Source organism: Meriones unguiculatus, assembly GCF_030254825.1.
Source record: "Meriones unguiculatus strain TT.TT164.6M chromosome 13 unlocalized genomic scaffold, Bangor_MerUng_6.1 Chr13_unordered_Scaffold_37, whole genome shotgun sequence".
Lineage (NCBI taxonomy): Eukaryota > Metazoa > Chordata > Mammalia > Rodentia > Muridae > Meriones > Meriones unguiculatus.
In genome coordinates this window covers 6,123,607-6,195,695 of record NW_026843647.1, presented here as the reverse complement: position 1 = coordinate 6,195,695, position 72,089 = coordinate 6,123,607, and the positions used below count along the sequence as shown (strand labels likewise).

Here is a 72,089-nt window from a genome sequence, read left to right as displayed (position 1 = left end):
TCTACCTCACAGCTGAGAATTCCTGCAGGACCCCTCAATCCAATACAAACAGTAACAACAACTGAAGCCTAAAGGACCTATGAATTTGAAAGAAAGGAGTGGTATATGGAAGGTGAATAAAAAATAAGAATTAAGTGACATGACTTTTTCTAGGTATGGTGGGGGAAAAGTTTATTATAGAGAGAAAGGCACCTGTGAGCCATGTGAGGAGAGGGAGGAGAGGAAAGGGGTACGCCAAAAATGAGATTATGACAGTAAATAATAGATGAAATAGAGCAGGTAACCAAATCGGGTAGATAACAGAAAGAAGGGCAGCTGGGTTAAGGGCCCGAGCCCTGGGCTAGAGGGCAGTGTATGCCAGCCATAGCCTGTAACCAGGTCGGGACTCAGCGATGCTGGGCAAACCTGGTAGCTAATTCTGCTTTGAACTGTTAAATAGGCCCCTCAGCCATTTGTTCCAGGATTTCATTCTTAACAGTGCCCAGGTCCCCACATGCAGTCTGCTCACAGTCCATCCCACTTCCAACACGTGGGACTCAGCATTCCTAAGGCCAGGACAAAGGACCTCACAAGCAGAGGATGGCTGCCCGTTTCCATCCAGCGCAGGAAGGACCAACCACACCAGCTCCTGCTGATCAGCCTCCTACTCCACCACCACGATGGCGGCGGCGGCCACACACTCACCATGTCGCCACTTTGAAGTCGCCTGAAACCCCTCACAGGACCCAGCAGCTGAGCTCAGACCACTGGATGCCAAAAACTCCGCAGAGCTCAGCTTCCAAAGCGAACCTGCCACAAACCACCAGGAAAACCCTCCCCTTCCTCTGATTACAGGCCTCGCCTGGAAGTCCTGATTGGTCAGAGAGACTTGAGCGACATGAGCACCTCCCCTAGGGTCACAGAGTACTGAAGAGACAAAGCATAGTGCTTCCTGGCCCAGGAGGAATGAATGCATGTTCGCTAATTACAAAAGCAATGAGGACCTGGCTTAGGGAAGAAGATGACTCGGGAGAAGCCTATGCTCCGCGCAGACACCTTGGATCCATGACTTGAACTTTGCGTCTATATGGGGAGAATCAGGGTCACACCTTTTCCAGATCTGCAGAGATTTCTTTGTCAGTAGATTTGTGCCTGATGTCTAATAGCCTACTCTTCTGTCTTCCAGCACTCAGGAATCACTTCCCCTCCTCCTCCTCCTGAAATCACGGTGGATAGCTTGAACAACCCATTACTCATCTTTCAGTGGAGTGAGCCATCTGTCCACAGGAGGAAGGCTGCCAAAAATGCTGACAATTAAAGAGAGATTTTAGGAAAGCAAATGACATTGTTATCGTGTGCCTTTACAGTGGGGTCAGTGAAACTGCAGCTACTTTTCACCTGGTAGGTATCAGACAACACTGGGAAAAAAGCAAAAACAAACAAACAAACAAAAAAACAAAACGACAACAACAACAAATCCCCATGTGATATACAATTTAGAGCAGGCATGTCTTCCTCTTGAGAAGGTTAGTTCTTTATTCTGATTCTTGAATGCCTGTGCTCTAGAACACATAAATGTCCAATCAGGACATTTATTGATCATCTATAATTGACTACCTCACTTCATATTGTTAATGTCAACTACTGTCAAAGCATGAAAGCTTCCTCCCTCTTCTTGCCCATCCTTTTCAGTGCTGTGACTACAAAAGCTCCAATACTGGTCAGTTATCTCACTTCTTACACGGTTCCTTCTTCATTTGTAATGCTCCAATAAAGGCCAGAATGTTTGGAAGACTCATTCACTGGCTTAATATATCTTCTCATTGACCAGTAAGGCCCAGCCTGGAAGGAGTTTCAGGACTGTCTTCTCAGCACTACGAAGCAGACACAGGTTTCGGTACTCAAGGCAATTTGCAATTACATAGCATGAGACAAGCCTGGGCTACAGGAGACAATGTTCTATATGGAAGCAAATAATACAGAGCACATGAAAAAATAAAAAAAAATAACATTGTAATTACTAAGAAACACTAGGGACTAAATAATAATAAGAGATTAGAGCTATGATGCCTTTAAAGAAAATGCAATTTAAAGAGAGAAACCAAGAGTTTCCCTTTTGAAAAGATGAATAATGCTGAAAAATGCATAGCTATAGTCACCTTGAGAAAGTTCAGGCCATTCCCTGGTAGAAAGAATGTTGTTAATAAGACATTTCTAAGATATGTTTATGTGTCTATATAAACATACATACATTTTGTAAAAAGTTATGACACATGGGCCGCCAATGCTCCCCACAGAGGACATACACTACTATGTAATAAAAGCACCAGTGCCATGCATGGAAAACATTCTCTTTCACATGAACAGTGTCCAACGCACATGAAAAACCCTTAGGTTGCTGCTGTGACCTTTGGTTCTATCCCAGAATTTGAAGGCAAGCCCCCATTTCTTGAAGCCAACATGGACTTCAGAAACAGGCCTCAGAGAATTCAAGTTGGGTTTGACCTGAAAGCCTCCTGAATGAAGACTAGATTTCATAGCACTGGATGGTTTTATTTAGCTTGATAGTGTAGGCACGAAACCAACAGTGTTACGCAGCTGTAACTATAAACTACAGCAGTGATTACCATGGCAAGATATCCCTATGGTTGCCATAGCAGCACTCATATCTTGATGGTAACTAACATCTGTTCAGTTGAAGTGAAGGCCCAACCAAGAAAATGGAAAAAAAAATGTCTGGTATTAGAAACCAAGCCAAGTACTCCAGAAGAGTGAAGTCATGGATGTTAGAAAAAGAACCTACAGCATTCAACTTAATAAACCACAACTATTGACCTAATTCTAATTTATACACTTCTATCTACTTCTCTATATCCACTGCCTTCCTCATAGAAAATCATTGAAACATGAAAATTAGTTGAAATGCCATAACAACATATTGCACAATAACCAGGCTCTCTCTCTCTCTCTCTCTCTCTCTCTATATATATATATATATATATATATACATATATAGATGAGCATAAATATAGCATTATTTATAAATATGTCATATGTAACTATAAAACGTAAAATTCTATACCACGGAAGACATAAAAATCAACTCTAATGTTAGGATCAAGAACCATGAATAATATGACTATGTTTTAAAGAGATTGTCATTAAAGTAGAATTCAATGCAATATAATTGGGATAATGGTGAATATTAAGTGTATGTGTAAAAAGCAATCTGTAATACTAGGCAAAACTATTTAAAAAGTATTCAACACTTGGTGAACAAACTAGCTGTTTAAGAATGTATGAACTGAGTAAAATGATAATTATTATCTCCAGTATATATGAAAATATAAAAAAAAATGTTATGGGAAGCTCACAGGTTTCTTATCTATGATTTTGGTAGGCATAAGTTTATTGTGTAATTCAAGTGCTGATTTCTATATTCCCCATATGTGGTTGCAAACCTTGTTCTGAGAATCTCTCTGAATTTTGTATAATCTAAATTTTTAGATCCAGGATACAGAGGTCTCGCAGAATAAAAATCTGTGCTAAGGCTAGGTGAACCACACTATAATCATAGGTTTACAATAAACAGAAAGTTCTCAGATTAAAGGTGTGTATTAGGGCTCAACCAATAGTATATAGGGTTTTACAATTCTCAGTTTTGGGATTCTCAAGGGGATTAAATACCCTGTCAAAAAAAAAAAAGAAAAAAAAAACAGACTCATAGACTTTGGTGAAATAGAATCAATAAAAGATCTCCTGGAGCTATCTCCATCCCTGTTTTGTACTATAGAGCAACAGCAATAAAAAAAAGGCTTGGTACTGGCATAGAAACACACTGCTGGAACTGTGGAATCCAGTAGAAGACCCAGAAATAAACCAACATGGCTACAGATTCTTTACTTTTGACAAAGAAAACAACACCATACAATGGAAAAAAGATAGCATCTTCAAGAATTGGTGCTGGTCTAGCTGGATGTCTACATGTAGAAGAATGCAAATACATCTGTACTTTTCACCCTACACAAAACTATAGTCCACCTGGATGAAAGTCCTCAACATAAAACTAGACACACTAAATCTCTTAAAAGGAAAGTTAGAGAAGAGCCTTGAACTCATTGGCAAAGGAGAAAACTCCCTGAACTGAACACCATCAGCACAGACTCTTAGAGCAACAGTCAATAAATGGGACATCACGGAACTGAAAATCTCATGTAAAGCAAAGAATACTGTCATCAGAACAAAACAACAAGCTAAAGACAAGGAAAGGATATTCACCAACCTATATTTGATAGAGGGCTAATATCCAGAATATATAAAGAACTCAATAAGTTAAACAACAGCAAAGCAGTTTTTAAAATGGGGTACAGAGCTACTCAGAGAATTCCAACAGAGGACTATCAAATGGCAGGGAAGCACTTAAAGAAATGCTCAACATTCTTAGTCATCAAGGAAATGCAAATCAAAACAATCCTGAGATTCCACCTTACATGCATCAGAATGACTAAGTTTAAAAACTCAAGTGAGAACATATGCTAAAGAGGTTGTGGAGAAAGGAGAACTCTCTTACAAAGCTGGTAGGAATGTAAACATGTACAACCTCTTTAGACATCATTCTGGCATTTTCCCAGAAAATTAGCAATAGTGCTACCTCAAGATCCATCTAGAGCATGCCTGGGTACATATTTGAAAGATGCTCAACCATACAACAAGGACATTTTGTTCAACTATATTCATTGCAGCTTTATTCATAATAGCAAGTTTCTTGAAATACCCTGGTTGTCCATCAATAGAGGAATGGAAGAAGAAATTGTGGTACATTTCCACAGTGGAATATTAATCAGCCATTAAAAATGAGAAAATCATGAAATTTTCAGGCAAATGGAGAGCACAAAAAAAAAGGTGATCCTAAATCAGGTAACCCAGAAGCAGAAAGACACCATGGTATATACTTACTTATAAGTGGATATTAGACATATGATATAGGATAAACTTACTAAAACACAGATTCCTAAAGAAGGTAAACAACAACAAGGACCCTAAGGAAGGGGCTTGATCCTCATTCAAAAGAGCAAACAGGATAGACATAGGAAATAGGAGAATACAGGGAACAGAACAGGAGCCCTCCATAGGGTCCTCTGAAAGACTCTAATCAGCAAGGTATCAAAGCAGATGCTGAGACTAATTGCCAAATTTTGGGCAGAGTGCAGGGAATCTTATGAAAGAAGGCAGAGAGAGAAAGACCTGGAGGTGTCAGGAGATCCACAAGGAGATCAACAGAGCCAAAAAATCATGGGCTGGGGGCCTGCAGAGACTGATGAATCAACCAAGGACTCTACATGGAGAGGACGTAGGCCCCAGTTATTTTTTTGTGGGTATTTAGTATTGCCTTTTCTTTTTCTGTGAGGAAACACAGTGGCTAAGGCAACTTTTTAACTTGGTTCCAGAGGGATATGGGATCACTATGAAAGTGATGTGACAGCAATTTTCAGATCTGGCAGCTGAAGAACTCACATCATCATCTTGAGGCATGAAGCAGAGAAGGAAACTGGAAATGCTGTGGGGATGTAAACTCTCAAAGCCCACCTCATATTACTTCAGCAGGACAGCATTTCTGAATTCTTCCCAAATGGCACCACCAACTGAGAAGGATTACTCTCTCTGACATCAAGCCTACATGCCTGCTTCCTGTTACACGAGCCAATTCATGATGAAGAAAAAGTCTTTAAGTCAACCTTTAGAGGCATCAGAATCTGGGTTAGAGAAAGGAATGCATAGGCAGTTTCCTAGCAACGGAATCTCTAGTGGGCAGGAAAAAAATGTAGTGAAGCTCGTTCCTTTTCTCAGGTGGCCGGACTTGTCTGCACCTGGCTGGCTTTCCTTCAGGCTTGTGCTTTAACTTTAAACCAATGCCCAAAATTCTTTGGTGTCTCAAGGTCACATGTTTAGTAAAAATCAGGTGATACCCAGAGAGTTCAGTGACAGCAGGAAGTTTATGGATGCCTCCATTTTCTTCTATGCAACAATAACCAAGAAGTCACATGGCATTTACCTTTTTATAAAATCGTTAGTAAAGAACATGGCAAATTCATGGTTGCCTCCATGGTCGTAAGGTTACTAGCCAAAAGAAGATCAAACCACATGATTCCATTGTGCTCAAGGTCAATGGGGTGGTTTGAAAAAGAATGGCCCAGACATGTTCATGTATTTGAATGTTTGACAAATTGACAGTGCCAAGGTTGATTAGTGGGGCCTTGTTGGAGGGGGTATGGCCTTGTTGGAGGAATTGTGTCACTGGGAAAGTGGGATTTGACTTCTCATATGCTCACGCATGCCTAGGGTGACTCTGCAAGATTCAAGATTTAGAACTGTCAGCTCCTTCCCCAGCCACATGTCTGCCTGCTCGCTGCCATGTTTCCCTCCATGGTAATCATGGACTAAACCTTTGCAAATGCAGCTAGCTCCTACTCAATCTTTTTCCTTTCTATATGCTTACAAGGTCGTTGCATGTTTTCATAGCAACAAAACCATAAGAAGAGTTAGCTCACCTTCAATGGATGGTGAGCTCAACACTCAGTAGGCACAAGGCACTGTGGGATACATGGTTTAGATGAGTCCAGTCAGACTCCCCTTTCTTTATAAAACCATGTGAGTTTGTCCTGGATACAGGAGGAGAAGATTTCTATGGCTGGGGTAATTAGGCAACGAACAAAGGAAAGAATTCTGTTGTCTCAATCAGAAACTGTGGAGTCCACACATTTTAGCACAGGAACTGCAACTGTGGAAGCAAAGCCTTGTCATTCAGGGGTTTTACCTCCTCAGTCCCCAGGTACAAGAGGTTTCTAGACCCCACTGTATTGTGGTTGACTGTGACAGGGCTGAGCTCAGATAAATCTGGGACCTTTTATATGATCTGGAATATAATACTTTGGGAAACACGCTTTCTGAAATAGTTTATCATAAGTAAAATATTGGCAGTTTGTGTGTGTGTGTGTGTGTGTGTGTGTGTCACTTTTGCTCAGAAAAGCATTGCCTTATGGCATTGAAGACAGTCAAAATTAACCACCCCAAGAGACTGCCATTGACTGCAGAGCTGACCTAAATGTTGCCATCTTTTTCTGTGAGGACTGGTAGGGAGGGAAATTACAGATAATGACACACACACAGAGGATAGAGACTTGAACTAAAGTATGAAGCCTGGATAAAAACCTATGTTGGAACACTTGCAGTGTTCAATCTCTCCCTAGTCAGGGTAGGGCAGGGGAGATGAAGGAAGCCTGTCACAGAGCAGGAGGAGTTGGCTCCCCTGTGCTAACAGGAAATGATTTCTCTCTTCAGTTTGTTTCTACTTTCTTTTTCTCTAGAGCTATCTCTACCTTGGTGGCTCACCCATGTTGGTTTACATTTTGCTCAATATCCTTTTATGAGATTTCTTGCACCCAAATATCATATCAAACACATGTCTCAACCCTGAGATGACCCAATTACCAAAGCAGTACTTTTTGGTTCTCCACAGCATTTCTTAATTTTGGTGTATGCACAGATGGTTCTTCTAGCCCTGCTAATTTCCTTGGACCACAGTCACTGTAATGTCTCAAGACCTGCACCCCAGGGGTTCTTTTACTCAGCTGGAGAATTCTCAAGGTACAAGGCCATTACAGAAGCTGGTGGGAGGCATTTATCTTCAGAGGATGATTCAGGTGGTTCCTTAATGGACTTACCTTCTGAGACTAAAATATGAATTGCTACAAATAATTTCCCAGACAAGATTGCCTTTTCTGTTCATCAGGAGGTAGTGCTTGTTAAAAGGGAACTTACCTAGTTGGGAGAAGAACAGTTCCTCAATAGCAACCACACTTGGTTTTATCCAAAGGAATGTGGTGGTGACTGCGTTTTTTTCTCCAAAATTTGTGGTCAGAGCTCATAATCTCCTTCACAATGTGAGTATGAAAGGAACTGGTGCATATGGAAAGAAGGAGGAAGGGGAAGGAAGACACTGCTCCAGGGAAAGAAAGGTCACTGATCCTGGTCATCAAACAGCTATAATTTAGACATGTTCCTGGGAAGAAAATATATTATGCTGAATGGAGGACATGTTGAGATTTGAATTCCATGTGTTAAATACAAGTTTTACACTCTTTGAGAGAAAAGACTTATGGTTGATATTTTTTTATATTTAATTTTAATTTTTATATTCATTTTACATCCCAAACACAGTCCTCTCCCTCTTCGCCTTCCTGTGGCTCCTTCTCACCCTATTTGTCCTTCTTCTTGTCCTCAAAAAAGGGAGCCTCTTTCCAGCACTGACACATCAATTCATATCAAGACTGAACTCCTCCTCATCCTCAGGCCAGGCAAAGCAGCCTGGTAAAGATGAAGCAGTGAAAATCAGGCTACACAGTCTATGTCATAGACAGCCCTTATTTCTTACAAGCATCTGTGTGGCTGCATCTGTAGAAGCCAGAGATTAACTGGAGAAGCATAGCAGGCTATTCTGATCTGTCCCGTGTCTGGAGAAAACTCTAGAGAGGCATGCCTCTCTAGCTGGACAAGAAATCTCAGTTCCTGGAAAGTCAGTAACCCATTTCTTTGCATATCTGTATTTTTCAATTGTTGTTGTGTTAGCTTTTGGTTTTCTTACTAATGATTGAGATCTCTAATACATTGGTTTTAAATTGTTAAAAATTCTTATACTTTGTCTGTGTGTGCTCATTGGCTTTAGCTGTCAATGTTACATAGCTTAGCATGATCTGTTGGAGTACCAACTGGGGGTTCCCCAGATGAGAATCACTTTTGGCTATGTTTGTGGGTGACTACAGTGGTTGTGAATTCAGTGGTAAACCCCAGGCACTGATGGTGGAAATTTATCTCAACATGTGGCCTGGACTGGTTAAGAAAATTTACAGAGAAGTATACAGTGACCTTGTAAAAGAACATAGCAACATACAGTGTTCTACCATAATCCATGTCTTCATTTGACAGCCTGAGTTTCTTTTTTGAGCTCCCTCAATGTTTGGGGCCTACCAGAATTAGCCAAAGAAGCTGACTTATCACCTGAGTCATTTTTTGTTATTGTCATTAATGACAGCAACAGAGAAGAAAGGAAGAACAAAACTTATACCCTCAAAATATGCTTGTCATTGTCAGAAAATCCGAATATTGTTGTTTGGACCAATACACAATATATAAGAAATCTAGATATCAAAAGCCACTTTATGCTTAACATGGGGCTTAATGTTGCATTCCAGGAAGTACTGAAAGAAGAGAGTGGCGAGAGAAATACAGGTCATGGAGTTCAAGGTAAAGAGGATTCAGTAGAAAATATACTCTGTGAAAAACTTGGCTAGGGGTTACATGATGATATGAATGATGATGGCCCAATATGCTTATGTAATTGAAAGCTTGCTGCTCAGCTAAAGGAACTGACTGAGGAAAAATAAGAGATAATGGCATCATTGGATGGGGTTTGTCACCCTCTGAGTTCTAAGTGTGGCTCTATCTATCTATCTATCTATCTATCTATCTATCTATCTATTAATTTATTTATTTATACATACATAAAGTGTTCTGTGTGCATGTTTGCCAGCACACCAGAAGAAGGTACCACATCTCCTTACAGATGGTTATGATCTACTATGTCGTTGCTGGAAATTGAACTCAAGACCTTGTGAAGGGCAGACAGTGCTCATAAGCACTGAGACATCTCTCCAGCCCCCATCTTACCACTTCAAAAAATATGGTGAGAGGGACAACCTGGTGAAAGAGCTGTCACCACACAATCTGCTATTTTCTGAGTTACAGAGCCAGTTGAGGGTACTGGTACTGTGTTGGCCCAAAATGAATGACTCTGAAGTGCCTTGAGCTGTCCTGGACAGGAAACATTAGCAAGCAAGGGGTGGCAAAGTCCTTAGGTAACACATGGTGCTGGCATAGCCTTGAAGTTCCAGAGCTGTAGGGAGGACTATGCACATTGATCTTAGCCAATCAGTCTCCCTTTGTTCTGTGGACCACCCATTATATCATTGACCTAGGATGTTTCCTTGCATGATATGTTACTGGCATGGCCTGGGTGTTCTCGAGCTGTAGGGAGAACTATGGACATTGATCTTTGCCAATCATTCTCCCTTTCTTTTGTGGACCATTGACCTAGGATGTTTCCTTGGATGATATGTTACTGGCATGGCCTGGGTGTTCTGGAGCTGTAGGGAGGACTATGGACATTGATCTTAGCCAATCAGTCTCCCTTTCTTTTGTGGACCTTTGATCTAGGATATTTCCTTGGATTACTTTGACATCTTGAAGTTCCTGTCTCCTCTTTCTGAACACCCTGACTACAGGCCTGTGTTACCATGCCTGGCTTAGGTGGTTTTAACCTCAGTCATTTAATAGAATGTTGGGATGAGTCTAACACATAGTTACACTTAACTATATTGAAAACATACTTATGTCTGTGAGGATGGTTTTCACTATCTGTTGCATAACGATAGAACTCCAATCTACTATGATGAGGATTAAAAACTCAATGATAAAGAAAAGCAATAATTTCTTTAAAATTAAAGGAGAGGATTTCAAGACAATCAACTGCAATTGAACAACACTTTCTTTCTATTACTTTAGTTAGGACCAGAGCCTGTTCCCTACCTACCATGACTATTTGGACTCAGTAATTCATTCTTAATAATGCCATTTAAAGAACTATGTTATCGAGGTAGACAATGCCCAAATATCCTGTAGACACTAGGGAGGCTAGGTAAGCAGATCTAGTATGTACACTAAGTTCCAGGTCAGCCTGAGAATCATACTGAGACTATTCGTTCAACTAAAAAAAAAAAAAAAAGAGAGAGAACAAAGGTTAAAATCAATTTTTTAAAAATTATTTATTTATCACAATTTATTCATTTCATATCCTGGCTGTATCCCTTTCCATATTCACACATTCCCACCCACCCTCCCCATTTCCCCCTGTGCACATTCCATAGTGCTCTGATTGGTGACTAAGGAATATTTTTCCTTCGAACATAATGGTTAAAACACAAATTATTAATGAAAACTGGAAACGTATTAACATATTTATTCAGTGTGACTAATTTCAACCATTGATAAATATATAAGGTTGTACTTTATTTTTCTTTCCACAGGTGAAATTTGCTAATTGAAGACATGAAAAAAAAATTGAATGCAGACTTCTTTAAAACAGTTCACAGACGGTTCTCAGTTCCTAAGGAACAGAGCCATGGAAGCTCCCATGTAGGAGACATAAGTGTGGGCAAAGAGAAGTGTATGTAGAGAGAGGGAGAGAGAACAAAGAGAAAAAAGACAGGAAAAGAAGAAACATAGAAAGAAAGAGGGAGAGAAGAAAAGCACATAGAAGAAAACAAAAAAAAAATCTGGCTCTACAGGAAAGAGCCTCTGGGAGAGGGCAAGACCATTCTACTGGACTGGAAAGTTAAGGGTAGAGGTGGGATATGACAATCAGGCCCTTTAGAAGGTAGGGACTGAGGGATGCTTTCAAAGAGGAAACTCAGCAGCTTGTCATGGGTGTGAAGCACAACATATGATAAGTAAATCATTCTTTAGGTTTAATAGGTTTACATAGAAGGCCAGAGATGCACAAAACTAAGTAATCTCACCAGGCCATATATTAAAAACTTCCCATCTGTAAATTCCTCCCCGATTCTCGGCTTATTTCTTTTCTGCAAGGTACTCCCATGATATAATGTTATTGAGCAGAAAATATCTCATGTAGGGGAATAGGTATATTCAACAGTGACATTCCAGAGTAGAATAGAATTACATGGAGTCCATTGATTTATTAGACCTAAGGGAGATATAAGAATGTTTATTCAGAATATTGTTATTCCTGCCAGGTAGAGATGTTACACAGATGACAGAGTTGGGACTAAGGAAATTTGAAGTGCAATTCTAGACGACTAAGTGGCAGCATGCATGGTATTCTGACTGACACATAAACCTATCTGAGAAGAAAAGGAAAGAGTGGAAGAACTGGAGAATTGACCCAACACAGCTGAGTAGATACAGAGAATACAATAGAAGGCTGCTTGTCCTCAGGTACAACCTAAGAATTAATTGCTTTAATTAATTGCTGGGACTTTAATCCTTTCTTTAACATCCAAATCTTCTTCCCTTCCAGTTCCTCCAGGCTCCACAGGTCTCTGTAAATGCCTGATTTCTCCAGCCTTCTATTGACATCTGTTTGAATCTCAGGATCCCCTGACAACAATCTCTACAACATCTGGAGTCTTCACCACTCAGGGCTCCTAAATGAATGTGTACCTGCATCATGGAAGCAGATTATAATTCACTTCAGAACAGTTGGTCTTCATGCCTTCAAGTTCTTTTTCTCTCTTTACATTAGGCAAAATTTCAAGAAGGGGTACACCTGACATGTGTCCTTGTGGGCTCCCATTGCTGCCTATGTGAGATTAACTCAGTTTGTGTCTTTGGAAACATGGTCAAGCACTTTTTAAACACGTGTACTGTCAGTTTCTGTCCTGTTCATTTTTGGATAGTTCCATATTTTTGTGAAGATATTGTATTAGAAACTTCTTTCAGAACCAAGCCTAAGTTACTTTTTATGCTCTCAATCTTCTATTTCTTCTGGGTCACCAGGGATGAGTTAAAGATGAATTTAGGATTAACCTTTCACACCAAAACATGCTACTCTTGACACGTTTATGGGGCTAAATATATGTCTCAGCACCTAGGAGAACTGGCTGCACACTCTCATTTTCAAACAAATTTTATCGTTTAAATTGCCCTGAATCCCTCAATTATTATATGACAGAATGTTTACAATGTAAAAAGAAGACAATATTTTATTGATGTAATATCTCAACTAATCTAATTTGAGCATCAGGGACACAGAGCTGTAGAAAAGGTTTTTGGTATCCAAAGCTGGCAATCAGTCCTCAGTCATCATATTAAGATGGTCAAAGGAGATCCAACAAACTTGTCTCCCACTTTGTATATATCAGTCTTGGCCTAAAAGCCCATAATCACCTTACACACACACCAGAAATGTTTCTTTTTAAGTAAATATCCTTGCTGTTACTTCATCTATAACCTATATATTACATACTTCCTATAGAATGCAGAACTTTAAGATGAAATGACATATGGATAATTCAGAGGAACATATGGATTCACAGAATCCAATCTTATGTATATATTCATATCACATCAAGCTATGTAGTGAGATGCAGTTGATGGATGATTAGACCACTTCATTACATCTCCAGGATACTTGAAATCACAAAGCTTTGAGTTAACAAAATGAACACATTCTTACAGTTTCTCTTCAGTATGTTTCATTCATGAAAGTGAAGCCTATTGAAATTTACAAAGGCTTCATCACGGTGAATATATTCATAAGGTTTTCTCTTGAGTATGATTTCTTTTATGTCTTTGGAAAAATGTGACATGCAAAGGCTTTAGTAGTTATATTCATAGGGTTTTGCTTCAGTATGGAATCTTTCATGCCTTCAGAGGCTTTACCACACTGATTACATTCTTAGGGGTTCTCTCCAGTATGTGTTCTTTTATGTATTTGAAGACTACTGAATTGTGAAAAGGCTTTACCACCTTGATTGCATTCATAATTTTTCTCTCCAGAATGAATCCTTTCATGCCTCTGGAGGTAGCAGAAAAATGCAAAGCCTTTATTTACCTCATTGATTATATTCATAAGGTTTCTCCCCAGTATGTATTCTTTTATGCTTCTTGAGATTTCAGTGTTGTGAAAAGGCTTTCTCACACTGATTACATTCGTAGGATTGGGCTCCAGTATGAATCCTTTCATGTCTCTAGAGGTTTCACCAACGTGCAAAGGCTTTACCACATAGATTACATTCATGGGGTTTCTCTAGTATGTATTCTTTTATGCGTTTGGAGATGTCCGTGTTGTGAAACGACTTTACCACACTGATTACATTTGTAGGGTTTCTCCCCAGTATGTGTTCTTTTATGTAATTGGAGACTACTGGGTTGTGAAAAGGCTTTCCCACAGTGATTACATTCCTAGGGTTTCTTTCCAGTATGTGTTAATTTATGCCTCTGGAGATTTCCGTGTTGTGAAAAGGCTTTCCCACACTGATTACATTCATAGGTTTTGGCTCCAGTGTGTATTCTTTCATTATTTTGTAGACTACTGAGGTGTGAAAAGGGTTTCCCATACTGATTACATTCATAGGGTTTCTCTCCACTATGTGTTCTTTTATGTTTTTTGAGATTACCGGTTTGTGAAAAGGCTTTACCACATTGATTACATTTTTAGGGGTTCTCTCCACTATGTGTTCTTTTATGTAGTTTGAGCTTCCTGTTATTTGAAAAGGCTTTACCACACTGATTACATTTGTAGGGTTTCTCTCCAGTATGTGTTCTTTTATGTATTTGGAGACTGTTACAACATGCAAAGGCTTTACCACATTGATTACATTTATAGCATTTCACTCCACTATGTGTTCTTTTATGTAGTTTGAGAGTACCGGTTTCTGAAAAGGCTTTACCACAGTGATTACATTCGTAGGGTTTCTCTCCAGTATGTGTTCGTTTATGCTTTTGGAGATGTTCGTGTTGTGAAAAGGCTTTCCCACACTGATTACTGTTGGGAGCCGGCAAAGCCCTCAGACTCTGATTTGTAATATCCTGCCGGACAAACAACAGATGTCCGAAACCATAGATGTTGTTTTTAGTGACTGTATAACCTTGTGAGCCTCCACTGTAACAATCACATGAATCAAGTGATTTCTTACAATAGTCTTGGTGATTTTCCACTGTTATTTCCTCCTCCTTGAAACCCCCCTCCCTACCAGAACTGCCCTATAAAAATAAAACTGCTGCACAATAAAGTCAGCACTTGAAAGGCATTCATCTACTTGTGCTCGTTTCTCTCTCTCCCTCATTTCCTACAGGTACGACCTCCTTCGCCCCCACAAATAACTAGGTCCCACGGGTTGGGACAGAGTGGCGCCCAACGTGGGGCCCAACGTGGGGCTCGAAGTACGATAAAAGAGCTCGATAAAAGAGCAGGCCTGCGACATCAATAGATTGGTCACACTCCTCTGGCCCGGAGAAGACTGCATGACCTGGTGAGTTTTTACACTTCCGTCTTATCGAGATGGGGCATTCTTTGTCTAAGGAGGTGTCCTTCATTAAGGATCTTAAAGCCTCCCTTCGAGAGAGAGGAATTAGGGTCAAGAAAAAAGATTTAATAAATTTCTTTATTTACATTGACAAGGCCTGTCCTTGGTTTATGTTGGATGGCCCTACCATTCATCCCAAAAAATGGCAAAAGGTAGGACGTGAGCTCAATCAAAAATTAACTGAGGAAGGAGATCAATCACTCTCCCCTACAGTTTTTTCCTTTTGGGGCATTACAAGAGATATTGTTGAGGATGCCGACAATGATGCTGGCAAACGACAGTTACTTTCGGTTGCTGAATATTGTCTTTCTTCATCCAAGCAAAATTCACCCGCCGCTTCTCGTCCTCCCTCTCGTGCTTCTGATTCCTTCTCTTTGGCTAATGCCTCTCCTCTTCCTAGCCTCCCTCGACTTTATCTGCCTCTTTCCACTGCTGATGTCCTGCCACCATACTCTGGGACGTCTAATCACAAAGAATCTTTAAAATCCCTCGGCTCACCTGTCTCATTTACACAAGATCCTGAACCCCTAGATCCTGGAGATGCCGCTACGCTCGAGGACGAGGCCGCTCAATATCATAATAATGATGACCCTCCACTCGCCTCCGCACCTCTGCCATCTGCTCCTTTTGTCCTCCCATCCTTCCCTACACTGCCTACAGATATCCTCTCAGAGACCCGGTCTCGTCTTTCTGCCCAAGTCCGTGACCTGACCGAGATCCTCCATCTCTAATGACAACTTTCGTGACTTACAACTCGCTGTTCTGCCCTCCCTACATCCAATCCTGCCTCCGCTATTCCTGAGCGTTCTCTTCCATCCAACTCTTCGCTCATAAATCCGGTTTTTCATCTGTCCACTCCGTCTCAACTTACTTTTCCTGTTACTACTAGCTCGCAGGCAAGCCGTATTTCTGGCCCTTCTCAATCCACGCCGACTCGCCCTGATCATGTTAGCATTAGAATCCTTGATGATGAGGCCTCCGATGAGCAAAATAGCGAAAGTGATAGCGAAGAGGGGCCCCAGTCTCCTAACTCCTCTAGCGCCCCTGCTAGTTCTTCTGCTAAAGTCAAAACAAAATCCTCCTCCGAGGAGCCTGGTGACTTTCATCCCCTTCGCTTCAAAAAATTAGAAAAACTTAACTCAGCCGTCCGCACCTATGGCCCTAATGCTCCTTTTACTGTTTCCCTCCTTGAAAGTATGGCTGGGGGCGGATTCCTGACACCCAGTGAGTGGCTTACTGTTGTCCAATCGGTTCTCACAAGAGGCCAATTTCTCTCATGGCAGGCTGACTGGTATGACCGCTGCCGCAATCTGGCTAATAACAATTTAAAAAATCCTGACAAAGCCTCAGCAAAATGGACATTTAATAAATTAACAGGACAGAAAAAAAATATGCTCCAGAACAAGTACAGCGTGCTTTCTCTGTCGGGCTCTTAGCTCAAGCCCATGGGGCTGCCCTTGCCGCGCAATTCCAGTTAAGGGGTCTGTTCTTTCACCCTTAACAAAGATTATCCAAGGCAATAATGAGGACTATTCAGAATTTGTGGGGCGCCTCCTTGAGGCAGCGGAGCGATCATTGGGATCCGATAAAATAGAACAAAAAGAAAGTAAACTCCTTAAACAGCTGGCCTTCGAAAATGCTAACTCTGCCTGTAAGGCAGCCCTGCGGGGCAAATATAAAGATAAGGACCTTCCTGAGATGATCCGTATCTGCTCAGATGTTGATACCTTTACTCATAAGATGTCTCAGGCCATAAGTCTAGTCATGGGAGCCGCACAAGGCCCCAGTTCAAAATTCTCTTGTTTTAAATGTGGACAAGTGGGACATTTTGCACGACAATGCCCTCAACAAAATTCTTCCCCTTCGGGACAAAATGGAGGGCTTCCTCGTCCCTTGCCCACTACTGTTTGTCCACGTTGTCGGCGAGGCAAACATTGGGCCACTGCCTGCCGCTCCAAAACGGATGCCGCAGGAAATCCTCTCCCTCCCCAACAGGGAAACATGAGGAGGGGCCAGCCCCGGGTCCCTCAGCCTATCAACTTCATGCCGGCCTCGGGGGTAAGCCAGCCATGCCACAATCAGACCCTAACACAGCCAGCGCCAGACCAACAGCCTGCCTTCCCAGGGCCACTCCCGGGAGCGCAGGATTGGACCTCTGTGCCTCCACCGACTCAATTCTAACCCCTGAAGACGGGGTACAAGTTATCTCCACAGGAATTTTTGGGCCACCTCCCCCACAGACTTACTATTTAATTTTGGGCAGGGCATCTAGTACATTAAAAGGCATTAATGTCTTCCCCTCTTTAATTGATAACGATTATACTGGGGAAATAAAAATTTTGGCTAGCAGCACGCGGGGACCCCTCCCAATTACTAAGGGACAGCGATTGGCTCAAGCACTCCCCCTACCCCTAGATTTAACCGCTCCCGCTTTAGGCCCTCCTCGAGGACCATCTACTCCCGGATCCTCGGACATTTTCTGGATTCACCAAATGACTCAAGAGCGACCCACTCTAAAACTTAAACTCAATGGAAAAACATTTGAGGGCCTTTTGGATACAGGAGCAGATTCCACAGTAATTTCTCAAAGAGCATGGCCTTCTTCCTGGCCCTCCCAGCCAACTTTAACTCAGCTACAAGGCATAGGTCAATCTCTTAATACCCTACAGAGTTCCCAATTGCTGACCTGGGAGGACCCTGAGGGAAATAGCGGACACGTGCGTCCATTTATAGTCCCTGGGCTCCCTGTTAATCTCTGGGGGAGAGATATTCTTTCTCAAATGGGAGTCCTCATGTTTAGCCCCTCAGAGGCAGTCACCCAACAAATGCTTAAACAAGGCTTTATACCAGGAAAAGGATTAGGAAAAAATAATCAAGGACCACCCAAGCCTATCTCGGTTGTTCCAAAATTTTCACGTACAGGACTTGGTTATGAATCACATTTTTCTTAAGGGCCATTGCTCCCCCTGCACTCCAGGCAGATAAAATAACATGGAAAAGTGACTCCCCTGTCTGGGTTGACCAATGGCCCCTTCCTCAGAATAAATTAACAGCAGCCATGCAGTTGGTGCAGGAACAGCTTTTGGCTGGACATATTGTACCCTCCACTTCCCCGTGGAATACACCCATATTTGTTATTCAAAAGAAAGGGGGAAAATGGAGACTTCTCCAAGACCTCAGAGAAATTAATAAGACTATGGTACCAATGGGGTCACTCCAACCAGGACTCCCCTCTCCGGTTGCCATTCCTAAAGGCTATACAAAATTGGTTATTGATTTAAAAGATTGTTTCTTTTGTATTCCACTCCATCCTGATGACTGTAAGCGCTTTGCTTTCAGCGTTCCTGTTGTTAATTGTATCGGTCCGTCACCCCGCTTCCAGTGGAGAGTGCTGCCTCAAGGGATGGCCAACAGTCCCTCCCTTTGCCAAAAATATGTTGCCCAAGCTATTGACCCTTTTTGACTAAAATACCCCAAAATATATTTCATCCACTATATGGATGATATTTTATTGGCAGGACCCGATGCTACTGAACTACAGGCTATTGGACAGAACTTAACTATTTCACTCCAACAACTGGGACTTCAAATAGCCCCCGAGAAAGTGCAGCTTCACCCTCCCTATCTCTTTCTCAGTTTTGAACTCCTTCCCAATAATATCCTGTCTCAAAAGATACAACTTAGACGAGATTCACTTTCTACTTTAAATGATTTCCAAAAGCTTCTGGGAGATATTAATTGACTTAGGCCTTATTTAAAACTTACAACTGGGGAACTTAAACCTCTCTTTGATATTTTACGAGGGGATCCTGACCCAGTGTCCGCCCGACAGCTCACCCCAGAAGCCATTGAGTCCTTGGGTATAGTTGAAAAAGCTATACAAAATCAAAACGTTGGATATTTTTCCCCAGACCTGTCGCTTTGGCTATTAATTCTCCCCACAGCCTTTACTCCTACTGGACTTTTATGGCAAACTAAGCCCTTGTTCTGGATTCATCTCCCAGTGTTCCCCTCTAAAATACTTCCCACATATCCCTCATTGGTTGCTCAAATCTTCAAATTAGGAAGAGAGGCATCTCTCAAACTTTTTGGAAAGGACCCAGATATCGTCTGTACACCATATAATTCCTCTCAAGTACAGTGGTTAATTCAAACTTTGGATGATTGGGCTGTTAATAGCATTTCCTTTCAGGGACAACTTGATAATCATTATCCTGCTGATAAACTTATTCAGTTTTTGCATAAACAATCTGTCTTTTTTCTAACGCGAACCAAGACTTCTCCCATTCCTGGAGCTACATTGGTTTTTACTGATGGCTCCTCTTCAGGAATTGCTGCTTTTAGTATTCAGGGGCGGATTTTTCAATCTCAGACAGATCTCTCGTCTGCTCAACTGGTGGAGCTGGTTGCAGTCATAAAAGTCTTCGAGAATCTCGCAAGCCAAGAGTTTAATCTTTACACTGATAGTGCTTATGTTGCTACTTCTGTTCCGCTGCTTGAGACTGTCCCTTATATTAGGCCTTCTACCAATGCTTCTCCTCTTTTTGCCAAATTACAAGCTTTAATGCTAAGACGCTTAGAACCCTTTTTTATTGGACACATTCGAGCTCACTCTGGCCTTCTGGGACCCCTGAGTGAGGGAAATGACTTGGTAGACCAGGCCACCCAGCCTAAGTTAGCCCTTTTTATGACATCTGTTGAACAACCTGACCCCCTGATACAAGCCCAGGAAGCTCATCGCTTACACCATCTCAATGCCCAAACGTTTCATCAGATGTTTTCTATTACAAGGGAGCAGGATAGACAAATAGTCCACCAATGCCAAAATTGCTTAATATTTTTGCCCGAGCCTCACCTAGGAGTCAACCCTCGAGGTCTGACACTGGGAGAGCTCTGGCAGATGGATGTTACACATTATTCCCCTTTTGGAAAATTAAAATACATTCATGTGTTTATAGATACCTTCAGTGGATTCATTTTTGCCTCTCTCCAATCGGGAGAAGCTACTAAACATGTTATAAGCTATATTCTTGCATGTTCTGCCTGCATGCCGTTACCTAAAATCATAAAGACAGACAATTGCCCTGGATATACCAGTAATAACTTTAAACAATTTTGTGCTCAATTAAAAATCAAACATATCACAGGGATCCCTTACAACCCACAGGGCCAAGGCATTGTAGAAAGAGCACATCAAACCCTTAAAAATATGCTTCAAAAATTACAACATTCTGGAGGAATTTTATACCCTCCAACAGGAAACTACAAAACCCTTTTAAATCATGCTTTATTTGTCTTAAATTTCCTTACTCTTGATAATAATGGCAAGACTGCAGCTGACAGATTCTGGCACTCTTCCACATCGGATACCTATGCTCAAGCAATGTGGAAAGACCCATTGACTTACAAGTGGTCTGGTCCAGACCCCGTATTAATTTGGGGAAAAGGACATGCATGCATATTTGACTCCAAGCAACAAAATGCCAGATGGCTCCCTGAAAGATTAATAAAGTTAATTAATCCCCCCAGGGAAACCCCTGAGGAAAAATCTAATTGTGTTTAATTACAGAAGGATGTTCGGCCTTGCCATTCTTTAGCTCCTGCTTGTAGTCCGGCTGGCGGTAAGTGCCCCCTCCCCTTATCAGATTTATAATTATACCTGGGTTATTGAAAATCAGGCCAGATATATTGTTAATTCTAGTTCTTCAGTCGGAACTCAGCCTCACTGGCCCGATTTAGAAGTGGACCTTTGTGCCCTTGCCCTTGGTGTACACCCTGATTGGGGTGTTGCCAAGATTCTTTGGCCTCGGCCCAGAGGTATAGCACCTGAGTCTCTGCATTTTCCTCCCAATCCTGGCTGTGCAAATGCTCTTGATAGAAGGATTCTTCAAAACTAGCATGGTATTTATGTCTGTCCAGGGGCCCATAGGGACCGATCTCTCAACTATAAATGCGGATGGGCAAATGATTATTTTTGTGCTTCATGGGGCTGTGAGACTACCGGAGATACCTACTGGAAGCCCACTTCCAGTTGGGATTATATTACTGTTAAACAAAAATACACCCCTCCAGAAAGGACTCTTACCTATGCTTGCCCTTCATTGGGCTGTGTTCCCTCCACCTATTCCGAACTCAATCCTCAGACATTGCCCTTATCATGTAAAATTAATGATCCTATTACTAAAGGATGGTGTAACCCCCTGCTAATTCAATTTATTTCCCAGGCCAAGCAACAAACTTGGACTGGTCGGGGGTTTGAATGGGGACTTAGGTCCTATAAAACACATATTGGGCTCACCTTCAAAATTAAGTTACTTAAAACCATTCCCCATAAAACTCCTGTTGCTGTTGGACCTAATCCCGCCCTCCAACCAGCAAAACCTAAGCTCCCTGCTGTTTCCAGTTTTACTACCCCTAGTTCTACCCTGTCGCCCCCTTCTGGAGCAACTCTTTTTTCAGCCTACTCTCCCAGAAGGATATATGAGTTCCGCAGATCTCATCATTTCTTTGGTTAATGCTTCTTTAGAGGCAATTTGTAACACCAGTAACCCTGCCTATGAGGAATGTTGGATCTGCTTTTCTCCCACTCCTCCGTTTTATGAAGGCATAGCAATAATGGGTGATCCTATCCCCGCCAATGACTCTAAGTCCCTGCTTTGGCATGCTTCCCCTGAGGGAGGCCTTACTCTTAGCTCAGTCTCAGGTTTTGGCCATTGCCTCCTGGGACCCAATATGATTCCCCCACGACCATTACAGATGATCTGCAACCAGACATCTATTATTAATCAAACATTTTTATTCACTAAGGCTCCCAATAATACTTATTTTGCTTGTTCTACTGGACTTACTTCCTTTATTACTAATAAGGATTTTTTAGAAAAAAGAGACTACTGTATTATTGTTGTTATTCTTCCCTGTTTTTTATTCATGATTCCGACAGCTTTCTGTCCTTTTATGATGGTGGTATTCCTATTCAAAAAAGAGAACCTATAATGGCCATTACTCTTACTGTGCTTTTGGGCTTAAGTGCCGTGGGGGCTGGAACCAGTATTGCTTCCATGGTCACTTCTCAACAACATTTTTCTCAGCTCCAAGCAACCATTGATAAAGATTTGAGTGAGCTCCGAGAAGGAGTACAAAATCTTAAAGACTCTGTGGCTTCCCTTTCTGAAGTAGTTCTTCAAAACTGGCGAAGCCTTGACTTAGTTTTTTTAAAAGAGGGAGGCCTTTGTGCCGCCTTTAAAGAAGAATGCTGTTTTTATTCTGACAAGACTGGATTGGTACAGAATAGCTTAGATAAGGTCAAAAAGAACCTGGAAGAACGTAAAAAGGATCGAGAACAACAGGAGTCTTGGTACCAAAATTGGTTTGCCACCTCTCCTTGGCTTTCCACTCTTCTTCCCAGTCTTTTGGGCCCCCTTATGGGTCTGTTTCTGCTCCTCTTCTTTGGCCCTTGGGCCTTTAATCGTCTCTCAAGTTTTATTAAAAGACAGGTGGATTCTGCAATCAAACCCATCCAAGTCCACTACCATCGCCTGGCTGGGAAAGAAGAATTTGCCATAGAGCTTCCACCTGATGCCCCAGCCTCCCGCCCCCTAGATTTTTCCTCCCTGCTCTCCCCTGCCCCGAGATGGAAGTTTTGGGGCCATCCTCGTAGCTAAATTTGGACTTTTACGACTCTCACAATTGGCTGACCAAAAATAAAATTTCTTCATTTGTTAACTAAGACAGATTTAACCGCTGTCTTCTAGTCATATTGGGTACACCCTCATAATTCTCTTCCTTACAAGTCTTTGGGGAGGATTAATGCGTTACATTTCCACAAACTGCGTGGTCTGGTAAGTCAGAGACGGAATGAGTGGGTAAGTCTCGCCCCGCCTAAGACAGCACGACCTCGCCTAGAGGAGGCCGATCCAATAACGGGTAAGGGTCCAGCACCGCCCTTCCAACAGGCTCAGACCCCGTTTGTGCCCCTGTTTTTATAAGGACTCTTGCCTCTCCTTTCTGTTGATTCAATTCGTCTATGGCCTTTGCACTCTGAGGGCTTTGTCCCATTGCACCAAAAATGGCATAGACCTATCAACGAAAGTAATCATGTCCTTAAGTCTCTCTGGGGAACGCAACCTCCACGGCTTGTTTATGTGGGTTACCCAGGTAGGCTACAAAAATTGGCTGATCAAAATTATTCTTTACATGTTCATTGAGAGTCTTAAAAGTCCCCTTGCTTCTAAAAAGATAAAAAGGGAGGAGATGTCCGGAGCCGGCAAAGCCCCCAGACTCTGATTTGTAACATCCTGCCGGACAAACAACAGAGGTCTGTGAATCATACCTTTCAGTTAATAGCCCTGCCGGACAAACAACAGATGTCCCAAAACCATAGATGTTGTTTTTAGTGACTGTATAACCTTGTGAGCCTCCACTGTAACAATCACATGAATCAAGTGATTTCTTACAATAGTCTTAGTGATTTTCCACTGTTATTTCCTCCTCCTCAAAACCCCCCTCCCTGCCAGAACTGCCATATAAAAATAAAACTGCTGCACAATAAAGTCAGCACTTGGAAGGCATTCATCTACTTGTGCTCATTTCTCTCTCTCCCTCATCTCCTACAGGTACGACCCCCCTTTCCCCCACAAATAACTAGGTCCCGCGGGTTGGGACAGATTACATTCGTAGGGTTTCTCTCCAGTATGTGTTCTTTTATGCCTCTGGAGATTTCTGTGTTGTGAAAAGGCTTTCCCACACTGATTACATTTGTAGGGTTTCTCTCCACTATGTGTTCTTTTATGCAGTTGGAGACTACTAGGTTGGGAAAAGGCTTTACCACACTGTTAACATTCATAGGGTTTCTCATTAATATGTATTCTTTTCTTTCTGCAAAGATAATTCAGATATGTGTAAGCTTTACCATATTCGTTACCCTCATGAATCTTTTTTTCAAAGATTGATTTACTTAATATTTATACTGTGTTTTGCCTGCATGCTAGATGAGGACACCGGATCTTAGTATAGAGGGTTACAAGCCACCATGTGGTTGGCTGGAAAATGAACTCAGGACCTTTGGAATAACAGCCAGTGCTCATAACCTCTGATCTCTCCAGCCAGTGATGAATCTTTATGTCAGTGTAAATTATGTTTGCAATTTGGTTTAATCATAAACTGAAGTTACATCTTAACCTCTTATCACTTTCTTTACATTCATAGTTTACCCCTTGATTGTGGGTTTCTGTACCTTACAAGATACCTTTGATGGTAAGAAACTTCATTACATGGCTCACTGACTGCATCACTTTTCTATAAGTGGTTTTTCATATTTAAAAAGATCTAGAAGGAGTCAGCTTTAGCACAGGGACTGCATTCATAAATTTTCCTATAGTTGTAATCACACTGCATTCATAAAGGGAACCAAAATAAACACAACAATTTCCACAGGGCTAGTAATCGTAGGGATTTTTTGTAATGTGATTTCTTTGGCTATATTCCCATTGAGCATGAAAATCTAATTAAGTATATTAGTTTAATTTTTAACAGTCCTCTCTTTTGAGTAGACTTTCTGAAGGTGATAGGAGTTCATAATTCATTCGTTATTAATCATGAATGGATGAATGAACATATGAAAAAATATAAAATTATAGTGTTGTCACTATCATGCTTTCTATTGTACACATGTACAGGATAGTTTAGAATGCAATAGTCTATGATGATGTGCATCTGGAAAAACCCAACCAGAAAAAGTGGGCAATGCTGGATCCTTCCCAAAAGCATCTCTACATAGATGTAATGATGGAGATCTACAAGATCATCATTTCTATTTAGGAGATAATAAATACTCTTTAAGAATTCTCTGCAGAGTAGAGGGAATTTTATGAATTAAGGAGAAGATAGCAAGGGGAGGATAGGAGCTCCACAAGGAGAACGATTGAATCAATATATTTGGGCACAGGGGTCTTTTCTAAGACTAATCCTCCAACCAATGACAATTCATGAATATAACCTAGAACCCCTGCTCAGATGTAGCCCATGGCAGCTCAGTATCCAAGTGAAATTCCCTAGTAATAGGAACTGTCTCTGAACAACCTTTGCTCTTTGAACAACCCCTGCTGAGGATGCAACAGCCTTGGCAGGCCACAAAGGAGGACAATGTACCCTGTCGTGATGAAACCTGGGAAGCTTCGGTCAGACGGAAGTGGAGGAGGGACTCACATATCAGTGGACTTGACAAGGGGCTTGACAGGATATTAGAAAGGGAGGGAGAATTGGGAGGTAATGGGGTACAGCTGGGATACAATGTAAATAAACTGTAATTAATATTAAAATATAAATAAAAAAGGAAGAACAACAAATGAAACATTTCCACATACACACAATTTTGCTTTTTGTTCTTCAAAGACAGTATTCTTGACCCTCATAATTTCCATCTGATTAAGTTTCACAATTTTCCTTCAGGTATTTGAGTAACATAACCTATGTTATGGAATATTTGCTCAACAGTAGGTTTTGTACACAAAATTATCACCTATTTTATGAGTATGCTCTTTACAATATGAGTGGCGAGAGGCTCAACAGGTAGGGATTTCTACAGAGTATCTGCAATGTAGATATGATTAATGATTTATCATTTATAGAGGAATTTTAATTTAGAACATGGCTGCTCTGTCAAAAGACCCCATCCAAACACCTTCTATGTCAATGTGATCTGGCTAGAATACAAACACACCTTTAATCCAGGAGACAGAGGCAAGCAGATCTGACTTCAATGCCTGCCTGGTATAGAGCAATGTCCAGTAAAGAAAAGCTTGGATTCAGGCATGGTGGTACATGCTTTTAATCCCAAACTATGGGTGTAAAAACAGCAGGTAGAAGGAAGCACCCATATTTGAAAGTGCTGTCTAATACAGTGGCAAAGGGGACAAATTCAGAGAAATATTTGACAGAATAGGATACATGTATCTCTCATGCATATCTCATTTGAAGAGAGAGGAAAATGAAGCTCCTTAATGTGGCAGTACATGGAGAGAGGAGAGAGTTTTACTGGGATATTAATAGAAAGACAGGTTGGAGAGAGAGAACTAAGGTGAATATCAAATGAAGCAGAGAATAAAAAAGAGCTGAAGATTAGAAAAGACTGATGGAGTTAAGTTTGAGACTAAACAATGCAATTTAGAATTCAGGACAAAAGTCAGATTAAGCAGTAATTCTCAAGACAGAAAATCTTGTAGGCCAAAGAAAGAGTGTATGGAACCTAGAAGCTGCCCTGCTCAGGCCTAGGGTAGCAGACAGAGGGGCAGTAATTTTCAGAGATCATAATTTCTAGATTGAGTAAATGTCATTTGTACAGTAATATCTATTTAGCAAGGGTTTCACTGTCTTCTTTTGCATTGAAATGCCTGGCAAACATAAATAATATAATATACCTTACGGTGAGGAACATGGGTTATGGAGAATTTAATGTTCCTTACTACTCTTAAAATGGTGTTTGTTTTTCCACAGTTGCTTTTCTTTAAAATTTCTGGGACACATTAAATTTTTTTTCACAGCGCTGGGGAGCTGGCTCAGAGGTTAAGAGCACTGGCTGTTCCTACAGAGGTCCTGAGTTCAATTCCCTGAAACCACATGGTGGCTCACAAGCATCTACAATGAAATCCCATGCCCTCTTCTGGTGGGCAGGCACATGTGCAGGCAGAATAATATATAAATAATGAATAAATAAATCATCTTTAAACATTTCTTCATAGGCATATTTATATAAGCTTCCGTGATTAATTACCTTCCATATCTAGTAGATAGTCGATAATGTTCTTCAGTATTATGCTCTTCCCAATTGTAGCCTGAAATATGGACCAGAAAGTGAATGAGAGGGGATTAAAAATTAGACAAAATTTAAGTTTCTATATTCAGTGAACCTTAGAAACATGCCTGAATTTTTCTTTCTCATCCCAAGTGAACTTATATTAGAACATCAATAAGAAAAGTCAACAGTAACAACAGTTGTCCCCTTTACATGAATAGAGAAAGAAAATTCACTGGCTTACCTATAGCTGTAAGGTGCTTGCAGGTCTCTATCATCACATCTTTGTAGAGACACTTCTGGGAAGGATTCAGCAAGGCCCATTCTTCCCGAGTGAAGTTCACATTCACATCAGCATAGGTAATTGAATTCTAAATGATCCCATAAATGAGGATAGCAGAAAGCACAATGGTGACAACAGTGTAAATGCATTCTTCATTGACAATATATTCATATAATTTTGGTGATTCCCTGACATTTCCTGAACCAGAAGTTTCGATATACTCATCAAGTCATTTTAGAAGAAAACTAAATGAGGAGGTTCACCTCATTTCTGCAACCTTTAAATGGAATGCAGTATTTCAAGAGAAATGAAAAGTAACAGACATAAAAGAAAGCAAGACAAGCAAGTAGATGCATGCACAATTACTAACTACAAAATTTAGAAGCAAGCACGATGAACTGGTTCAAGACTTTAATTCAGGCACTCAAGAGGCAGAGGTATGTGTATCTTATTGAGTCAGAGGCCAGCGTAGCCTCTGAAACAAGTTTCATGACATCCAGAGGTACATTTAAGACCTGAGTCCACCACAATCATTCAAATAAGAAAGATAAGCAAGATACAAAGAACTCCATGGTATTTCTGAAGTTCCTACAAAGAATTATATATTCACAACATTTCTGTATCTATCTTCCAGAAACCTGAAGTGTCCCAGCTTAAACTGTAATGTTAATGAAAGTTAACTAAAAGGGAATGCATGTTCAAACAGGTACAAATGGACAGATGAAAAAATTAGTACTGGAATTGTTGGTCATAAATGATCAACATAAGGCAGTTGCAGGGCTCAGCAATGAAAAGCTCTTGTTGGTCTTGCCAATAACTGGGCTCAATTGCCAGTGCTTACATGGAGGCTCACAACTCCCCATTACTTTAAATTCTGAAGTTCTGAGGCCAGTCAGCTGCTGACTATTGTGAGGACCAGGTACACAAGAGTTGCATAGTCACACATACAGCAAAAAATATTAGTAATATTCAATCACTTAAAAAAAAAAAAGAAGCAGGTAGAACCTGACTTGCCTGAAATCCAATGACTCAGAAGACTCACGCAGTATTAATGTTATGAATACAAAACATCCTGAGAAACAGAATATACTCTCTACCAAATATCAAAATTCAAGTGTGGATATGGATGAAGATCAGCATAGTAGCATATGCTTGACATGTACAAAAACCTACATACCACACTCATCAGCAAACATGAAAACAAAAACTGCTAGGCATATTGGGCCACAATGAATCCCAGTCCTCTGGAGCCAGAGTGAGGTGGATCTCTAAGTTTGAGGCCTGGCTGGATTGCATACCTACATCCAGGACAGTCAAATCTACACATAAGCCTTGGTCTTGAAAAACAACAAAATTAAAAATGCAAAACCTCAGGATACCAAAATAGCTTAGCAATGAATAGCAATTTCTTTGACTCCTTCTTGTGATTTAGAGATAGATTGGATAATGATGAAGCCCACATGAGCATGAGAAGGAAACAGACTGATCGGTTTCAATCACAACACAGTAGACAGAAACAAAAGGAAATGGTTTGTGATCACAGACACTCAAATTCAAATCCAATCCCCAGTAAGGAATATGGACAGATTCCTCCTACAAAACCTTTTATACCTTCCTCCAAAGAATCACACATAGAAGAAATAAATGTTCAATGATATTCTCCTACTTGTTTCTGTGAACCTTTTCCACTCTCTGTTACTGAAGACCCAGTTCTTACGGTTGCCCCTAGCACTCCAAAAGAACAGCAATGGAAACTTCCCTTTTCCTGTGTCCAAGTCTCCTGTGGATTACACACTCCCACTTTCTGTTCTGCGTCCGGGATCCCAACTGAAAGTACTCAACTCAACTCTAGGCCATGTTTGCATGGAGACCAAGGTGGTATACTGGGCATCTTCCCCACTATATTTCTTACAGCATGCCCAATTCTCAGGATCTTCACTAGTGTTTCAACTGAACACATATGGCACCATCCACTCCATACCATCCCAGCAACCTTAACACCATGAACAAACTAGCCAAGCAGGCCATTAAATAAACAACATTCCGCCAACAAACTTTCTGAAACTTGAGAGCACTAACAGAACCCCAAGAACAAAACTCCCACACATCAAATCAGCACTTATACCTATAATCACACGAAATGATGCTTAGATCCCAGCTTAGAAACAGATTCAAGAACAGTCAGGCAATATATCACCACCTGAGCTCAGCTATAATACCATAGCAGGAACTACAGCTATCTGAAAATTACAAAACTTTCTACAGAAACACAAAGGATATACCTTCTCTTCATTTCATGAAACTTCCTCTAACATTGACCACATACTCAGACACAATGTAAGTCTTAACAGAAAATTGAAATAATTCAATGAAAATAAATACAAATCATATTCAAACTCATGGAATGTAATGAGGAATGAAAGTGATGCAAAGAGGAAATATCATAGCACAAATTGCCTACATAAAGATATTGGGGAGATCTCATACTATCAACATAATGGCACACCTGAAAAGTCTACAACAAAAATATGTAAGCACACAAAAGGAGTAGACATCAAGGAAGAATCACTTTGAGGGCAGAAATCAATAAAATAGAAACAGAAGTTAAAGAATCAATGAGACAAAGGGTTGATTCACAAGAAAGACAAACCCTTATTTAAACTAAGTATAAGACAGAGAGGAAATATCCAAAGTAAGAAAATTAGAAATTTTATTAAGAGTTTATTGTGACAATGCAGCCACTTCTGATGAAAATTGATAGACTAAGATAAGAAAGGAGAGGAGGACCTCCCTTATCAGTGGACTTGGGGAGGGGCATGCATGCAGAAAGGGGGGGAGGGGAGGAGGGAGGGGCTTATGGGGTGATACAAAATGAATGAAGTGTAATTAATAAAACTTAAATAAAAAAATAAAATCAGTAAAAAATAAAAATAAAAATGAATAAATAAAATTTCACTCATGTTATGTGAATGTGTTTTTCTTTTAACCCCAGGTGTGGACCTTGAGGCTGATTCAGTTTGATTATGATTAAATCACAGCTGTTAGTTATGATTATCTCATGCTCTAGCAAGCATGAGGTTTTTTCCACTTGCACATAATTTAATTTTGGGTTTTCTGGAGAGGGTACACATGCCAGAACCATGAGAAGGCCTGGGTTCTTTGAAGAAGAAAGAAGCTGCTGCCCTATGTGATGTTGTTCACCCACACTGCTACTGTGTTTGTCATTGCTAGTTTATTGGACTGCTGGATAGCCTGTGAATAACAGGTATTGCCCCAAAGAACCTGGCCACCCTAATCCACAGGAAGCATCTTAAAGGGACCTAGATCTCCTTTCCCTCTACTCTTCTTTCTCTTTTACATAGTGGGGGTGTTGGAAGGAATAAGGGTTGTAAGGGAGGTATAGATTTAAGAACGCAAATAAAGGGCTGCAGAGATGGCTCAGAGGTGAAAAGTACTGGCTCCTCTTCCAAAGACCCAAAATAAAATAGATTAAACAAATAGTACCATTTGCTGTTTCCTGTTTGAGTATAATTCCGGACTCCAGATGTATGAGACTGGCATTGTTCAAAAGAAGCCAATGACCCTACACAACATTAAGAATCTGAAGAGGTCAGAGTTCCTTGTCTGTACTAACCTGCTTTCTCTCCTAACTAGGGGTGGTGGATAGAAAGGAGGTAGAGGCATTTAAGAATCCTAAATTAATTAGGTTTTTGAAAAAATGAAGCCTATAGTTTTGCTCTCAGCAATATGAAATGTGTATCCTTGAGGAAAATGCTCAGGTCATTTTTTTTATGTTATCTTTCACTAGCTTGGACTGTGGCGTTAGAGAGGTTCCTTCTCATTTCATTCCAAAATGATACCTTTGCTTCTCAAAAAGAAAAGAAAACTGAACTCTATCCATGTCCCTTACCCTTCAAAGGCTGCCATTACAATGCCTCGCCCTTCAGGGCGCTGTGCCCATTCTCTTCCCTTTGAAATACACACCCCTGCATGTCTCCATTCCCAAAGCCAACACCCACTATTGTCATAGAGAAGAGTACTACAGACTCCAGAGATGAAATTCTGGAACTATCTCCATACCTTACCTCAAGATAAATTACAGAGAAACAGTAATAAAAATGGCATGGTACTAGCATAAAAATAGGCTGTTTGATCAATGGAATCAAATCAAAGACCCAGAAATAAACCCACACAGCTGTGCACAATTGCTTTTTGACAGAGGAGTCAAAACCATACAATGGTAAAAGACAGCATTTTCAACAAATAGTGCTGCTCCAAATACATGTCCACATGTAAAAAATGCAAATAGTTCCATATTTTTTTCTCACCCTGCACAAAACTCAAGTCCAAGTGGATCATAGACTTCAACAAAAACCCAGGCTCCTTAAATCTGCTAGAGGAGAACCTGGGTAACAACAGCCTTAAACTCATTGGTCCACGAGACAAATTCCTGAACAGAACACCAACAGCACAGACTGTAAGATCTACAATTATTAAATGGAACATCTTGAATCTGAAAATATTTTGTAAAGCAATGAACACTATCAATAATATAAGATGGTCATCTGCAGATTGAGAAAAGATCTTTACCACCCTACAGCTGACAAATTACAACACATTGTACAGAAACACAATAGAATATACCTTCTCATCATATCATGAAACTTCCTCTACAATTGGCCACGTACTCAGACACAATCTAAGTTTTAATAGAAAAATGAAATAACATCCTGTATCCTATCAGTCACGATCGTATAAAGGAAGATATAAATAGCATCGTAAAAAGCACAAAGCTTACAAACTCATGGAAAGTGAATCATCTACTGAATGAAAAATGAGTTAAAACAGAAATCAAAACTTTTAAAGACTATAAAATTCAATGAAAATAAATACACACCATATGAAAACTCATGGAATACAATGAGGAATGAAAATGGTGTTAAGAAGAAACTTCACAGCACAAAGTGCCTACATAAAGATATTGGAGAGATTTCATGCTATCAACTTAACAACACACCTGAATAATCTAAAACAAACACATGTAAGCACACACAAAAGGAGTAGACATGAAGAAAGCATCAACTTGAGGGCAGAAATCAAAGAAATATAAAGAGAAGGTATAGAATCAATGAAACATAGGGTTGGTTCTTTGAGAAAATCACAAGATGGACAAACTCTTATCAAAACTAATGAAGAGAGAGAGAGAGAGAGAGAGAATACCCAAGTTAATACAATCAGAAATTGTATTAAGAATTTTTGTTTCTTTAAAATCCCACTCATGTCATGTGAATATGTTTTTCTGTTTTTCTTTTAACCCAATATGGGGAGTATGATGCTGATTGTCTTGTGCTCTAACAAGCATTTTGTTTTGCCCCCTGCACATAGTTTAATGTTGAGTCCTCTGGAGAAGGTACACATGCCAAAGTCATAAGAGGGCCTGGGGTCTTTGAAGAAGGAAGAAGCTGCTCTTCCTGATGCTGTTCACCCACACTGCTACTGAGAATTCCTGCAGCAGACCAGACAAAATATCAAACAGTAACAACAATTAAAGCTAAAATGAGATATCAGTTTCAAAGAAAGGAGTAGTAAATGGGAGGTGAATGAAGAAAATAAAAATTAAATGACATGACTCTTCCTAGGTATGGTGGGGAGAAAGTTTATTATAGATAGAAAGGCACACCCACAGGCAGGAAGATCTGGGGAAGCCCAAGGTGAACACAACCCTGAGCCATGGGAGGACAGGGAGGAAAAGAGAGGGGCACGCAAAACCCAGAGCCAATGACAGTAAATAACAGCTAAAACGGAGCAGGTAACCAAAATGGGTAGACTACAGAAAAAAGAGCAGCCCCAGCTCTGGGCTATAGGGCAGTGTATGCCAGCCATGTCCTGTGAACAGGTAGGGATCAGGGATGCTGAGCAAACCTGGTAGCTAATTCTGCTCTGAACTGTTAAATAGGCACCTCAGCCATTTGTCCCAGGATTTCAGTCTTAACAGTGCCCAGGGCCACATGAAGTAGGGCTCACCATCCATCCCACTTCTAACACGTAGGACTCAGATAGCTCAGCATTCCTAAGGCCAGGACAAAAGACCTCACAAGCAGCTGATGGCTGCGGGTTCTCACCTAGCCTGGGAATGACAAACCACACCAGCTCCTTCTGTTCTGCCTCCTGCTCCACCACGTTGGGGGCGGCAGCCACACACTCACCATATCGCCGCTTTGGAAGTCGCCTGAAATCCCCTCACTGGACCCAGCAGCTAAGCTCAGACCACAGCATGCCAAACATTCCACACACCTCAGCTACTGATCTGAACCTGCATCATGGCGCCCAGAAGAACCCTCCCCTTCCTCTGATTCCTGGAATCGTCTGCAAGTCCTGATTGGCCAGTGAGTCTTGAGCGACATGAGCACCTCCCCTAGGATTGCAGTGTACTGAAGAGACAAAGCATAGTGCTTCTTGCCCTAGGAGAAATGAATGCATGTTTGCTAATTAAAAGAGCAATGAGGACCTGGCTTAGGGAAGAAGCTGACTCTGAAGAAGCCTATGCTCCGGGCAGACACCTTGGATCCATGACTTGAACTTTGGGTTCATATGTGGAGAATCAGGGCCACACCTTTTCCAGATCTGCAGAGATTTGTGTTTTGACAGACTTGTGCCTGATGTCAAATAGCCTCATTTTCAATCTTACAGCACTCAGTAGACACTTCCCCTCCTCCTCCTCCTGGAATCAAGGTGAATAGCTTGAACAGCCCATTATTCAAATTCAGTGGAGTGAACAACCCCCCCACAAGAGGAAGGCTATCACGAATATTAACAATTTGGAAAGATTTTAGGAAACAAAATGAGATTGTTGTTCTGTGACTTCACACTGGGATCCTCTAAACTGTAGGTACTTTTCAACTGGTAGGTATCAGACAACCCTGGGAGAAAATCAGGAAACAGATGATACACAATTTGGACCAGGCATGTCTTCCTCTGTGGGATTCTGGAATTAAAAAAAAAAGAAACACACTGTGTTATCACAAATGTGGTGTAGATGAACACAACAGAATGACTCTCTATATTGATGAAGAAAGTGGATCTATAAAAATTGCCTGTACCTGTGGACAAATGGAATGTTGAAGAATCCAGTAGTTGCTTATACCATGTGGCTGAATGTCTCACCTGGTGTTCAGTAGATACCAGAATTCCAAAGAAGTAGGCTATACTTCCAGTTACAAAAAATATGAACTTTCTAACCAGAGTTCCTGCAAGCAAAAAATAGACAGAGGTATCATCTTCACTGGCCTTTTCATGTGTAGGTTGCCATCAGAAATATGTCTTAAAATAAAGAAGGATCTTATAACCTTAAAAGATGCAGATTAATACCCTAGTGGTGGTGGTACAGGCTTTTAATATCAGAAATCCAAAGACAGAGTCAGGCAGATCTGTGTGACTTAGAGGCCCACCAGGTATACAGAGGGAGTTCCAGGACATGCTTGGCTACACAGAGAAACCCTGTCTCAAAAAATAAAAATAAAAATAAAAATGAATAAAAACAAAATCAAGTTCAATAAATAGCACTTGAGAAAATGGAAAAAAATTGTCATGGCTCAGAAACACTAGGGACTTAAAATAATAAGAATTCAGAGCTATGATGCATTAAAGATGTCAAATTTAAAGAGAAAAACCAACAGCTGCACCTTCAAAATGAGTAAAGTTATAGAATGCACAGCTATACTGTGACCTTGACAAAGTTCAGACCATTTCCTGGTAGACCAAATGTGATTAATAAGATACTCATCAACCTTGACCCTATGTGCAATGTCAGCTGATGAGATCTATAACCTAACACACACAGCTCTAGCCAGTGACCTGTGTCTCAAAATTTGAATAGACTGAACAAGGTCAACCAGATTACCATATATATTTTCAGGAGAGAGCCCTTATTGTAAATTCAATATCCATTGACTCAACCTAACATTCACAAACTGCACAACCCCTAATCTTATCTCTCTTCATTATATGATATAAATTAAGACATGCTGTGATATTACAAAATCAATCACACTGCCATAATTGACTCCATTTTCTTAATGGGATTCCCAGCAGCTGATTGCCTGCCTGTGTCTTGTGCAATTTACACAATGAACTATGCCTCCAACACTGGTCTGAAGACAGAAACCATGCACCATGTACAAATCCTGTGCTTAGGTGGACATCTATGATATGATGTGTTAATATCTAAACATGAAATGAATTGCAAATATTTCCATTTTTGTAAAAATAGTGATCTTTAGTCGAGCAGCTAAAGAAATTATATTATACTCATAATTCCCTCCTTTGGATCCCTCCAGATACTACATACAACAACTATTCATGGATTTGTTGTCTCTTTTATTCTTTTGTTGTTTATAAATATATATGTATTCATAAATATGTACAAAATAGCACATTAAACATTTGCATATATTATGCAAAAAAGGTTATTTAACTGAAAATGATACATTGGAACAAACTCTAAGTAAAACAAGAGGGAAAATAAAAAGGGAGCAAAGATTCAAAATTAGTATCAATAAGGTACATATCATAAATTCTATCTCAAAAGATGGTGTGGCTTTGCAAACATTTCTAATAGATTGTTGCTAAAATGTGTGAAAATAGATCACACACTTAGTAGCTGTATAACTCTGTAATAGTTTGTATGGACTGCTGTCCGTTAACCCTAATCCATCCTGGAACTACCACTGATGCCTGAAAGTAAGGGTTTGACAGCAGTTTAATTATGCCTTATAAATTATCCTTGAACTGAGAAAACAAAAGTATGGAAATACCATGTCAATACATTAAACAATATCAAACCTATGAAAAGATTTTTCTCAAACCCAGAAATTTTCACTAATCTGTGGTACTTTTATTGTAATAAGCCTCATCATGGCTTAAACTCTCTTATAATTTGATAGAAATAGTGATCTTTAGTCGAGCAGCTAAAGAAATTGTTTATCAGTTTTCAGTGCTGTTATGTTTTGAATCTTTCTTTTCCTCCGTGTCCTGCTTTTTGCTCCTTGTTAGTTTCAAAGTTGGCCTCATAAGTGGCAGAGCTGCTGACAATGTCTTCACTGACAGTCCAGAAGAACTTCAGACCAGGAAAAAAAAGGACTGCTGTCAGAGAAACAGAAATTGAAACTCAGCATTTCTCAGAGATTTGTTCAGCAGATCTCTGTTTGGTAGAAAAGTCACCCCTTCCTTTGTCAACCCAAAGGGTCATGTGGTGCTGATGAGACCAAAGAGACTACAGCAGACCAAATTTGCCAAGCTAACTCCAAAGTAGTCCTGGGATGGACTCTTCTTCCCCTGCAAACTCTCCTTATAAAACTGACATGGATTTTACAGCCATGTACAGTTCTCTGCCATGTAAAAACATTCAACAGATTGTTTACCCAAGGGAAGTTTTCTTTGGACACACAAAGTGGTCTAGTTCAGTGATTTCATTTTACAGTTCCTGTACTTTACATCCTTGGTAATAAGTTTTTCAGGTACTTGCATGGAAACTTGGAACCTGCCCTGGAAATCCTGGCCCAGGACTAACAGGTTCATGACCTGCTCTAGACCTTTTGAGAGCTTTAGAAGGACCTGAGAATTTTTCTGTCTGTCTGTCTGTCTGTTTGTTTGTTGGGGTTTGACCTTTTATTTTTGCTGTTTTGTGTTTGGTGTTTTGGTGATTCAGGTGAAGGCCAACCCCCAAGTCAGCCTATGAAAAATGCATGCTGCTATTCTACCTCATAGGCCCTAAAGAAGGCCTAGTCAACTCTCCCATAGTTACATAAACCACTCCTTAGCATGTGATGTAAACTGGTGAGAAATGTGGTTAGATTGTGGCTATCTCTTGGCCCAGGACAGATCTCATCATAGGAAATTCCAAGCATCTGGTCCCTTCATCTGTTCTTCATTATGCAAGTTCCCATCAGCCCTAAGTTGTCAGTCTTAACAGGTAGGGTCAGTGGCCTGGTATGCCAGGTCTAGTATCATTTGCAGAACAACTTGGGGCATAGATCACTGACATACTCACAATAATAACCATCGCCAGAGAGAATTCCTGACTCTTCACAGATGGACCCAAAGACCAAATCATACCTTCAAGGTCCCTGCCCTTAACATAGGCTTCACCCAGGTCAACTTCCTCCCTATTCCAGACAGCAGTGCACCACAATGCCATGCACAGCCTCAGTCTATGGAAGACCTGATTCTTGATGCCTGGCTCTACTTTCAGCCTGCACTGTTATCAAATTACTTTAATTGGTAAATTCTTGTTTTCCTATTGTCATCTTCAGTACTTTTGACTACCGGTTATGTTCTATAGCCCTTGAGGCAGCATCTGTCTGGAATCAATATCAGGAATTTCAGTAGCTAGCCTGTGAAGGCTTTTCCAAGTCCTCCAGTACTCTTAGTAATTAGCAAACATGCATTCATGCCTCCTTCAAAGTCATTGTTTTCTGGAAACTTTTCCAAATATAGTACCCACATAGGTGAGAATTTTCATCTCTGAGCCCGTGTTAATGTTCTGTATCTTCTTTCTTCCTCAACTCTTCTTACACCTTCGAAGAAGACAACACAAGCCAAACAGTATACTCAGTTTGAAGCCCATATACCTGACTACATCTTTTCAACATTCTTCCAATCTACAAAGCTCCTTTTCTTCTTGTGGTGGCAATCTCTACAATTCTTGGGTCAACTAAAGAGATTCAGCTGTGCTGCAGGAAGTGAGAATTTATAACAGCATTCACCAGTTCCATCAACAAATATTGGAATGTTGAATTCCAAAACTGAGATAAATTTGAGGAACTTTCTTACTCTAAATCAGTGCATAACTGGATCAGAGATAATGATGTTCAGATATAGCACAATAATGAAGTGAGTCTATAAGGCCAATTCCTGGTTTTTGAGAGAAATTTACATTGCAATGCTAACAGAATCTTTTGGTTCCTTTGGAAAATTGTTCAGTAAACTGAGACTAGAGGGTGTACCTTAGGACAAGCTGACTCATTCTGTACTCATAGGATCCACCCACGTATGCTGGGATAACCTTCTCCAGGTCTTTCACTCTCTCCTTATTCTTGGAAACTCCAATGGAGCTGCCAGTGACAGCACCCTGTACTCCCTCTCTGACTGTTCTCACCTTGTCATTCCTGTACCCTGCCTCCCTGGGAAGCATAAGGATATGCTAAGAGATATTTATATGTCTCCCTTAGGATGAATTAGTGAACAGTAGGCTGCATGAAAGTCAGATTTCCCTGGGAATCACATGCTGGGAACAACTGAATCATCCAGAGAAGAATGATTCTTCTGAGGAAGCATTTGCACCTCATCTGAATGAATACCTTGCTGGAGACAGAAGAGCTAAGCATGGGGTCCTGCTTCAGGGATGGGTAGAATTTTCTTATACTGCATGGTTAGATTACTGAGTTGTGTACACATTTCTTTTCTTCTTTCTAAATATGTTATTACACCCAGGATCAAATAGTTAGCTTCTAAAGAGCAGGTCAATCAGATTATGTCAGAGGCAGTCCCTCTTCACATTAGTATGTAACCCAATTGGACTCTGAACTGCCTTGGGCTACATCTGTGCAGGGGTTCTGGGTTATCTCTTGGTTGGAGTATGAGTCTCTGGGAAGTTCCCTGTGTTCAAATTTTCTGGTTCTGTTGCTCTCCTTGTGGAGACCCTGTCCTCTCCATCTCTTAATATTTCCCAGTTCTTACATAAAATTCCCTTCACTCTGCCCAACAGTTGCCCATATTTAGTCACCTCCCCCTGGGGGGGAGCAGCCTTACTAGGCCATAGTAGAGGACAATGCAGCCACGTTTGATGTGAACTGATAGACTAAGATCAGAAAGGAGAGGAGAACCTCCCCTATCAGTGGACTTGGGGAGTGGCATGCATGCAGAGGGAGGAGGGAGGGTGGGGTTGGGAGGGGAGGAGGGAGGGGCTTATGGGGGATGCAGAATGAATAAAGTGTAATTGATGAAAAATTAAAAAAATGCTCTAAAAAACAACAAAAAAGAAGAAATAGTTAGCTTCTATCTTCACTGTTATACTTTAGTCACAATGAATAAGTATCTTTTTTCTGACTTTTAGCATTCTTTTTTTCTCTTCTGTTCTCATCTTCTATTATGTTGATGATGTCTCTTATCAGAAATCGCTGGCTGGCTGAGAACTCAGTATATGAGTTTTCTAGAACATCAGAGACATTTGCCCTCTTGCTTGCAGATGATCTGTATTGTAGTTGGGCACATCACAGCCAGCAAATTGGGCTCTTTTAATTCAGTTATTGAGGATGAGTGCATGAGCCTGGCTGCTTAGGTACCCATGACACAAGTTCTGGTCCTAACTTCAGTAACAGAAGAAGGCTCCCATCAAATAAAGCCCTCATCCCTTAAACTCCACTGCCTTGCAACTATGAACAATATTGTTATTATTTATCATTAAGTCTATCATAACTCATCTCTGGAGTATGGGAGTGTCTGCCCTTAATCTAGAGATGGTGAAATGCAGGCTCACAGAGATAAGTGGCTTTGAAATACAATTATGTGTAACTGTTCATCATACTTATCCCATCATTCTAATAAATCACTAAATGAAGTTAAAGCCACTTCAGCCAGGCATGATGACACAGATCTGGAACCATGATGCTTAGGAAGCAGAGGCAGGAATTCTGGATTTCACTAAAATTTAAGTTGAGATTGGTCAAGGGGGTGTTTTACAAGGCCCATGGAACCAAGGGAGGCTGTTATTATCTCAGGCCAATATCAATAGTCTTCCCCAAAGCTCTGTGCCTTCAAGTGTTATGGCACCAGAAAGTTTTAACACTGAGACTCGGGACCATTTTTCTCCCCTCAGCAGTGTCCTCTTATTCCTGGCAGCCTGAGACACCAGTTTAGTAGCCTGGAATATTTGAGACCTACAACCCTTGTATTTTGAGCCCAGCATATTTGTACACAGTAGAGGATGTCTCTTGATATGTGCATGGGGTTGGCAAGGACAGAGATCCGTGGGATGGCAGCACATTGGTTAGGGTGGATTTTCACCTGGCTCTTCTCCACACACATCTCAGAGGCACAGATATAAGCCAAACACATGCCCTGTAAATTAAATGAAAGAGAAACAGGAAAACCAGGGACTGGGCTAAGAATATCATTATGAAGGACATATTGCTGCACACTGCTAATCTTTGCACTTGCCAGGCAAAGACAGCTGGATCTCTGTATCACAGGACCACAGGAGGGGCATGAAGGTCTAAGGGAACACAGGAGCCCTAGCTCACATAGTGATGATCAGGCCATGCCTGTCTGTGATTGAGGCTGAGGCTTAGATCCATGTCCTTAGTGTGGCTGAAAGGCTGCTGGAGTGAATTCCTTGGCTCAGCACTACATGGTCAGACTTCTCTTCTCTGTGTTCTGGGGCCACTGAGGTCTTCCCCCTGTCTCTTCCAACCTCCTTCAGCTGTCTTCATTTCTCCTTGGTCTCCCCTGTCCACTGCACTTCATGTCACACCTCAAGTCAAGTAAGCTGACAGATTAAAAGTAGAACAAGGGAACAGTGAAAGTGTGATGGATTAGTAGAGGCCTCCTGGTTTTCAGTCTGGGGCTACAACCCAGACTGTTGTCAACCATGTTAGGATCCTCTTCTCTCAGCCTCTGGACTACCAGAATTTTATAACCTTAGCTGCCATACTTGGACAGAGGAGCTTTGTTATTGAGAAAATTAAATATCTTTTCAACTGGTAAGTGGATACATAACAGGGAAAGATCAAAATATCTGCCAGTTATAACAGAACTGAAAGCAACTCATTTTACATAGCCAATAATTCATAAAACAATTTCCTAAATGCCGGCATGGTGGATCACGGCTGTAATGTCAGCACTCAGAGAGGCAGTGGTATAAAGATCTTGGTAAGTGTGAGTCCAACCTGGTCTACAGTGGGAGTCTAGGACAGCCAAGGCCACACAGAGAAACCCTGTCTTGAAAACCAATACAAAAAAAACCAAAACAATCAAACAAACAAACAAACAAAGAAAACACCAAATAACACCCTAAGCCAGGTATTGGTGTTTTGATTTTTTTTAATTCCACCACTCAGGAGGCAGAGTCAGGTAGATATTTGTGAAATCAGGATCAGTATAGCCTACAATGTAAGTGTCAGGAAAACTATGGCTATACAGAAAAACCCTGTCTCAATCACAAATTAATTAAGCAATTCATTAATAATAAGTAGATAAAGAAATTAGCATCCTAGGTTTGAAATTATGCGAATATCTTTGATAAAGTGGCGGTCTTTATTTACTCAGATCCTGAAATCCATCCTTTTCATGATTTCCTTCTTGGTTTCTTCTAAGATGGTGTAACTTTCACTGACTATGGCATTGAGGAGGAGATTCACCTTACAAAGATGGAAGGTATTCTGTTTGCAGCATACAGGTTAGAACTCACATTTGCTCCACAGGGGCTGTACTAGACTCTGCTGCCCAAGTGGCTGCACTTACAGACATGATCCACTGTTCCTGGTTGCAAATTTAGTTTTGCCTTGGTAAAACTTCTTGCAGGCACCATTTAGTGTGGCTGTTGTATTTTCTATTATAAGCTAAATATTAATATTATTCTGTTATAGGTTCACTTTAGTCATTGCAAATGCATAATTATAAAGATCTCTAAGGCTTGATGAAGCAAACTTCTTTTTTATTAGTAGTTCAAGATTTCACAGAATTATTACAAATGAGATTTTGGAAATGTTTCATGAACAGGAAAAATAACATGCATAGTTGCTGTCTGGCTATTGGTCCTGTAGTTGGAATATGAACAGGTTCATAACAGAAGTATTGATACTTTTTTTCTGAGAAAAGACAGGGCTCCCTGGACGGGAGATGGTGGCTAGTAGAAAAGGGAGCACAAAAGCTCCTGAACACATGAGTAGTCATCTGATCTCCTCTTGCTTCTTTTTGTTCATTTCTGTGTAAAATGCATGATTGTTTTTATGCATGTCTATATGTGTGTGGGCACATCAGTAGTACCCAAAATGTGAAGGAAAGACATTAAGTTTTGATCATCATCTTTAGATGCTGCTCTTTTGGTGTGAGGATACTAGAAAATGAAAACAAAAGTTCTGTTCAGTTCATGATATTCTAGGGCATGATGGTGCAAAGTTGGACAACAAACAAGGAGCAAGGGGCTCCTAGAGAAAAGGGAGATTTCAGGTAGAGACCTGACTCTAGGTAGTAAAACCCAGAATTGCCTGCCTCACCAGGCTGCAGCTGTCATAGCTCCCTGCGGGCAACAGCTCTATTAGTCCTTGGAGTTCAGTTCTTTTGCTGCTGCTAGTGCCTATGATTTCCCAAGACTGCCTCTATGGTGATGCAAATTTACATGAGCCTCCCAAGCCTAACTACCTAAAGTCGAGATTTCCTTCCTGACTAGTTTTGGAGGCACATGATTAAGAAAATTCTTCAGTGTCCTCTGTAAACCAAACAATATATTATACAGTGTCAAAAACAAATCAAAACACATATATTATGCAAGTGTCGTATTGTTACGCCCAGTTCGTAGGACCCCCCCCCCAAAACACCAGGAATTAACTCTGCTGCAAAACTCATGCGGATTTTTTTATTACAAGATCGAGCCTGGGTCACAGCATTCTCTCTGGCTGAAGAGGAGGAGTATGGATCCATAGTGTACGGTAACAAGACTTTTAACGGGAAAAAATGTAAGCAGGGAGTTACATGCCTTGGTGGTACATGATTGTGTTAGTGAAATGACTGGTTTACTTTAGGAACCAAGACAACAAACCGTTCTGGCCTGGCCATGTGGGGCAGTTTCCTAGTAACTGAATCTCTAGTGGGCAGGAAAAGAATGTAGTAAAGCTAGTTCCTTTTGCCAGGTGGCTGGACTTGTTTGCACATGGCTGGCTTTCCTTCAGGCTTGTTCTTTAAACTTTAAACCAATACTCAAAATTCTATGGTCTCTCAGTGTCACCTGTTTCATAAAAATCACGGGATATCCTGAGAGCTCAGTGACAGAAGGAAGTTTATGGATGCCTCCATGTTCTTCTATGTGACAGTAACCAAGAAGTCACATGGCATTTATCTCTTAATGAAATCATTAGAAAAGAACATGGCTAATTCATGGTTGCTTCCACGGTGGTAAGGTCACCAACCAAAGGAGGATCAAAACACATGATTCCATTGTGCTTAAGATCAATGTGGTGGTTTGCAATTCTTGGGTCAACATCTATGCTAAGCTAGTCCAACCTGAGAATGGGGCTGCTTTGCCTCTAGGAAGGTTAGCTCAATAAAGGACAAGGAGTTCAGTTCAACCAGCCAAGACTGCTATCTTTTTCAGGGCTATGATATCAGTATAGACAATTAGCTATCAGGTGATATCTGAAATGAAATCTGTCTTCTGTAACAACACCCAGTGCTGTTAACTCCCATGCTCCCTCTATCCACCTTTTATTTAAAGCTTATTTCTACAGATGTTAATTAAAACATATTACAGGATTTTCTGCTTTCTGTCTCTTTTTTCCATGCCTGTCCAGATTCTCTTTCCAATACCTTAAAAAAGAATGTGTAAGTATGGACCTGCATATATAAACGAAACATACTGAGTCTATTCCTATTGCTTTTGTGGATAAGGTTTCTGTCCTGAACCCTTTCTATAGGATATATAATTAAGGAGCTCATCCTTGCCTGATGCTAATTCTCACATTGCAAGAGACTTCTACTCTACAATGCCCAAAAAGTGTCTTACCCTGAAGTGACCTGAGCTGTCTTGGACACAAACAATAGGGAGCATGGGGTAGTGAATTCCTTAGATAACACATGGTGCTGGAATGGCCTGAGGTTCTGGAGCTGTAGGGAGGACTATGGATATTGGACTTATAAAATCAGTCTCCCTTTGTTCTGTGGACCTCCCATTATATCATTGACCTTGGATATTTCCTTTGATTACTTTGAAATCTTGAAGTTCTTGCCTCCTCTTTCTGAACACCATGACTACAGGCCTGTGTTACCATGCCTGGCTTAGGTGGTTTCAACCTCAGTGAGTTAGTAGAATATTGGGATAAGTGTAATGAGTACTTACACTTAACTATATTGAGAATCTACTTATGTCTGTTAGGCTGCTTTTTGTTATCTGTTGAATAATGGCAGAACTCCAACTTACTATGATGAGTGATAAACAAATCATGTTAAAAATTAATTTCTTAATAATTAAAGGTGAGGATTTTAAGCCAAACAACTGCAATTGAACAAAGCTTTTTTTTTCTATTAGTGTAGTTATGACCAGAGCCTGTGTCCTGCCTACCATGAGCATTTGCACTCAGTGACTTATTCTCAATAAGCACATTAAAAGTACTGAGTTACTGAGGTAGACCATGCCCAAATATATTGCAGGCATTAGGGAGGCAAGGTAAGCAGATATAGTATGTACACTAAGTTCAAGGTCAGCCTGAGATTCATACTAAGAATATTCTTTGGAAGAAAAAAGAAAACAATGGTTGAAAATGAAATTCCTTTTAACTATCTATTACAATTTATTCATTTTGTACCTGGACTGTATCCACTTCCAAATCCACCCATCCCCTCCCACCATCCCCATCTCCCACTGTGCACCTACCCTAGTCCACTGATAAGGGAGTAGGAAAAAAGAAAAAGATAGTTAAAACACAAATTATTAGTGAATACTAGAAACAAATTAACATATTTAGTCAGTGTGAATAATTTTGACCAGTGATTAATATATAAGGTTATACTTTATCTTTCTTCCCACAGGTGAAATTTGCTAAGTGAAGACATGATAAAGCATATAAATGCAGGCTTATTACAAATAGTTCTAAGACGGTTCCCAGCTCCTAAGGAATATGGCCATGGAGGCTCCCATGTAGGAGACATAAACATTGGTGAAGACAAGTATGTGAAGAGAGAGAAAGAGTGAGAGAGAGAAAGAGAGAGAGAGAGAGAGAAAGAGGGAGAGTAGAAAAATATAGAAAGAGAAAACAAAATATCTGGCTACATAGGGAAGAGCCTCTGGGAGAGGGCAAGCGATTCTACTAGACTGGAAAGTTAAGGGTATAGGTGGGGAATGCCAATCATGCCATTGAGAAGGTAGGGACTGAGGGATGCTGGGAGAATCCACTTCTGTCAAAAAGGCACCTCAGCAGCTTGTCTCAGGTGTGAAGCACAACATATGATAAGTAAAACATCCATTAGGTTTAATATAGCTTTAGACAGCAGAGAAGACATAAACAACTAAGTAATCTCACCAAGCTCTATATTAAAAATTTCCTGCCTGTAAACTCTTTCCCCATTCTCAGCTATTTCTCTCCTGCAAAGTATTCAAAGAATGACATTATCTTATTGAGCAGAATATATCTCATTTAATGGGATAGGTCTTTTCAACAATGTCATTCCAGACCAGATTAGAATTTCATGGAATCCATTGATTTACTAGATGATCACCTAAGGGAGATATAGGAATGTTTATTCAGAATATCCTTATTCTTGCCAAGCAGAGAGGTTACAGCGATAACAGAGTGGAGACTGAGGAGATTTAAAACCCAATTTGAGACCACGAAGTGGTGGCCTGCATGGCATTCTGACTAACACTTACACGTATCTGTGAAGAAAAGGAAAGCATTGAAGAACTGGAGAATAGACACACCATAGCTGTGTAGATACATAGAATACAGTAGGAGGCAGCTTGTCCTCAGGTACAGCCCAAAAATTAATTGCACTCTGGGACTTTCTTTAACATCCAAATCTCCTTCCTTTATAGTTCCTCTATGCTCTACAGGAATCTGTAAATGCCTGAATTCTCCAGCCTTCTATTGACCACTGTTTTAACCTCAGGCTCCCCTGACAGCAACCTGCACAGCATCTGGGGTCTTCACCACTCAGGGCTCCTAACTCAATGTTTGCATGCATCAGGGGAACAGAATACAATCCACTTCAGAAAAGTTGGTCTTCATGCCTTCAAGTTCATTTTCTCTCTTTGCACTAGGCATAATTTCCAGAAAGAATATACCTGACATATGTCTTGGTGGGTTCCCATTGATACCTATTTACCACCTGTGAGATAAACTCAGTCTGGTGGCTTTGGTCCAGTGGTCAGGCACTTTTAAAACACTTGTATTGTCAGTTGCTCTCCTGGCCATTTTTTGGATACTTCCATATTTTTGTGAAGATAGTGGCTCAGAAACTTCTTTAAGCACCAAGCCTAAGTTACTTTCTTATGTTCTCAATTTTCTCTTTCTTCTGAGTCATCAGGGCTGAGTTAAAGATGTAGTTAGGATCAATCTTTCACACGTAAACGCTATTCATCACACTTTCATGGGGCTAAACATGTGGCTCAGTGCCTAGGAGAACTGCCTGCACATTTTCATTTTCAAAGAAATTTTATCATTGATATTGCCATGAATTCATCAATTATTACATAACAATATGTTTATAATGTGAAAAAAGACAATGTTTTAGCGATACAATATCTCAACTAATCTTATTGGAGCATCAGGGAAACAGAGCTGTAGGAAAGGATTTTGGTGTCCAAAGCTGGAAACCAGACCTCAATCCTCATATTGAGATGACCAAACGATATGTGACAAAGTTGTCCCCCACTCTTTACAAATCTGACATGGATTAAAACCACATAATCCTGTCACATGCACACACCAGAGGTGTTTCTTTTTAAGTAAAATCCTTGCTGTTACATTATCTAGAATATTTATGCTATATATTTCTTATAAAATGCAGTAATTCAAGATGAAATGACAAATGGATGATTTGGAGGAACATACAGAATTACAGAACGTCCAATCATATATACATGTTCATATCACATAAAGCTATGCAGTGAGGTGCAGTTGATTACTGATTAGATCACTTCATTACACCTCTATGAAACATGAAAACAAAGCCTTGAGTTACCATATGAAACACATTCCTAGGGCTTCTCTTCTGTATCATTCATTCATGAACGTGAAGCCTATAGAAATGTACAAAGGTTTTGTTATACTAAAAACATTCACAAGGTTTTCTCTCCAATATGATTTCTTTCAAGGCTTTGAAAAAATGTGACAAGGGTTTGCTGGTTATATTCATAGGGTTTCACTCCAGTATGAAATCTTTCATCCATTTGGAGATCACAGCAATGTGCAAAGGCCTTACAACGTTGAGTATATTCATTGGGTTTCAATCCAGTATGAAATCTTTCATGCCTTTCGACATCACTACAATGTGTGAAGGCTTTACCACCATGATTACGTTCACAGGGTTTTTCTGCAATATGTGTTCTTTTATTATTTTAGAGATTTCCATGTCATGAAAAGGCTTTCCCACACAGATTACATTTTTATGGCTTCCCTCCAGTATGTGTTCTTTTATGCACTTCGAAAGAACTGGGTTGTGAAAAGCATTTAACACACTGATTACATTCATAAGGTTTCTTTGCAGTGTGAATTCTTTTATGCCTCTGAAGACCACTACAACATGCAAAGGCTTTACCATATTGATATCATTCGTAGGGTATCTCTCCATTATGGGTTCCTTTATGCCTTTGAAGACTATTGGTTTTGAAAAGGCATTACCACATTGATTACATTCCTAGGGTTTCTCTCCATATGTGTCTTTTTGTGCACATGGAGGCTACCGGATTGTGAAAAGACTTTACCACAGTAATTACATTCGTAGGGTTTCTCTCCAGTATGTGTCCTTTTATGGACTTGGAGTGTACGGAGGTATGAAAAGGCTTTACCACATTGAGTACCTTCATAAGGTTTCTCTCCAGTATGTGTTCTTTTATGACTGTGGAGATTACTGACTTGTGAAAAGGCTTTCCCACAATGATTACATTTGTAGGGTTTCTCTCCAGTATGAATTCTTTCATGTCTCTGGAGAGCACTACAACATGCAAAGGCTTTACCACACTGATTACATTTACAGGGTTTCTCTCCAGTATGTGTTCTTTTATGCATTTCTAGACTAGAGTGCTGTGAAAAGGATTTGCCGCACTGAATACATTCATAGGGTTTCTCTCCAGTATGTGTTCTTTTATGACTGTGGAGATTACTGACATGTGAAAAGGCTTTCCCACAATGATTACATTTGTAGGGTTTCTCTCCAGTATGAATTCTTTCATGTCTCTGGAGAGCACTACAACATGCAAAGGCTTTACCACACTGATTACATTCATAGGGTTTCTCTCCAGTATGTGTTCTTTTATGCATTTGTAGACTAGAGTGCTGTGAAAAGGCTTTGCCGCACTGAATACATTCATAGGGTTTCTCTCCAGTATGTGTTCTTTTATGCATTTCTAGACTAGAGTGCTGTGAAAAGGCTTTGCCGCACTGAATACATTCATAGGGTTTCTCTCCAGTATGTGTTCTTTTATGCACTTGTAGTGTACCGAGGTTTGAAAAGGCTTTACCACATTGACTACATTCGTAGGGTTTTTCTCCAGTATGTGTTCTTTTATGAATGTGGAGGTTAATCAATTGTGAAAAGGCTTTCCCACACTGATGATATTTAAAGGGCTTCTTTCCAATATGTGTTCTTTTATGCCTTTCGAGATTTCCGTCCTGTGAAAAGGCTTTACCACACTGATTGCATTCATAGGGTTTTTCTCCAGTATGTGTTCTTTTGTGCATTAGGATATCACTGGGTTGGGACAAGGCTTTACCATACTGCTTACATCCATAGTGCTTCTCATAAATATGTCTTCTTTCATTCCTGTAGGGATAATTGGGCATCTGTAAGATTTACCATAGTCATTACACTGATGAATCTTTGTGTCGGTGTAAATTAAGTTTGCAATTTCGTCTAATTGTAAAATGAAGTTGCCTCTTAACCTTTTATCACTTTTCTTACATTCATAGTTACCCCCTTGACTGTGGGTGTTTTGTACCTTCCAAGATAACTTTGGTGACAAGAAACTTTATTACATGGCTCACTTTTAGCATAATTTTCTATGTAAGTGGGTTTTCACATATTTAAAAAGACCTTGAAAGAGTCAGCTTTACCACAGTGACTGAATTCATAAATTTTTCTGTAGTTGGATTCATACTACATTTGTAAATGAATCATAATAGAAACAACAGTTTCCACAGGGCCAGAAATTATAGGGATTTTCTCTAGTGAGTCTTTCTTTTTTTTTTTGGCTATATTCCCAATTAGTTTGGAAAACTAATCAAGTATATTAGTGTAATTTATTAATAGTCCCCTGCTTTGCCTAGACTTTCTGAATGTGATACAAGTTTATGATTCATTTTTTATTAATAATGAATGAAGGAACACATGAAAAAAATATAAACTTATAGTGTTGTCACCATCATGCTTTCTGTTGTATGCATGTATAGGATAACTTAGAAGCACATGGTGATGTGCTTCTGGAAAATGCCTACTCAGGAAAAGCAGGCTTTGCTGGATCCTTCCAAAAAGTATCTCAACAAAGATGCAATGACGGAGATCTACAAGAACATCATAGCTATGGAGGACATGATGAATATTCTTTAACAATTAACTAATAATTTCATTGTGAATAATTATTAATAAATTCAATGTAAAGTTGCACCACATTCAGAAAGTCTACTCAAAGTAAGGACTACTACATATTTTCTAATTGTTCTGGAAGAGCGAGGTATGTTTCTTCTTTCCATATCCATACCCTCACATGACTTGTATGAATTATGACAAAAGAGATACCTATTAAAAGAAGAATAACAAATGAAAGATTCCCAAATCCACAGAGTTTGACTCTTTGCTTGTCAAAGACATGTGTTATTGTGATTATGGTTCCTCCACAACAATATTCTTGACTCTCCTACCTTCTGTGTAAATTAGCTTAGCAACTTCCAGGATTTGAGTAAAATCACCTTTGCTATGGAATATTTTCTCATAAGGAGGTTTTGAATATTAAATTATCACCTATTCAAAGAATATGCCTTTTGCAGTATAAGTGGTATGAGACTCAACAAATTTGAATTTTTAGAGTATCTAAAAAGGGATATCAGTAATGATTTATCATTTTTATAGAGGAATTTTAACACTGCATTTGTAAAGTGAACCAGAATGAACAGAACAATTTGCAAAGTTCCAGTATTCATAGGGATATTCTGTAGTGTGATTTCTTTGGCTATATTCTCAATGAGTTTGGTCAAGTAATTAAGTACATTAGTTTAATTTATTAATAGTCCCCTGTTTTGACTAGACTTTCTTAAAATGATGCGAGTTTATGATCCCGTTGTTATTAGGAACGAATGAATGAACACATGAAAAAATATTAATTCATATGGTAATCAGTATCATGCATTCTGTCATACAGAAGTATACTATAGTTTAGAATGCCCTAGGAAAAAATGGGGCAGACATACCCAAGAAGAGTAGATGAATGGAAATATACAAGCTCAGGGCTGAAATCAATAAATTAGAAACAAATAAAACAATTCAAAGAATCAATAAAACCAAGAGCTGTTTTTTGTTCTATTGTGAAAATCAAGAAGATAAACAAACCCTTAGCCAAACTAACTGAAAGGCAGAGAAAAACTATCCAAATCAACAAAATCAGAAACAAAAATGGAGACAACAACAAACACAGAGGAAATCCAATCTATCATTACGTGGAAGTACAAAAGCGTATATGCCAGAAAATTTGAAAATCTAAATGAAATGTACACTTTTCTTGATAGACTTCATTTGCCAAAATTAAATCAAGATCAGGTAAATAGACTGAACAGTCCTATGTTTCCCCCTCCCCAAATAGAAGTAGTCATCAAAAGTCTCCCTTCCAAAAAGAGCCCAGGGTCTCATGGTTTCAGTGGAGAATTCTAGCAGATCTTCGAAGAAAAGCTAACTCCAGTTCTCTTCAAACTATCCCACAAAATAGAAAAAGAAGGAACATTACCAAACACATTCTGTGAATCCACAGTCACATTGATACCTAAACTACACAAAGGCCCACCAAAAAAGAGGACCTCAGTCCTATCTCTTTTATGAAATTAAAAGCAAAAATACTAAATAATATACTTGCAATCTGAATCCAAGAACACATAAAAGATATCATCCACTAAGACTGAGTAGGCTTCACCCCAGGCATGTAAGGGTGGTTCAAAAAAGGGAAACCCATCAATGTAATCCACCATATAAACAAAGTGAAAGAGAAAAACCACATGATCATCTAGATGCCAAAAAAGCATTTTACAAAATCCAACACCCATTCATGTTAAAGTGTTGGAGAGATCAGAGATACAAGGCACTTACATAAAAATAGTACAGGCAATATGCAGCAAGCATTTAGCCAACATCAAACTAAACCCAGAGAAACTTAAATCAATCCCACTGAACCCAGAGATGAGGCAAGGCTGCCAACTCATTCCTATCTCTTCAACATAGTACTTGAGGTCCTAGCTAGAGCAATAAGACAACTAAAGGAGAGAAGAGGATACAACTAAGAAGGGAAGATAAAGTATCACTAATCACAGATGATATGATAGTACACATGAGTGACCCCCAAAATTCACCAGAGAACTCCTTCAGCAAAGTGGCTGGATACAAAATTAAGTTAAAATAATCAGAAGCCCTCCTATATACCAAAGACAAAAGGGTTGAGAAAGAAATTAGGGAAACAACACCCTTTACTAATGACATGAAGTACCTTGGTGTGTCTCTAACCAAGCAAGCAAAAGACATCTTTGAAAAAAACAAACAAACTACAAATTCCTGAAGAAATAAATTGAAGAGGATAACAGAAGATGAAAAGATCTTCTGTGCGCATGGATGCATAGTATTAACATACTGAAAATGGACATCTTGCTAAAAGCAATCTACAGATTCAAGGCATTTCCCTTCAAAATAGCAACATCAATCTTTGCAGACCTGCAAAGAACAATTCTCAACTACATATGGAAAAAGAAAAAACCCAAAATTGCCCAAATGATCCTGTACAACAACAATTAGTCTGTAAGTATCAACATCCTTGATCTCACGCTATACAACACAGCCATAGTAATAAAAACTACATGATATTGGCATAAGATCAGAATAGTCGATCAATGGAACCAAATGGAAGACTCAGAAAAAAACCCACACACCTACAGTCACTTGGTTTTTGACAAATAATCCAAAATCATACAATGTAAAAAAGACCAGCACCTTCAATGATGCTGGTCTCACTGGATATCTACCTGCAGGAAAATGCAAATAAATCCATACTACTCACTCTGCACAAAACGAAAGTCCAAGTACATCAAAGATATCAACATAAAACCAGACATAAAAGTGTCCCAGTTTAAACTCTAATCCTTTAGAAGAAAAAGTAATGGCAGGAAAGCCGACACAATCAGAAAAATATTTGGCAGAATATGATACATGCATCTCTCAGGAGACAAGAATGGAAATGAGCTTCTTAAGGGGTACTACATGGAGAGAGGAGGGAGTTTTACTGGGATAGTAATAGAAAGACAGGTTGGAGAGAGAGAACTGAGGTCAAGATCAAATGAGCCAGAGAATAAAAAAGAGCCTGAAGATTAGAAAAGACGGATGGAGTTAGTTTGAGACTATACAAAGCAATTAGGTGACAGTAGAAAAGATAGATTTAACAAGGAAGCTAGGAGAGGAGTTTGAGTAAGAACAGGTGAATTGAATCAACCATTTATGAGCTCAGAAAGAATAAGACAGGATTTGTCTATTTAGCAGTAATTCTCAGAGGCCAAAAAACTCCTAGGCCTAAGGTAGGTTGTATGGAACCTAGAATCTGCCCTACCCAGGCGTAGGGTAGCAGACAGAGGGGCAGTAATCTTTGGAGACCATGATTTCTAGATTGAAAAAAAGTCCTTTTTACAGTAATATCTGTTTAGCAAAGGTTTCACTGTCTTCATACATATCAAACTGCCTTGAAAACAAAATAACAGCTTACATTGAGGAACATGAGGTTGGGAGAATTTAATATTCCTTAATACTCTAGAATACTGGATTCTTTACACTATTGCTTTCCTTTAAAACTCCTGGGACACATTGAAAATTTTTCACAGGTATATTTATATAAGCTTCCATGAGATAATTACCTTGCATATCTTTTCAAACTTTGACACTGTTCTTCAATATTATGGTCTTCCCAATTGTAGCCTAAAATATATACCAGAAAGAGCTGATATTTTACTGAAAATTGGGGAAAATTTAATTTTCTCTCTTCAAGGAACTTTAGAAACATGATTAATTTATTCTTCCTCATTCCAATTGAAATTACATAAGAGCATCATTGAGAAAAATCAACAACAGATGTCCACTTTAACCAAATAGTGAAAGAAAATTTACTGTCTTACCTATGACTGTAAGGTACTTGTAGGTGTCTATAATCACATCTTTGTAGAAATTCTTCTGGGAAGGATCCAGCAAAGCCCACTCTTCCTGAGTGAAGTACACATTCACATCATCATAGGTGATAAAATTCTAAATTATTCCAAATATGGGTATAAGTGAAAGCACAGTAGTGGCAACAATGTAAAAGTATACTTCATTGACAATAAATTCATATAGTTCTGGTTCTTCCCTGAGTTATCTCCTGATAGAGAAGTTCTGATGTACTCACCTGGTCATTTTAGAAGTAAACTAAATGAGGAGGTTCATCTCAATCGGAAACCTTTGAATAGAATTTAGTCTTACAAGAGAAATGTCAAGTAACAGACATAAAGTAAGAAAGTCAAGGATGGTGATGAACAGTACAGACCGCAGATCACAGAAATTGTATGCACAATTACTAAGTACAATAATTATGGACAAGCTCTTGTATTGGCTCATGACTTTAATTCTAGTAGTCAGGAAGCAGAGGTATGTGTATTTCATTGTGCTGCAAGGTTGTCTGGCCTCCAAAACAAATTTCATGACATCCAGATGAGGTAGAGTTAAGGCCTTTATCCACTGCAAAAAAAAAATCATTCAATTAAGAAAGATACAAAGAACTCCATGGTATTTCTGAAGTTCCAACAAAGAATTGTATATTCAATACAGTTCTATATCTATCTTCCAGAAACCTGAAGTGTCCCAGTTTAAACTAATATTAATGAAAGTTTACTAAAAGGGAATGCATGTTCAAACAGGTACAAATGGACAGATGAAAACATTAGTCCTGGAATATTTGTCCATTAATGAGTAACATAAGACGGCTGAAGTGGATCAACAATGAAAAGCACTTGTTGGTCTTGCCAATAACTGGCCTCAATTGCCAGTGCTTACATTCAGGCTCACAACTACCCATTACTCCAAATTCTGAACTTCTGAGGCCATCAGCTGACTATTGTAAGGATCAGGTACACAAAAGCTGCATAGTCACACATAAAGGCAAAATACTACTCATATTCACCCAGTTAAAAACTCAAAACAAGAACAAGAGGCAGGAAGAATGTCACACACCTGCAATATAATGACTCAGAAGTCTCAGGGAGTGTTAATATCATGAATACATGACATCCTTAGACTAAGAATATATTCTCTGGCAAATATTAATACATAAAGGTCGATGTGGATCAACACAAGAGCATATGCTAGGCCATGCTTGCATGGAGACTAAGGCGGTATAAGGGGGATCTTCCCAATATCTTTGTTAATGCAAAACCTATTCTCAGGATCTTCTCTAGTGCTCCAACACTGAACACGTGTGGTTCCTTCCCCTCCATACCATCCAGCATACATGAACACCCTAGCCAAGCAGGTCATTAAAATAGCAACACTCATCCAACACACTTTCTGAAACTTCAGAGTGCTAACAGAACCCCAAGAACAAAACTCCCACATATCAGATCAGCACTTAGTCCTATAATTGCCCCAAACCCAGATGCTTAGACACCAGTTTAGGAATAGATTCAAGAACAGTCAGGGAATATGTCACCACCTGAGCTCAGCTATATTACCACAGCAGGGACTAACTATCTGAAATTTACAAAACTTTTTACAGAAACATAAAGGAATGTATCTTCTCATCATTTCATGAAACATCCTCTATAAATGACCACATACTCAGACACAATGTAAGTCCTAAGAGCAAATTGAAATAACATCCTGTATCCTATCAGACCACCCTGGCTTAAGGCTGGATATATATATAGCATCAGAAAGAACACAAAGTTTACAAACTCATGGAAAGTGAATAAACTTTGACCAAGTGAAAAATAAATGGTTTCAAACAGAAAAAACAATTGAAAAGCATAAAATTCATAGAAAATAAATACATATCACTTGCAAACTCATGGAAAAAATGAGGAATGAAAAGAGATGCTAAGAGGAAACTTCATAGCACAAAGTGCCTACATAAAGATATTAGAGCGGATTCATGCCATCAAGGTAACAGCAGACCTGAACAGTCTAGAACAAAATATGTTAGCACACAAAAGGAGTAGAGATCAAGAAATTATCAAACTGAGAGCAGAAAAAAAATATAAAGAGATGATAAAGAATCCAAAAAATAAAGGTTTGGGTTTTTGAGAAAATCAACAAGATGGAAACACTCTAATCAAACTAACTAAAAGAGAGAGAATATATCAAATCATAAAATCAGTAATTGTATTAAGAATTTTTGTTTCCTTAAAATTCCACTCATGTTATGTCAATGTGTTTTTCTTTTAACCCCAGGCCTGGAGCAAGAGGCTGCTTCAGTTTGTCCACAGCTGTTACTTATGATTGTCTCTAGCAGGCCTGAGGTTTTGCCACCTGGACATAGTTATTTCTGAGTCTTGTGGTAAAGGTACACATGACAGAGCCATGAGAGGGCCAGGGGTCTTTGAAGAAGGAAGAAGCTGCTGCTCTTCCTGATGCTGTTTACCCGCACTGCTGCTCTGTTTGTCACTGCTGGTTTGTTGGACTGCTGGATATCCTGGTGACTAAGAGGTATTGCCCCAAAGAACCTGGCCACCCTAAACCTCACAGAGCAGCTTAAATGGACTTATAAATCATTCCCTTCTAGCTTTTGTTCTCTTTTACCGAGTCAGGGTGTTGGAAAGAATAAAGTTTTGAAGATAGGTAGAGATTAAGAAATGGATAAATAAAAGAAATTTAATAAAACAGTTCCAATTGCTGTTTGAGTAGACTTCTAGAATCCAGATGACAGAGACTGGTAATGCCCCAAAGAAGTCAATTGGCCTAACACATTTTGTGTTCTCTTTCAACAGCTTAAATTGTGGCATTCCTGCTCATTTCATTGCAAAGCAAAATGTTTGCTTCTTACAGAACACAAACAAAAACAAAAAATACTAAACAACCTGTGGCCCATCCCTTCAAGGCATCTGTTCACATGCTTATCCTTCAGGTCACCTATGCCTGTGTCCTTACATCAAAGTACCCGCTACTGTGTGGTTACATCTGAAAGCCAACACCCATTTGTGTTCTCCTAGACATATTTTTTTTTGAGGAAAGACTACTTCAGCCTAGAAAGATGAACTTCTGTTGGTATCTCCATACCTGACATCAAGATATACTAATAGCAATAGTAATAAAAACTACCTGGTGCTGGCATAGAAATAAGCTGAGTGATCAATGGAAACAAATCAAAGACACAGATAAATAAATAAATACAATGGAAAAGATAGCATCCTCAACAAATAGTGTTGCTCCAAATACAAGTTCACATATAGAAAAATGCAAACAGATCCATATTTCTCACCCTGCAGAAAACTCAAATCCAAGTAGATCAAAAACTTAAACATAAAGCCAGATTCCCAAAATGTGCAAGAGGAGAAAGTGGGTAACACTCTTGAACTCATTGGTCCAGGAGAGACAACTTCCTGAACAGAACATCTGCAATGCAGGCGATAAGATCTACAATTAATGAATGGAGCATCTTGAATCTCAAAAGCTTTGTAAAGCAATGGACACTATCAAGACGAGAAGATGGCTATCTACAGGTTGAGAAAAGATCTTCACCACCCTACATCTGAAAAAGGGCTAATATCCAGAATTATGTTAAAGATATCAAGAAATTAAGCACCAACAGACCAAATAATACAATTAGTAATAGGACACAGGGATAGAGAATACTCAACAGTGCATAAATACTTAAAAAAATGCTCAACATCCTCATTCATCAGGGAAATGCAAATCAAAACTGTCTGTGAGACTCCATCTTACACTTGTCAGAATGACTATGGCCAAAACCTGAAGTATCAACATATGCTGGCAAGGAAGTGCAGAAAGGGGAACACTCCTCCATTGCTGGAGGGGGAGCAAATTTATATAACCACTTTGGAAATCAATCTGGCACTTTCTCAGGAAACTGGGAAAAGTCACACCTAAAGACCCAGCTATACAACTCCTGGGCACACACCTGAAAGTTGCTCCACCATCCAACAAGCACATTCCCTCAACCATGCTCATAGCAGCATCATTTCTACTAACCAGAAACTGGAAACAATCTCTATGCCTCTCAACCGAAGAATGGGTAAAGAAACTGATATTTACACAATAGAATACTACCCAGCCATTAAACACAAGGAAATCATGAAATGTTCAGGCAAATAGATGCAACTAGAAAAGATCTTCCTGAGTGACATGACATAGACCTGGAAAGACACACAGAGAAGACAATAGTAAGCCTCAAGAACAACATAAACAGGACAATGAGACTCCCTTTTAGAGGACAGAGCCGCAGAGTCTCCTTCTCACCAGGGAATCCACACTCAGAAAAGCTGACAGGGCAAGGGCCTCTGCCCAGGGCACCACATACATACTGGCTCACAATCCATCCCACTTCTAACACGTGGAACTCTCCTAGCTCAGCAGACAAGCTTTTCTGGGACTGGCATCAATGAACTCCATGGTCTCCATGGCATAGCTTGTGGTCCTGGATATTGATCACTTTAGAAGCACCAGAGAAGAATCTTGGAAAGACTCTACAAGGTACTTTGTACTGGTCCTCCTTCCTGGTTGTGTAGCTTCCCCAAAGTCCATCATCATTTACTTAAACCAAGCATTTGGGTCTCAGGACTCTGGCAGATCCTCTACTGGAGGATTAGAGATAAGGGGACTCAGACAGCAAAAACCATCTCAGCTCTGCCCTAGGGTAGACAGAGCCTCAGCCTAGTAAATTAGTAGTTGAATAAGTGTTTCCACTCTCCCAGGGTACATGTTTATTTTACAAGTCACAGGGTGCTGCATGTACACATTTCATTACCCTCTCACTGTCCAATGCAGCCATCTCTATCTAACAGCTGAGAATTCCTGCATCATCCCTCAGTCAAATGCAAACAGTAACAAAAACTGAAGCCTAAAGGAGCCTTGAAGTTGAAAGAAAAGAGTAGCAAATAAGAGATGAATGAAAAACTAAAAATTAAATGACATGATTCTTCCTAGGTATGGTGGGGAGAAAATTTATTATCCCTAGAAAGGCACACACACCGGCAAGTACTTCTGGGAGAGCCCAAGGAGAACACACCCCTGAGTCATGGGAGGACAGGGAGGAGAGGAGAGGGGCACGCCAAACCATGAGACTATGACAGTTAATAATAGATGAAACAGATTAGGTAACCAAATTGGGTAGATAACAGAAAGAAGTGGATGCTGGGTTAAGGTCCCGAGCCCTGGGCTAGAGGGCAAAGTACGCCAGCCGCAGCCTGTAAACAGGGAGAGACTCAGTGATGCTGGGTAAATCAGGTAGCTAATTCTGCTCTGAGCTGTTAAATAGGCAACTCAGCCATTTGTCACAGGATTTCAGTCTTAACAGTGCCAGGTCGCCACATCCAGTCTTCTCACAGTCCATCCCACTTCTAACACATGGGAATCAGATAGCTCAGCATTGGTAAGGCCAGGACAAAGGACCTCACAAGCAGCTGATGGCTGCCGGTTTCCATCCAGCTCAGGAAGGACCAACCACACCAGCTCCTGCTGCTCAGCCCTCAGCCTCCTACTCCACCACCATGTTGGGGGCTGCCGCCACACACTCACCATGGTGCCGTTTTGGAAGTCACCTGAAACCCCTCACAGGACCCAGCAGCTGAGCTCAGACCACTGGATGCCAAACACTCCTGAGAGCTCAGCTTCCAAATGGAACCTGAAACCTGGCACCCGGAAGAACCCTCCTCTTCTTCTGTGTACAGGATTCATCTGGAAGTCTTGATTGGCCAGTGAGTCTTGAGGGACATGAGCACCTTCCATAGGGTCATGGTGTACTGAAGAGACAAAGCATAGTGCTTCCTGGCCCAGGCGGAATGAATGCATGTTTGCTAATTACGAAGAGTAATGAGGGCCTGGCTTAGGGAGGAAGCTCAGGAGAATCCTATGCTCCAGGAACGGACTTTGGATCCATGATTCGACCTTTGGGTTCATATGTGGAGAATCAGGGTCACACCTTTCCCAAATCGGCAGAGATTTTTTAAGTAGATTTGTTCCTGTTGTCTAATAACCTACCCTTCCATCTTTCAGCTCTTTGTAAGCTGTTCCTCCTCCTGGAATCAATTGGGATAGCTTGAACAGCCCATTATTCAACTTGCAGTGGAGTGAACAATCTGTACACAGGCAGAAGGCTATCACGAATATTAACAATTAAAGAGCGATTTTAGGAAACAAAAGGAGATTGTTGTTCTGTGACTTCACACTGGTTCAGGTTAACTACAGCTACTTTTCACCTGGTAGGTATGAGATAACCTTGGGAGAAAAGCAGGAAACAGATGATACACAATTTGGGGCATGGGTATCTTCCTCATGATAAGGTTAGTTCTTTGTTCTCACTCCTGATTTGGTCCTCTATAGGCCACACAGGACATTTATTGATCATGTACAACTGAGTACCTCACTTCACATTGCTACTGTCAACTCATTTCACAGCAAGAAAGCTTTGTCCCTCTTTCTTGCCCATTCCCTTTTGTGCTGTGACTTTCAAAGCTCCGATACTGGTCAGTTATCTCACTTCGTACACAGTTCCTCCTTCATTTGTAAGGCACCAATAAAAGCCAGAGAGGTTGGAAAAACTACAGTCCCTTATAGGTCCTAAAAGACCACTGAACCCCTTCTTATCTCCACTCTAAAGCTGCCCATCTACCCCAGCCTTTCCTACAGATGAGATTCTCCCTAAGAGAATTTGGCCTTTCTGCTCATAAAACCCTGGTACTAGGCAAGGAGGTTCCTGGTTTTAGCTGGGCTAAGCCCCTGACCTGCAGTCCTATTTGGTTGATGAACCACTAGCCACATGGTCCAGTTCCTTTTCCCCTTTCTCATGCACAGGAATGGCTTCTTCATATTCTCTTCTCTTTGGGAAACATCTAGATTCTCCACTGATATTTGCCCTACTCAAATGTCTCATACCAAGGAACACTAAGAGTGATCAGATAGTAAAAGTGATTCCCTGTATTTCTTTTCTGAAAGTCCTGTCTCTTTCTCTCTTCTTGTTATCCCACTAAATAAAAATACTCTCTGGTTTCTTTTTATACTCTCAAAAGAAATGTGAAAATTAAACTGTAAACCTTAAGGTGACCACATGGTATGAACAATATTAATCATAATTAATTCTCTGTTTATTTTATCTCCTTTTAGATAAGGACAGGAACAGCTCTCATTTTAAATTGGTATGGATTTTTCTAAAAATTCCAAGTTATATTTTACAACATGCTCTACAATATTCTCCAACCCTGGTTCAACATAATTTTTATATGATGCTAAAATTTCAAGGTTATAAAAGTCTATTCAAATTAGCTAATTTAAAATGCATGTCTAACTGCCTGTGACTTTATTTATTCCTAAATTACTAAATAAATGCTATTATTCCTGCCATGAGCTGCCTGTGATCTGGATATACCACTAGGCTTTCTGGCTAATGCATTTAGTAAAGTAAATTCAAGGGTAATTTTAAAATTCCTTTATAATGTTCTACTATAGTGTTATTTATTCTAAATCTCACAACTCGAGAGTTAGTAAGTAAAAGTTTTGGCCAAAATACCTTTAAACTATATGATATAGTTCCAAGCATACTATAAATTAATATCTGTTAATTTTAGAGTCATTTATTTATTCATTTTAAAGGTAGGTCATTATGCTATATCTTCACTATAAAGGTTAAAATATTCTTGGTCTTATTTTCTATATAAAAAAACATTATTAATCTACAGTACAGCCTTAGACATTTTATAAGGTATAGACAATGTTTATGACTTTTAAGGTTCCAACTTAATAGGGACAAAGCCTAAAGCCCTAATATTCAATGGTTAACAAATGCAAGTTAAAGGTCAGTCATCTCATACATGATCAAGTCCTCTAACATGTCCAAAAATATATTTATATTCCTACAGATGCAAAAATGGTGTCACTGCTATCTTTTTTAATATTTTTATTATTACTTACATTTTATTAACTCTGTATTGCAGCTATATCCCGCTCCCCCATTCTCCTCCCTTTCCCTCACTGCTATCTTAATTGAACAGCTAAGGATGGTCCTTGAGTCACCATACAGGAGCAGGTAATAAGAATAAGAGAAGTGTCTTCCTGACAGGCTCATCTATGGCTTAAACTTTGCTCCAGACCTTGGCTGCTGCTCTGAGACTGTTGGCATTCCCACACAGAAAACAAGAGGTCTTCAGTGCCCCATCCAGTGGGGGTATAGCCTAAAGTCAATTTCACCAGGGGACTGCTTGAAATGCAGCCAAAGGGGACACTGGTCCCATGGCTGCCTCAACAAGCCATGACTACCTGCTGGCAGACTGGTTTCTGGAAGACAAAATGCTCCCATGCAGGCTTGTCCTCTATGCCCAGCCACGGTGGTTTAACCAGTATAACAACCACAGATACTTCCAGCCTTTCTGCTCCTTGGCCTGGTTGAGAACAAGTGGCTCCTAGATTCAGCGACCCCCACCACCCTTGCTCAGCCCACAGTAACGCTGCAGGTCTGTTTTGGCCTCAAAGTAGGGTTCCGTGGTCATATTGTCAATTTCTGGGTTGGGAGACTTCAGAGGCCTCCTCTGTTCTCTTTATATGCAGCAGACCAGGCCTTAAGCCTCACTGGTAGAGTTGTAAGTTCTAGTTTGCTATCACATCCAAAAAACAGGCCACGGATGTAACCTTTTGCCATCCCTTTGGCTAAAGAACAATAAATGTTCACAGCAGTCTCATGGTAGGTAACTAGACACAAAGGCCTAAGGAGAAGAAGTTTAAGTTATAAAGGTTCTACAAAAATGTTTGAGGTTCTAAGAAAGGGTTTTAAGGTTGATAAATGCAAACTTAAAAATTGGTTAAACCTCTTTTCCATAAGGTATAATCATAGTAAAAGTTAAGAACAAATGAGCTTTTGTCCCATCTACTTCATGAAAGGCTTCTGCCTTTCCACAGTTCACCTTTGAAAATGTTGATCTTGTTAACACAAAGGTGTATGTCTACCACCTTTTCTACAATGTGTATTTCAATGCATGTTGCAATGGTGATACTGCCATCTCTAAAAGTTTATCTCCTTTATAAAACTTAAAAGTGATACTGTAAGCTGCAAAAAAGCCACCTGAATCCACCTCTCAGATCAATTAGGCTCCAGATAAATACTGCACCTATTGTCTATCTTAAAAGGTGAGATTCCTCCCTCTCCCTTTCCTGGTTTTGGAACTCTTCTTTCTTGGCTACCCAGTTGCTATATCCACACATCCAACACCAGTTGACTGATGCTTTCCTTTTCATGTTCCACATAAATATTTCCCCTTTTTCTGAGAGACTGATGGGTATCTTTCCATTTCCCTGGGAAAAGGAGGTATCCTGCCTTTTGGCCGACCCCCACACAGATGCCTTCCATTGGTTGAATCTTTTTCTTTTTACCAACAAGGTTCTTGGCTTTCCTTTCCTCTCCTGTGTAGGGTGTTTCCTCTGAAAATCTTAGTACTAGTTGAGCCGTGTCTCCCGACAGTATTCCCTGTGGCCACTGTGTTGTAAGCTGTGATTAATATTTACTATTGGTTTATCTTTTATTAAAGCTTGCTGTTAATCCTAAAGAGCTGTATGAACAAATCACCACACAGAGACCTGGTTTATTTATGTAAATTAGAACACAATGTTGGACAATACTTACACTCTCCGAAACCTCCAAACACTCATAGTTTCCTAACATTTAGATTTTACACATTATACTTGCTTTTTGTGAAATCTCAGGTCTGGTTCATTCTCTCCATGCTGTTCCAAGATCTCTCCTCCAGGTCTCTCTGATAGCTCTCCTCAAGCCTTACTCTCCCAGCTCTCTTCCCATCTTCCTGTCCTCTGACCCCTCCCTCTCTTCGTGCTTCCTTTCCCTGCTCAACATTGTGCCTAGTTACTTTATTTTGGATGTTTGCACAAAGTTGAGACAGGTGATGTTTAGAATAAGTATCACAATGCAATGTCTAGATTGAAAGCAGACAGTGGGGGAGAGAAATCAGCATTTGAATGAACAACGGTAAAGTGTATTACATTTCAAAAGAACATTATACCAACATTTCCCACTTTAAGTCTAATAAAAGGCTCCTTTTCTTTCAATACAAGAATAATTTTGAAATTATGAAAACTGTTAGGTAAAATCTACATGTGCAATGTCCAGTGCATGTGTATTTAGCAACTTAGGAGAAAGTATCTGATCATCTTGTCTATCTTGACAAGTTTAAAATTCTATACCTAAATTAACTTTTATCCCTAATGGTATTACCTATAGGAAAGCATTTCTTAACTTCTAAACTACTTAAGCTTAATTGTGGCACTGTAACTCTTTGGTCTTCAACCCCATCAGAGACTTGAGAAGGAATAAAATTAGGTATTAGAGTACATAGCAAGTGCATGTCAGCAACTTTCAAAAATTAAAAATTGACAGATACAGTTTGCGGCCTGAACAGTCATCCATAACTTTCTGTAAGATTGGAGCATCATCTTCAGCTTTCTGGCTCAGAGTATTTGACAGATATATATGTGAAACAGGAACTATTTAGGACTTGCTTACCCTGTCTTGGCAGAGTTCAGCAGTCAACTTGTCCTGCATTACCTTGCCCATTTTTTGGCAGAATTTGTCTGTCGTGAAGCAAGGGTATTTTCTTTACCCGAGTGGCTTGTTTGCCACATTTAAAGCCATCTCCATATGGAGGTTCTTCGATGCTCATTAGATTCTTTCAGGTAGGTGGGGTGCTGCCAGGAGATGACCTGTCTCATTGTCAAAGAATCTTTAAAATAATAAAGACATTTTAAAATGCCATATTCTGTAGGTCTCTGAAGTTTTTGAAGGCTACCTATCTTTATAAAATCGATCTGTCTACAAAATCATATCTATCTGTTAAAGCTCAGATGTATGCTCATGTGATAAATTAGACTAGTGTCTGACATGACTATGAGTTAAATAACTAGCAATTAACTTGCATTCCCCAGTATCCTAACCAGTTTTTCATAGCAGTTTAAAAGTATTGGAAGTTACTTTGAATTTGTATCAATATACTAAAGCTTATACCAATGTATCAAAAATACTTATTTTTGTATCAGTATGCAAATTCCTATACCAGAGTTAAAATTAACCTTGCTTGAGAATAACAAATAAAACCCTAAGTTGAGTAGATTCAATAATCGTCCTTTTGTCTTACTCCTATATGATATTGCTGTATAATATTTTCTTTTTAACCCCCTTTCTCCTTATATAAGAAAGAAAGATAGAAAAAGGAAAAGACAGAAATCCCTGAGTATAACCTTGTTTCACTCTGAATATGACCACTAATAATGATAAACATCTCCCAATTACAATAAAATTTCATAGCCATAGCAAACAACCAAAAACATACCCAACCCCCTTTAAGGAAAGTTGGATGTTGTTCTCATGGATTTCTTCTAGCTGACATTTTGGACATGTAGAAATCCTGTAAGCAGCCCAAGTAAAATTGGGAAAAAATGGTTAATTAAGCAAACAATAACATTTGAGGTCCAGTCTTTGAATGTTGAGAAATTTCAGGCTTAATAAAAGTCCTCTTTGGAACAGTCTAAAATACTGGACCAATTAAGATTAGTAGCTTTCTTCAACTTTCTTTTGGGAGCAGGCTTTGATGAGATACAGCAGTTGAAGCAGTTGAGCCAGGAACAAGCAGAATGCTGGAACATGCAAGATGCTGGAACAGATGTGTCAATGTCTCAGCATGCTGAAGAATGATTCTGTTAGGTTTGATCTAGCATCTCTGGTGTCCAGTTCTTTTATTCTGCAAACATCTAATTTCTCACAAGCATTATAGAGTTCTAAAATTATAAATGTATGAGATGTGTAGGATGCAACTAAACTGTAAGCCAATTCTATCTATGCAAATTAAAAGATTAGCATAATATATTTTAAGGACATTTTAGTCAAGGATTTATTGGCCAAGTATTGTTGAAGTTCTGGGTAGAGACAATTTTTTTTTTAATCTCTCAGTTAGTTTTAGAGTTGTTCCCGTGTAAAGGGATCAGAGTAATATAAATTACCATTATTATTGAACATAGAGTCATTATCCTGTTGAAATCAAAAGAAGGTTGGATAAGTTAAAATAGCTTTTGGGTCTCTTGCGTGCCTGTTGTATTAGACCAAGCTGCTACCTATTTCCCTAGAAAAGCCTCTCATTAGAGACACAAGCTGGTTGTCTTGATCAATAGAAAATGCATGTTTTAAGTAAACTTTATATAAACTCCTTTCTAATTTTGAACATAAGCATACTGTAAGTATCTTGTACCTGTTTAGAGGATTATCCCTAGATTTTTATATATAGCTATGTAAAGCAGTTTTTATATTTAGCTATGTGTCCTATCCTTTTTTATATGGAATGGGTAGTTATGCCTTTATAGTCAAACTTTATATAACCTCCCTCTTACCTTTAGCATTTAAGCATACCCTAGGCTTCTTGTACCTGGGCTTTACATTGATCATGGCTATTTTTTGGCTTGCCCCTTTTTTATACAGAGTGGACAGTTAAGCCTTTAGAGCCACACTTTATATAAACTTTCTTAGCATTAAGCTTATAAACTCTCTTACCCTTAGCGTTTAAGTATATACCAAGCATCTTGTACCTGGGTTTTGACATTGGTTTGTGCTATTCTTTGGCTTGCCCATTTTGATATGGGATGGACAGTTTTGTTTTTTCAACATATGAATATAATTTTTGAGTGTTTCTGACTAAACTAAGATGGCATGTATTTTGCCATGTTTAAGCCTCCTGTGTCTTTTTTACATAGGCATGGCCAGCATTTTCCCCTGTGAAAATGTTTCACATTTAAAAGGATAAGGCAGTTTCTAGAGCAGTGTGACATTATCTCTCTTTACATAAACCTAAAATATATGTGAATCCAACCTTTAGAGCAGTAAGGACATAACATCTATTATTTAGACAAAAAGAATTTATATAGCAACCTTAAAGAAAATTTTGTCATTTTGAATCTTAGAGTATCCCTGCAAGTGGCTAAACAGCTGGAGTTGCCATCTTGGCTTTTATTATGTAAATTAGCTTGATCCAGAACTCAGAGACTTGCTTTTTTTTTTTTTTTTTACTTTGTGTTGGGAGGAAAGACATGTGCCTTCACTAGCCTGTTAAAATACATATATATATATATGTATTTGAACATATCTATCTATCTATCTATCTATCTATCTATCTATCTATCTATCTATCTATATGTATAGATATATATGTTCCTTTGCTATCTTGTGCTCCTCGGCGGGTTTAAGAGTCTTTCTTAAAGAGACAGTAATTGACCTGGGAGTTTTTAGGTTTTAAGTTTGGGTTTCATCACTGGGAGCTTATTACCCCCACAAAGTTATGATAAAGTATGATTTAAAGAATTGGGATACTTAGATTAGTTGGGTGTCATTTCTTGTAAGTTGCTGTTAAAATTTACTATTAATTATCTTTTAGTAATGCTTGCTGTTAATCTTAAACAGCTGTGCAACCAAATCACTACACAGACACAGGGATCTCTTGAGTTAACCTAGAACAGAATGCTGGGCAATAGGTACTCCATCCTAAACCTCCAAGCCCACACAGTTTCCTAACATTTAGATTTCCAAATTTTTCTTGCTTTCAGTGATATCTTTGGTCCAGTCCATCTCTCCACAGTTCCAAGATCTCTCCCCCAGCTCTCTCCTCCCTTCGCTCTCCTCTCACCCTTTCTCCTCCCACTCATTTCCTGTCCTCTAGCTCCTCCCCTCTTTCCTGCCCAATGGCTCCTCCCATTGCTCAACATTGTGTCTAGATGCTTTATTTGGGCCTGTTTACACAAAGTTGAGACAGGATTCTTAGAGTAAGTATCACAATGCAATATCTGAATTGAAACCACAGAGTGGGGAGGGGAGAAGAGAAATCAGCATTTGAATGAACAAGGGTAAGGTGTATACATTTCAAAGGAACATTAAAAGAAAAGAGACCACACTACCACTCCATGTGACTGGGTCTGTGTCCAGCCCTAGGATGATGTATGTGTTAAGGGTATGTAAGTGACCCCAGTCTGTGTGTATATACCACTAAGATGAATGGGGAGGGTTGGTCTATGGGGGATGGGATTCAGCTTCAAATTTGGGAAGTCCTGAGTGTTCATTTCTTCAGGAAGCTGGGATCTAGAAGGGTCAAGATCAGCAACAGTGTATGATCCCCTCAGAAGACTGTAAGTGATGTGTTTGGTGGTGCCCTTGACCAGAAGTCAAGGTGCCAAGGAGCAGGTTGATCTGATGTCTGTGGATTCACTTGGTAATTTTCACACTGACGAGGCAAGGCACTAGTTTCTGGAGAAGGAAAGAGTACAAGGCTCTGTCTTGGTGTCCTTGGAGACAGTTGAAGGTACAGGGTAGACACAGAGGACAGGCGATTAAGTGAGGGGTTTAGGGGGAGAATTACAAGGGGTTTCTTGCCAGACTTTGTGTCTCTGTTACTGAGACTCGTTTGGGCTGGGCCATCCTGGATCCATGATCCAGGTGCTTCCACTGTTTGTGTGGTCTGGGTGACCAGTGAACTGTGGCTTCAGTGTTAGGAACTCATCCCCAGGAACCCCAATACTGCTTTCAGGGGACCAGGAGGGATCCAATATCTGGGTGCTGGAGAGGAAAGTCCCTGGACCTGGTGATCTCCATTCACTGGCATATCTGTCAAGTGCTGGGGGTCCAGGTTTCCTGACTGTCAGACCAGGGAAACAGCTGTAGGGGTACCAGATCTATTGACCCCCAAATGTCCCAAGAATCCTGAAGATGCCTGAAGGGGAGCAGGAGTTATCATATATGTGGCTGCAAGAATGGAGGTTCCCTAGGCCTGGGGGTCCACAGTCACTGGCATAAGCCTAAAGTTTAGGGCCCCCCTGGTTCATTACTCTTAGACCTGGGAGACAGCCATGGAGGGGCTTGGATGCAATTGACCATAACTGTCCCAGGAATACTAAAGCTCCCTTGAGGGGAGCATGGACCATCTGATGTCTGGTTGCTGGAGTGGAGGTTCCTGGACCTGGGGCTCCTCACTGGCTGGATGTGCAGAAAGTGCAGGCACTCCAATGTTTGTGCCTTTCAAACTAAGGAGATGGCCCTGGAGGCCTGGGTCCAAATTGCCTCAACCAAATGCTATGCCCCTCTAATACAGTGCAGTTTGGTCACCACCATCTTCGAATCCCCCCGCACAGACCACACTTAGAACAATTTCAGTAGAAATTGAAGACTGCAAGTCTAGCTCCAAAAGCAGGTGGAGATATACTGAGCAAAAGTACCTTTAAGTTCATCATGTATGATATAAACGGTACATTAACAAGATTCATCAAAGCCACAATTCTCTCACATACCAAGGGGAGAGATCACAAATACAGAAATCAGGGTAATGACACCTAACACCACTTCTTAGATGGACAGCTATGCAGAGGTAGTCTAACCTCGGAATAAGGCTGCCTTTGCCTTTAGGTAGATTGACTCAATAAAGGAAAAGGAGTTCATTGCAGCTACCCAAGTCTGCTTTCTTTCTCAGAATTGTGACATCAATATAGAAAATTCCCTTTCAAATTCCTTTTATTTCATGTGCATTGATGTATTGTGATAGTGATGGACCCTGGAGTTCTAGACAGCTGTAAGATGCCATGTGGTTGTTGGGATAAAACCCAGGTCATCTGGAAGACCAATCACTGCTTCAAACCACTGAGCACTCTGACCCTAAGAAAGCCACTTTGTTAAGCTTTAAATGTCTTTCAGATATACGGATGATTTGTGTTCATGTGTAGATGTACCCTACTTGAAATGGCCAAAGTGGGCACCAGATCCATGGAAACACACTTAGAGGATATTTGCTGGCTAGGAAGTGATATCTGAAATGGAACTTGTCTTCTGTAACAACACCCAGTTCTGATATCTTCCATGCTATCTCCAGCCACCATTTATTTAAAACTTTTCCTACAGATGTTAATTAAAATATATTACACCATTTCCCCTTCCTTCTCTTTTCTCCATGCCTTTCTGAATTCTCTCCTTCCAATGTCTTAAAAAAGAATGTGTGAATAAGTGTGGACCTGCAAATATATATATATATTACTACATTAGTAGTAATATATATATATATATATATATATAACTAATTCTATATATATATATATATTACTAATTCTATTCCTATTGGTTGTGAGGATAAGGTCTAAGGTTTCTGTGCTGAACCCTTTATGTAGGATATATAATTATGGAGTGTATCCCTGCTAATCCCACAACTTGGATGGAGTTCTAGTCTCCAATGTCCACAGGAGTCTAACCCTGAATTGAGGTAAGCTGTCTTGGACAGGAAACATTAGAAAGCACAGGGTGACAAATTCCTTAGATAACACATGGTGCTGGAATGGCCCTGACGTTCTGGAGCTGTGGGGAAGACTATGGACATTGGTCTTAGCCAATCAGTCCCCTTTGTTCTGTGGACCTCCCATTATACCATTGACCTGGGATATTTCCATCGATTACTTTGTCATCTTGAACTTTCTGCATTCTCTTTCTAAACACCATGACTACAGGACTGTGTTACCATGCCTGGCTTGGATGGTTTTAACCTCAGTGATTTGCTAGAATGTTGGGGCAAGTGTAATGTGTTGTTACTCTTAACTATATTGAGAATCTCCTTATGTCTGTGAGGCTACTTTTCACTATCTGTTGAATTAAGAACAGAACTCCAATCTACTTTGATGTGTCATAAAATCGCAATGAAAAAAACAAATAATCGCAAAGAAAAAAACAATAATTTTCTTTATGCTTAAAGGAGAGGATTTTAAGCCAAACAACTGCATCTGAACAATGCTTTTTTCCATTACTGGACTTAGGAACAGAGTCTGTGTGCTGACTACCATGACCATTTGAAGCCAACAATTTACTCTCAATAAGCCCACAGAAAAAACTGAATTATTGAGGTAGACCATGCCCAACTATCCTGCAGGTACTAGGGAGGCAAGGTAAGCAGATCTATTATGTACACTAAGTTCAAGGTCAGCCTAGAATTTATAGTGAGACTATTATTTCAAATAAATAAGAGAGAAAACAATGTTTGAAAATGAAAATACATTTAATTAAGCTATTTGTTTATTACAGTTTATTTTCTTTGTATCAGGGCTGTATCCACTTACAATTTTGACCATTTCCAGCCAGCCTCCCAATCTCCCCCATGAACCTTCCCTAGTCCTCATATAGCGGGCTAGGGAAAAATCAAAAACAATGGTTAAAACACAAATTATTAATAAAAACTGGAAACATATTCACATATTTATTCAGTGTGACAAATTTTGACCAGTGATGATTATATAATGTTATGCTGTTTCTTTCTTCCCACAGGTAATATTTGCTAATTGAAGACATGGTAAATATTTACTTGCAAGCTTATGCAAACAGTTCTCAGAGGGTTCCCAGTTCCCAAGGAATAAGGCCATGGAAGTTACCATGGAGGAATCCTAAATGTGGGCAAAGAGAAGGGTGGAGAGAGAGAGAGAGAGAGAGAGAGAGAGAGAGAGAGAGAGAGAGAGAGAGAACAAACAGAAAACAGAGAAAGAGAAGAAAAGCATATAGAAGAAAATAAAATATCTGGGTACCTCTGGGAGAGGGCAGACCGATTCTACTGGACTGAAAATTTAAGGGTGGAGGTGGGGAACAACAATCTTACCCTTTAGAAGGTAGGGACTGAAGGATCCTGGGAGAACCTGGAAGCCAGAAAACCTTCTGTCAAAAAGGCACCTCAGCAGCTTGTCTTAGGTGTGAAGTACAACATATGGTTAAACGTTCATCCTTTAGATTTAATAGATTTAGAGAGCAGAGATACACAACTAAGTAATCTCTCCAAGCCATACATTAAAATCTTCCTGCCTATAAGTTGATCCCTCATTCTCAGCTTATTTCTCTCCTGCAAGGTATTCAAAGAATGACATAATGCTATTGAGCAGAAAATATCTCATCTAGGGGAATAGGTCTTTTCATCAATGACAGTCCAGACCAGATTAGAAATTCAAAGAGTCCATTGATTTATTAAATGTTCACCTAAGGGAGATATAGGAATGTTCATTCAGAATATCCCTATTCCTGCCATGCAGAGAGGTTGCAGTGATGACAGATGGGGAAAAGAGATTTAAAATCAATTTGAGACCACCAACTGGCAGCCTATATGGTATTCTGACTGACATACATATACATGTATCTGAGAAGACAAGGAAAGAGTGAAAGAACTGGAAAGTTGACCCACCATAGCTGAGTAGATACAGAGACTACAGTAGGAGGCAGCTTGTGCTCAGGTACAGACCTAGAATTAATTGCTCTCTGGGAATTTTATCCTTTCTTTAACATCCAAATCTACTTCCCTTTCTTTAACACCCAAATCTCCTTCTCCATGTCTCTTAGGTCTCTGTAAATGCCTGATTTCTCTAGCCTTCTATGGACATCTGTTTGAATCTCAGGCTCCCCTGACAACAACCTTCACAGCAC

The 72,089-nt window shown here is 39.8% G+C and overlaps 1 protein-coding gene, 1 long non-coding RNA gene and 1 pseudogene across 2 annotated transcripts; all 3 read right to left on the bottom strand.

Moving 5' to 3' along the window:
- Positions 1-14,142: 14,142 nt before the first annotated feature.
- Positions 14,143-23,908, bottom strand: LOC132650971 (zinc finger protein 120-like; annotated as a pseudogene).
- A 22,121-nt stretch (positions 23,909-46,029) lies between these two features.
- On the bottom strand, positions 46,030-48,881 carry LOC132650970 (zinc finger protein 239-like). The gene has a single exon (XM_060376284.1). It carries the CDS (start codon positions 48,874-48,876, stop codon positions 47,794-47,796), a length of 1,083 nt encoding a protein of 360 aa, XP_060232267.1. The 5' UTR covers positions 48,877-48,881; the 3' UTR covers positions 46,030-47,793.
- A 21,970-nt stretch (positions 48,882-70,851) lies between these two features.
- LOC132650972 (uncharacterized) lies at positions 70,852-71,317 on the bottom strand. The gene is made up of 2 exons (XR_009588963.1): positions 71,278-71,317; positions 70,852-71,068 (listed from the first exon to the last, which is right to left on the bottom strand). It is a non-coding gene; the product is annotated as an uncharacterized LOC132650972 (long non-coding RNA).
- Between the last annotated feature and the right edge of the window lie 772 nt (positions 71,318-72,089).

Coding starts and splice junctions, on each gene's coding strand:
- LOC132650970 (XM_060376284.1), bottom strand. CDS start 48,876: ATGCACAAAAGAACACATACTGGAGAAAAACCCTATGAATGCAATCAG.